The 56,303-nt window shown below is 33.0% G+C and overlaps 6 protein-coding genes across 8 annotated transcripts; 3 read left to right on the top strand and 3 right to left on the bottom strand.

The window, feature by feature from the left end:
• The first annotated feature begins 5,529 nt into the window (after positions 1–5,529).
• On the top strand, positions 5,530–10,223 carry CYT1 (Glucose-1-phosphate adenylyltransferase family protein). 2 transcript variants are annotated; one of them, XM_011078485.3, is made up of 5 exons: positions 5,530–5,727; positions 8,276–8,393; positions 8,863–8,925; positions 9,014–9,253; positions 9,356–10,223. In XM_011078485.3, exons 2-5 carry the CDS (start codon positions 8,283–8,285, stop codon positions 10,025–10,027), a joined length of 1,086 nt encoding a protein of 361 aa, XP_011076787.1. In that variant the 5' UTR covers positions 5,530–5,727; positions 8,276–8,282; the 3' UTR covers positions 10,028–10,223. The 2 variants fall into 2 exon arrangements, with proteins under 2 accessions (XP_011076787.1, XP_011076786.1); XM_011078484.3 differs by having other exon boundaries at positions 5,531–5,727; positions 8,244–8,393.
• A 5,412-nt stretch (positions 10,224–15,635) lies between these two features.
• Positions 15,636–21,373, bottom strand: LOC105160943 (CASP-like protein 5B1). The gene is made up of 3 exons (XM_011078483.3): positions 20,757–21,373; positions 19,803–19,935; positions 15,636–15,997 (listed from the first exon to the last, which is right to left on the bottom strand). Exons 1-3 carry the CDS (start codon positions 20,885–20,887, stop codon positions 15,797–15,799), a joined length of 465 nt encoding a protein of 154 aa, XP_011076785.1. The 5' UTR covers positions 20,888–21,373; the 3' UTR covers positions 15,636–15,796.
• A 2,434-nt stretch (positions 21,374–23,807) lies between these two features.
• Positions 23,808–25,980, top strand: LOC105160942 (uncharacterized protein At2g39795, mitochondrial). The gene is made up of 3 exons (XM_011078482.3): positions 23,808–24,192; positions 25,217–25,554; positions 25,654–25,980. The coding sequence occupies exons 1-3, from the start codon at positions 23,911–23,913 to the stop codon at positions 25,811–25,813; spliced, it is 780 nt and encodes a 259-aa protein (XP_011076784.1). The 5' UTR covers positions 23,808–23,910; the 3' UTR covers positions 25,814–25,980.
• Positions 25,981–28,297: 2,317 nt separating this feature from the next.
• LOC105160941 (delta-1-pyrroline-5-carboxylate synthase) lies at positions 28,298–38,203 on the bottom strand. 2 transcript variants are annotated; one of them, XM_011078481.3, is made up of 20 exons: positions 37,834–38,185; positions 36,629–36,700; positions 36,420–36,523; positions 35,978–36,080; positions 35,642–35,803; positions 34,854–35,131; positions 33,356–33,506; positions 33,115–33,279; positions 32,902–32,979; positions 32,062–32,151; positions 31,187–31,273; positions 31,020–31,106; positions 30,819–30,915; positions 30,601–30,704; positions 30,452–30,527; positions 29,724–29,874; positions 29,532–29,600; positions 29,327–29,393; positions 29,177–29,247; positions 28,298–28,703 (listed from the first exon to the last, which is right to left on the bottom strand). In XM_011078481.3, exons 1-20 carry the CDS (start codon positions 37,891–37,893, stop codon positions 28,622–28,624), a joined length of 2,154 nt encoding a protein of 717 aa, XP_011076783.2. In that variant the 5' UTR covers positions 37,894–38,185; the 3' UTR covers positions 28,298–28,621. The 2 variants fall into 2 exon arrangements, with proteins under 2 accessions (XP_011076783.2, XP_088735668.1); XM_088879542.1 differs by lacking the exons at positions 28,298–28,703; positions 29,177–29,247; positions 29,327–29,393; positions 29,532–29,600; positions 29,724–29,874 and adding an exon at positions 29,944–29,982 and having other exon boundaries at positions 37,834–38,203.
• Positions 38,204–40,759: 2,556 nt separating this feature from the next.
• On the bottom strand, positions 40,760–48,310 carry LOC105160940 (cucumisin). Its single transcript, XM_088879860.1, has 9 exons — positions 48,228–48,310; positions 48,035–48,129; positions 47,234–47,477; positions 45,730–46,243; positions 45,517–45,620; positions 45,035–45,253; positions 44,211–44,322; positions 43,579–43,797; positions 40,760–41,461 (listed from the first exon to the last, which is right to left on the bottom strand). Exons 1-9 carry the CDS (start codon positions 48,299–48,301, stop codon positions 40,940–40,942), a joined length of 2,103 nt encoding a protein of 700 aa, XP_088735986.1. The 5' UTR covers positions 48,302–48,310; the 3' UTR covers positions 40,760–40,939.
• Positions 48,311–49,754: 1,444 nt separating this feature from the next.
• Positions 49,755–51,972, top strand: LOC105160939 (ras-related protein Rab2BV). Its single transcript, XM_011078479.3, has 3 exons — positions 49,755–49,881; positions 50,075–50,251; positions 51,360–51,972. Exons 2-3 carry the CDS (start codon positions 50,087–50,089, stop codon positions 51,840–51,842), a joined length of 648 nt encoding a protein of 215 aa, XP_011076781.1. The 5' UTR covers positions 49,755–49,881; positions 50,075–50,086; the 3' UTR covers positions 51,843–51,972.
• The last annotated feature ends 4,331 nt before the right edge of the window (positions 51,973–56,303 follow it).

Below are 56,303 nucleotides of genomic sequence, written 5' to 3'. Positions count from 1 at the left end.
CATTATTTGTATCAAATCTAGATAATTATTTTCTTTGAATGAAATTGACAGTTATATTTATATTGATTTAAAATTATAAGTAATGTGATATCAATCCATTATTAAATATATATATATATATATATATTATTAGCCTATTAATTTATTGATTGAAAAAATTATATGTGATACAGCTCAATCATTTTTCCTGAATCCCAAAACAAATGGAGTAGGCCCCCACTGATCAGTCCATTAGGCCTGACCTTGTTGGCCCATGAGCAAGATATCAATTTCATAATTTCTACATTTATATTAACTGACAAAGTCTAAAAATGAATCTAATACAGTAGGATGACTCAACAAACAATAGGAGTTTCACTTCACAAATATTCCTAAAATTTCGAGACAAGTCAGATCTCCAACAAATTAAACTCTCCCTAGATCTGCAACGACCACCTCTCAATAGCAGGTAAATAAACTCATCGGATTTTGGGTTGACTGGTTATGACTCATATGCACGACCATATCTCTATCCAGATAAGTCCGGATCCCAATCTATTTTTTTTGTTAGTTAGCTAAATTATGCAGTTTTGAGATGGTGTATCACTTGCAACAAATAACCTCCTGATTCTCCTCCCAATTGCCTATAAATGGAGGTCACAATGCAATCACAAGGGTAACTTCATTTATTCACGCTCACTTTTTACTCTCGGTCAACAACAAGGCTACTAACTCCTACTCATTTTTTGCACTCCACAAGCATACTTCATCTTATGTTTCAATATTTTATCGCTCCATTCTAATTATTATCCCAAATATTTCCTTTTTATATTTTTGATAAATCAATTTACTGATTTATGCATCAGAGTTTGGATCCCTATTTTGCAGGGTAGTCCTCTTCTAATCTTAAAATTTCTTTGATAATCTTTCGATCATTCTGGTGCTAATAAACTCCGATACGCATAAGTAATAATTAAGATGATAATGATAATAAAAATATTTTTTATAAAATACATATTAAAATAAATAGTTTATAAATGTTTTGAAAATTGAGAATGAAAACAAAACGAGAGAAAATAACATTATGAGAAATAGCATCAAACGTTTAAGCTAAAAACGAGGCAGCAGAATGCCCGTAACATTATTTAAGTTGTAGAGAAAATTGTAAGTTAAATAAATATTATTAGGACATCAAGATGCCCCTATGTTGAAGGTACTTATTAAATAAAGCTGGTGAATTTGACTTTTGACTTTTTTTCATAGAAACATTAACGGCGAAAAAGGTGGGTTTTTTTATTAATTAAATGAAATACATTGCCATAAAGTTAGGTACCTTTTTCTAAATCCACATGGTCAAACCTTATATATAATATATAAATTTAAATAAATAATAATAATTTGCATTAAAGTTGTAGTCCACACTACTTTGAGAAATCTTAGGTCTAAGGTACAAAAGCAATGGGCTGCTTGACAATCAAATGTTTGTTTGAGTAATATTCTGTGTGCGTGTATTTAGTTATTTTAATTATCAATCCACCAATTGTACAACTACAAAAGGACCCTTTTTTTAGGGACAGATTTTTGCAACATTTTTTTTGGAAATCTATCGCATTTGATTTATTGAAATGCCGATAACCTGTTACAAACTTTTTGGAATAGGAGAAAATTTTGCAACGGAACCAAAAACCGTTCACAAATTCCATTTTTCGAAAAGGGGGAATCGTTTTTGTGACGACTTTTTTGCTACGGACAACTTTAAATTAAACAAGAATCAATTTTGTGACAGATTTTGTGATGTATACAACCAGTTCACATCCGTTACAATTTTGCGACAATCAAAACTTTTGTCATAGATGTTGTGACAGATTTTTTGGAGTACTTTGTGATGATTATCTTGCGACAATCCAAATCCGTCTCAAGTTCATCACAAAAGTGTAACGGACTTGGAAAATTTTTACGAATGACTGTTTTGCCACAACCCGAACCTGTTGCATATTCTGACAAAAATTGCGACGGTTTTTGGGACGAATTGGCAACATGTTGTTTCTTCAATTACATAAATTATTAGTATTTTTTTAAAATGAGTTTATAAATCACAATAGATCAAAAGATTTAATACACAATTAAGCAAACCATAAAATTAATATTCAGAAAACAATTTAAACTAAAATTAATTAGTTTAGTCAATAATATTTTCATCAAACAATTTAAACTAAAATCAATTTAATTAACAATATATTCATCACAAAAAAAACAATGGGTATTTTTTTTTAAGACTTATACTATCACTTTTTTTCTTAATTTTAGACGAAAATAAATTTATATCTCGGAGGAGTTTCATATACATTCAATTTTATTTTTTCTTAATTTATTCTCTTTAATCAAACGTGACACTCTTTTTTATACGTACCTTTCACTTCCACCCAGACGTAACAAAAACTTACAAAATAAATTGAACACGACAGACTGCGACAGATTAACACAAAATAAATAAATCCATTTTAATTACGTAACCACCAATTCTAATTACATTGAACTATGAAGAATAGTAAAATGATTTTCTATCACACTTTGGTGTCCACCCGTCTTTATAGTATATGCGATCCTATTTATTTAACTTATTTAATTATATTTTTAACTTTTAAAAAATAATTATCAATCAATGCATTTAGTTGACACTAATATATAATACAAAATTATGATAGAAGATTCAGACCGTCAACATCTGGACGCGACAGATCGAAAACTATTTAGCACGAAATTCATAAACTTGAGGGAAAAAAAATTAAATAAATAAATAAAGTGGGTAAACGTACAACCAAAGATCTGTACTTCCTAATTAACCTTTAATCAGTCTTACTTAAATTCTGGTTTTTAATTAATATTTAATACAGGGTAGCCAGACTGTAATCTGCAGATTTCACTTGCACATCCACCTTTCTGTTCAGAAAGATTATATATTCAATAAAAAAGGAAAAAATGCAAACAACTCAAATGAGCAAATTATCCCTTTATAAAAAAATAAATAGCGATTTACCTCTTTGTGTTTTTCAAAATACAACAATTTATCTGCCTATGATTTTTAAAATGAAGCAATTTACCTCTCTATATAAGAAGGTAAATTGCTTCAATTGCTATATTTTTTTCATAAGGGGGTAATATGCTCATTTTCAATATCATATGGGGCAAATTGCTATTCACCCTAATAAAAAGAATTAAATTGCAAGGAATTAAATAGTTAATTTCTCTAGTGATGCCCACGTCAGCTTTTGTGTTCTCACGTTGATGACGAGATTAATCCTATTCGGATGAGCGAAAGAGTTAAATTCCTTTTAATCAGTGTGAAAATAATTATGTTTGGGACGGGAGCTAAAGAGTTAAAAATCCCACCCAACAAATGTGATTTTTTTTTTAACAGTCACGTACCCGACATATGCGCATATATTCGAGATTCGAGCACGAGACTTGTCACCCAAGAACCCAATAAGTGTCACTTGGAAATGAAATTAGTCATATTTGAAACATGAATGAAAAAAATTGAACTCTTCCAATAAGTGCGATTCTGAAATTTCGAACTCTATTTATTAATAAAATTTTACTTTAAAATTCAATACCAAATTATTAGTATGGGAACATCACTATGAATACTACATTCTAAAGTCATTTTCCAACGATGAGAACCATTAGTTGAAATTCTTCCACCCCCCCAATTTTCTTCACCCGAATTTAATGTATTTTGGTAGTGAAAGCCACTTGATTTGTTCAAGTGTGGTCCAAATAATTATTGTGATTGAAAAAAAGAATTAAATGCATTTTGCCCCTTAAATTATATTTTATGTCACATTCATATAAATTATATTTTTATTCCTGTAATTATAAGGTACGACACATTTAATTTTGTACTTTTAGTTATTCTAAATTTAGTCCTCTAATTTATATTAATTTTGATACATTTAGTCCTGAATTGACAAATTTAATCGAAATTACAGGATTAAAAATATAATCTTTTCATTTTTTGAACATAATCTACTTTTTTGTCATCTAAGTAATTCTCTTTTGAAATAAAAACAAATAACATCTCTACTTTTTAAGATTTAAGTACAAAATTTCGTCCAAATAATTAATTTAGAGGGTAAATATTTTTTTTATCACATTTTAAATTTTATACGATTGTATTTTATATTTTAATTTTTCAAACAACGAGGAGTTGTTCATAATTATACTAAACCCTCTTATTTTTGTTTAACTTTATAAAATTATTAATTTCCCAAAAAGAATATGTATTTGATACTTTGAAGATATATATACCAAAATGTATTAGTTAATTACTAATTTTTTTATCCTACTTTGTATTTTCATCGATCCACATAAATACCACAATATTAATTCATCGACAAAACAAGAAAAATACATATTATGATTAAACAAAAATTAAAACAATTAATTTTATTCACTTATAATAGTTTTTCAAATAATTATTTTAAATTAGTTAAATAAATTAGCTAATTTCCACTACTATATTAAAAATACTCAAAAAAGAGCTAATTATTAGCATCAAATATAAGTAGATTAAGGTAATGACAATTCTATTAATTGAAAATTATGTAAATTACATTAACATCCCTTAAAATTATGTCTAATTATATAAATGCGCCTACACTTTGCAGATTTGCAAATACACACGGTTCAAGGGCAAAATTTTATGAGTATACTCCTAAATAAATTACATTGACACCCCCTATTTTGATTTTGTAAAGGATAAAGAATATTTGTGTAATTAGATATAATTTTGGGAGATGTCGATGTAATTTACTCTAATTTTCTTTTCCAAATATTTATATATCAAGAAATTAGTGAATAATATTTTCAAAAAAAAAGAAAAATATAATTTAAAGAAATATATTTTAATGAGGTATTTCAATTAATTTGACTGTAATTTATATCTATACTGGGAAAACACCTCTTTGATGTCTCCCTTATTTTTTATCTGTTTTTTCTTTTATATTTTCCACCCACACACTAACTTACGCATTCCCCCTACTATCTATAAATGGTAAAAATTACTTTTAAAATAGTTAGTTATTTTTAATTAATATTTTTTCCTTTTTTTCCTACTCTAAATATTCCTTTTAAAAATTATTTATTTATTTTATCATAATTATTTTTATATTGTTATTTTTCCCATAATAATATTCTTATTAAATAATATTTAATTATTATAATTTTTTACGCACGTATTAAGGGAGAACACATTATCGATATCTCTTTTCTTTGTATGTTTTTTAATATTTAATTGATTATTTTTATTTATTCATTTAATTTTCTACTCCTTATTTTTTTAAAAAAACATTATGTATCTCTTTTTTACACTAATTTTTTTTATAAATCTAATATTAATTTACTATTTTATATATATTTTATTAAATACTAAATATATTATAAATATTTAATGTTAAATAGTATTGTAGAATTGTAGGTACACTCGGTTTCTTGAACCTGTAAAAGAGAAGTCGTGAAAAAGTCAGCTCTGTTAGTTATATATACATAGATCCATCTGTCCCTATATATCTATCCCTTCTCACTGTTCGAAGCTTCGTTGTTTCATTGACGCCACACGTACAACACGCACTCTCTCGTCCGCGGAGTAGGGACGCCTGGCGAGACTACCAATCGTCGGGGTTCGTCGCAAACTGAGGGATTTGAGAGAACTGCTCGTGGGCTCGGGGCAGATCCGTTAACGGAGAAGAGGTTCGATTCGATTTTCTTGTTTGTTTTGCATTGAATAATGACATGGGTTGTTTTGTTTATGCGAATTCATCTTCTGGGTTTCTGTTGGAATTTTCGTTGAATGTGATTTTGATTGGTTTTTTGTGTCCTTTTTCTTGGGGATTTGTTTGTTTTGTTTGTACAGTTGGGTAGCATTTGCAATGTGGATATCTGTTTGTGTCATTGATCGTGTGGTTTTGCCTTTTGTTGTTGGTTGTATTGATTAGCTTCTTCTTTTGTGGGGATTTTCTTGTTGACTTGTTGTACTTACGGAAGGGAAACAGTTTTGAGGTTCTTGATTAGTTGTAGAATGAAATGGTGTCAGCTGGATCAGATAATTTGCCTTACTTGGCCGTTGCTACGGTGGTCAATTCGCGATCCGGTCACATTGGAGCAGGAGCAGGAGGTGGTCTATTTGCCACACCATTATATCTTAATAATAGTTCCACATGACCTTGTAATTGTTAGCTTATCAGAACTGCTGGAGGACAGGCAGAAGGAAGCAGTTGTGGTAGAAACAAGAATGTGTTTTCTTCAGAGGGTAATTGAGATGTTGCGGTGACATGTTTTTAAGGTAGGAACTGGAAGATCGGAGATGAAGGACAAAATTATTTAACACAGAAAGCAAAGAAAAATTAGCGGTGAAGTTTTCTTGCCGAGTGGCTGTAATTGGAAATGAGGATATTGTCTATTACCCTTAAAATTGTTTGTTGTTTGCTGCTGCTCTTCTTCTACTTGGAATTCATTTTGCTCCAATAGGTTTAAATGATTGGGTTTGGGTTGCGGGCTTTACTCCAAACCAATGGACAGTGTAAAAGTATTTGGCTCTGAACATCTAAGAACCCATGGATGCTAGGTAGGTTTCAGCCCGAGCCCAGAAATTTTTTTTCCCTCATTTGACAAGTACCCAATTCAGCTTAAGTTATAAGTATTCGTGGACTTCTGGTTTTGCATTATTGGGATCATTACTAGTTAAATATATATATAGGATTGCTCTCCTTATAATTTATAGACTCTCTGAGGCATTCCTACTTTCCTAATGTTTCTCAATCTGTAATGCCATGGCTTCCTCACCTGCTCTGCGTGACTTATCATAAGTATGACAATTCAGTTGTGGTTACTGCTTATGTTGATCTGGTATCCACAGGACCTTTCATATTGTTTTGTAGATTCAGTTTCACAGGTTGTTAACTACTTGGTTATGATTTCTTTTTCTGCTTATGAAAGTTTACCTTTATATGATCAGTCATAACTTTGGACTGGAAACTTGTGATGAAGTAGGAGCACATCTTGAATGAGCTCCATTCGACATATTTTCGCTCTGAGATTCATCAAATTAAAGATGTTTCTACTTGCTTAATGGCTTTCTAGAGTTGGGTCTCACATCAGATAGAGTCACTTATTTTCCCCTTACTTTCATTTTTTCTTTCTATTTCTTCGAGTAATACTGTGGTCTTATTCCTGGTTGGGTTATTGTTTCTTGAGTTTGTAGGTCAGCGCTTTATCTATTACTATGATATATGAATTCTTCATTAAGATTTTTCAGTTACTAGCCAGGAGAATTTAACAATAAAGGAAGTTAAAAGAGTTTGATCCCTAAGCTATCAGTGGTCACTCTCTACTCCAAGTGTTGGTTTATCAGTTTTTTTAGATAGCCTAATAAAATCTGCTGTTTTCTTTGATCTGTTAAAAAAGCCTTTCTTTTATTTTTCCTTCAGTTAGTAATTATTGTATTAAATCATAATACATCTCAGTTGTAGGACTTTTTGTGCAAGATCTTTATTTTTTAGGCTTATTGTTGACTTGTCTTTATTTGTTTGAAGTCTCCTGCTCTATTTTGAACAACATGACAAAATCAGGATCTAGAGGTTAGATTTGGAAAATGTTTCCTTGAAATATTTTAATGGCTTGTTAAGGAATCTTGTCCCAATGGCCCAATTGCATGTCATCAGACATCCTTAAGTTTTTCTTGCACTACATGAAGAAAGAATTAATTGAGAGTTCCAATTTTTACTCCTTGCTGATTGAATTCTCCTGTATTAAAAACCATGGGATGGTACAGTACATATGTATATGAGGTGATCTGCCATAAAATCATTGGCTTTGTCACACTCATTTAAGGATCCAGCCTGTTTATAGCTGGAAATTTGTAGCGTTTCCAGCCTAACGTTTTGGACGGATTCTCCAGCCTAGCAAATTCATTTATCTTATGACGCGTGTACAAATTGGTTGTTTTGTCAACTACAGCTTTAAATTTCCGTGTTCTTTCTTTTTTCAACTCCATTTATGGATTTATATTTCGACTCCATGCGTATATTCTATTCGGTCCAATCTGTAAAATGGTTTTGGAGAACCGACAAGCTTGATGAGAGCTTGACACTTATCATTGTATGCCAGTACAGATGTCAATGTAGAGTTTCTTAGAGCTGCATGCTTCTTCCATTTTTCGTGCATAAATAAAGAGAGGAGCTGTACTCAGTTTATCATTATTAGTTCAGGTTGTCAAGTTGATCTAAGGAAGACATTTCAGGCTAAGGATGAAGGCGCTCATTCTTGTTGGAGGGTTCGGTACTAGATTGAGGCCATTGACTCTGAGTGTGCCCAAGCCACTGGTCGAATTTGCTAACAAGCCCATGATTTTGCATCAGGTATAATATTTCATATTCTTGTGCATCTCTTTATATTTTGAATTATGTCAGACTTCTCAGTAACTTACTCAATTCTGAACCTTTTTCTCCTCACTGACTGCTGATTGAGATCAGGTTCAGCATGGTGGGCAGTCTTGAGTCCTCTGCTTCTAATCTTTAGCTTCCAAATATTTAAAATCACATTTAAAATTGATGGTAGCAATTGTCCATTTTCAGTAATTCTTCAAATCTGGCACTCTTCTCACGTATAGACCCTTCTATTCAAAATTTCAAATTAAAGTAGACTTCTGAATTTGAAATTTTTTAAATGTTCCACGGGGAGATTGTACTGCTACATTATCTGTGTCGCATGCCCTATTGTCTTACATGTGTTTCATGTTAATTCCCTCCATCACCCCATCCCTGTATTAACTCTATGTACTTTTTTTCCAATCATGCATGTTAACAATTCTATTTGACATTGAATCAGATAGAAGCCCTCAAGGCTATTGGAGTGACTGAAGTAGTCCTGGCTATCAATTATCAGCCTGAGGTAAACTGCTGATGGGCTGCAATTATACTGATCAAAGATATTCATCTTTTATTGGATTATAACTAACAGCAGGCTGCCTTTTTTGCAGGTAATGCTTAACTTCTTGAAAGATTTTGAGGCAAAGCTTGAGATCAAGATTACATGTTCGCAAGAGACTGAGCCTCTTGGAACAGCAGGTCCCCTTGCTTTGGCTAGGGACAAGCTCATAGATGATTCTGGTGAGCCATTTTTTGTTCTTAATAGTGATGTGATCAGTGAATACCCTCTGAAAGAGATGATTGAATTCCATAAATCTCATGGAGGTGAAGCTTCTATAATGGTGACCAAGGTAGACATACTTGGATACTTCTCTTTAGATAATATTTCTATGTTGCAATAGAGATCAGAATTGAGCATAAATAGAACACGCCAATTTTGTTTGTTGATGTAGGTGGATGAGCCTTCAAAGTATGGTGTCGTCGTCATGGAAGAAACTACTGGACAGGTTGAGAGGTTTGTTGAGAAGCCAAAGTTATTTGTGGGTAACAAGATCAATGCTGGCATTTACCTTCTGAACCCTTCCGTGCTTGATCGTATCGAATTGCGCCCTACATCAATTGAGAAAGAGGTTTTCCCAAAAATTGCAGCAGAGAAAAAACTCTACGCAATGGTCCTGCCAGGCTTTTGGATGGACATTGGACAGCCAAGGGATTACATCACTGGCCTGAGACTCTACCTGGACTCCTTGAGGAAAAAATCTTCTTCTAAATTGGCCTTGGGAACTCATATAATCGGAAATGTCTTGGTTGATGAAAGTGCAAAAATAGGGGAGGGATGCTTGATTGGCCCTGATGTTGCAATTGGCCCCGGTTGTGTTGTTGAGTCAGGTGTGAGGCTGTCTCGCTGCACAGTTATGCGTGGAGTCCGCATTAAGAAACATGCCTGCATATCATCTAGTATCATTGGGTGGCACTCAACCGTTGGTCAGTGGGCTCGGGTAGAGAACATGACCATTCTTGGAGAAGACGTGCATGTTGGTGATGAAATTTACAGCAACGGAGGAGTTGTTTTGCCTCATAAGGAGATCAAGTCCAGCATCTTGAAGCCAGAGATAGTAATGTAAAGGGCGTGTTGTTGTTTGACTATAGTTTTTAGCGAGTTAAGTTATATAAATATGAATGTGTTTGTTCTTTGTCATCATCTTCTTCGTCGTCGTCAGTCAATGCTAAAGGACCACATCTGTTAAGCTTTAGATATGGCCTCTGTGTGTAATCTGTAACCTGTTGTCCATGTAAAAATAAATTATCTGTTTTCTCAAAGGCTCATTTTTGTAGATCCAAAGATAGCTGAATTCTTATTATTCTGAATATTGCCAGATTATTGATTTGTTGAAGCTCTAAGTACTTCATTCTGCTCGGACATATCATTGCCAGAAGGAAATTGCATTCTTTCTTCACTAGTTGCAACTTTGCAAGATAATCTGTTTCTGTCCCCTTTTTGCCATTTATAATGAATATGTAATTGTACTTAAAAGACCAAGATATGAACTTGTATCCTTATGTATCGCCACATGGGTTCTCAGACCGAGTGTTCATATTGTAATTTATACTATGAAGGTGTTATTCCTTTTCTCTCTACAGAAGAAAGGGTTCTGATTCTTTTATTGGAAGCCCTTTGTATTGACAGCTCAAATCTTCCAACCTAATTCTTTTTCTCATCTCTACTTTACTACTTTGACCAAATAGTTTAGCATCAAACATTGCGATGTGGGTTTGAATTCTTGCTTTGTGCTGATTCCCTGTGGTTAGGCTGTTGGCCAATTTTAGGACCCTCGCCTTCAAATAGACACGAATCCTTTTTTGTGACTCTGCAAATATGTGTTGATTTTCACGTGATTGAATCTTTATTTTTAACCATTATTGGCCTAACCGAGACAGATAGCAGCAATCCTCCCTTACAAATCTATGTGCTTTCCCATTTTTTGTTTAAAGAAAAACAATTAAAAGATTCTCTACTTGAAGGCCCACACCACGTTGATATCATTGCTACACTTTTGAAAGTGGAAAATCCAGCAAGAATACACCTTAGATGATGTTGGATTTCATTACTTTCACAGAGAAGATAAGTCTTTGTGCTGATTATTTCTTTTGTCTTTCACTCAACACCACCAAATAGTTTAATGTTGTGGGATCTGTGCTTCCCTCATTGCCTTTGTTGGCAATTGCATCACCGAATATCAAACATATATGTACTAAATAAAGTCTAATACACATAGTATATACTAGTGACTATTCATAATATGGCTAAAATACATAAAATTTCGGTGTGTTTTAAAAAATTTGTTAAAAATCTCTCTCTATTTTAAAAATAGACAAAAAAGAAAACTTCTTTCTTAAACGTATTTTAATCGCACCTCTCCGTTAAATCTAACTAACAGTGTAATTTTTTCACAAAATGAGCATTATACTCTTACTTAATTATTTTTTATTTTAATGATCGTTGATTTATATTAATTATATCACAGTTGTTAGATTTAATCAATTAATCTTAACCGTTGGATCTTAAAAGAATTAAGGATTCAGATTTTATTAATAAAAAATATATATTATAAAAAAATAAAAAAAAAAAAGCAAAACTAACGCCCAGCAGCCCCGCTCCCTACCCTCTCTCCCCAATCACCGCCACCCCCCCTCCCGCTCTTCCCCACAAATGTCGCTCCCAAATCAATGTCGTCGCCCTACTGCGTGGAAAGAGGGGGTCGTCGTCGCCCTTCTGTGTGGGGGCAGCGGCCACCGCACGTCGCCCCAATTTTTCTTTTTCTTTTTTTATTTTTTTAATTAATTTTAATTATATTAATTATATATATATTTTTTAGTTAGTTAAAAATAATTTTAGATAATAATATTTATTATTATACTTAAATATATATTTTAATTAATTAAAAATAATTTTAGATTTAATAATTAAATTTTTTAAATTTTAATTTTCACAATTATAAAATTATTTGAATATAAATATAATTTAGTTTAATATTTTCTATTAATTAAATTAAATATTAAACTAAATTATTTTTTTAATATTTCAATTTAAATTATAAAAATTCAAAAAAAATTATATTAATTTTTATACATTTTTAAGTAAATATATTTAAAAAAAATATTTTATTTTTTAGATAGGTAAAAGTAAAAAAAAAAAAAAACACTCAAAATAAGTGGAAAATGTACATGTGAAATATATAAATACCATAAGGACATTTTAGTTAAAAAAAAGTCATTAGCAGTTAAAGAAAATATCCTCATACGTACAAAAAGGGCGTGTAATACACCTTCCATTAATTACTAACGAAAGGGGTAGTTTGTGCAGAGTTTTACAAAACACATGAGGACTTTTAGCTTATTCTGAAAACGCAGAGGTAGCTTTTCAACGAAACACAAGAGAGCAAAATACATTTTAGCCTTCATAATATATATATATATATATATGAGTAAATTACAATGATTTTCTCCTAAATTTGGTATAATTACGAAAATCCCCTCATTATTTGAAAAATATAAATACCTCCTGATGTTTGATGATATTATGTAATACTTGAATGGATGTATGAAATTGTTAACTTTGCTCTTATTGTATTTTATTATTTTTTAAAAAATAAAAAATTATAAAAAAAAGCGGACGGAGTGAATGAAAAAAATTTAAAAATTATCTACCTAGTCTAAAAAAATAAAAAATAAATAAAATTATAGTTCTTATAAGTAACATAAAGACATTTTAGTTAGATCACCATAACAAATGAATGAAAACCTAACGGAAGCTTAGGGTAATTGCTAGACAATCGTTAAAATTAGGGAGAGTATTGATAATTTTTCAAAAAATAAGGGAGTATAGGTAATTATGTCAGACCTCAAATAAGGTCGTTGTAATTTACCCCATAAATATATATATATATATATATATATGTGACTAATTTAAGTACACTCCTTGAGGTTAGTAAAACACCAATCTCCTGTCAATTGCTAAATTATAAATAAATACACCATTTGAAGTTGTAATTATAATTATAATTACACCCTCTATTTTACAGCGAAATTTTATACAAATACTCCTTACGTTACAATACATTAATACCCCCTCAGATAATGCACCTATAATTCTACAAATAGTAAGGAGTTTTGTGTAATTAAACCTACCCTCAAGATGCATAAGACGTAATTTACCAAATAAATATATTAATAGGTTAATTATTTTATTATTATTAAAAAACATTATAACAATATAATTTATATAAAATATATAACAATTTTATGTCAAGTGGTGGATTACACTAAAAAAATATTCTTTTTTAAAGAAAAGGGTGTCGTGGATAGCATCCAAGACATCCTTTTAAATATATTTTTTTATTTTAATTTTATTTTTTATAAATTAATTTTTAACAACATAATAAAATTAAAAAAATTATAATGTTAAAATTATATTAATTTAAAAAATACAATGAACTATACAAATATAATAATGTACATTTTTTATACAATTCCAAAAAAAATTCAATTTAAAAAGTCAATTATTATTGTTAACTCATCAGCACATTTGGGTGTGTAGAATAGGAGTCGACTCGCGAGAATGAATGAAAGTACTTCAAAAACGTAGAATTATTCATTCATATTATCATGTGATCGAAAATAAAAGGACATCATTGATTCTATTTTCAATCCTGAAGTAATGTGAATGAATAATTCTATGCTTTGACGTACGAGAAGTGTGAAGGTGTGAGAAATGTGAAGCTAGAAAGTGTGAAGGTGTGAGAAGTGCGAAGGTGAGAAGTGAAACGTGTGAAGGTGTGAGGTGATATTTATAAGCAAAATATATGTATAGTGGATTAATTATATTTTTCATGTTGTTTTGTGTTTTATATTAATCAAATATTATTCTATTCAATTAATTTTTAACAACATATTAAAATCCTTAAATAGAAAGGTAAATTGCTTTATTTTGAAAAATATCGGGTAATAAATTGGTATATTTTTAAAAAACACAAATGAATAATATCGGGTAATGTATTTTTTTATTTTTTTAATTCGATCCAATTGGATGTTTATTTAATTTTGGTTGGGCCGGCAACTCGGAGCAGAAGTCGAGGCTGGGTTTGGACTTGTGCTTGATAATAATATGGCTGTAATCCACCTGCCCCAAGAGAATTGGACAAACTTCAAACTTTTCATCCAACCATTTACCAATGTGGTTATTATAAAACTAGTTATCATCGTGGCACGCGATTTCTACGAACATATAGAAAAGTATTGTCATGTGAAATGAAAAGAAAATTAAAGCAATCGTAGCGTGAGAGAATGAGAAAAACAGAAGTTTGTAGAAAAAATAAACGCACAGTGAAGTGAGAGAGGAATAATATATATGGAAGTTTGAAAGAAAAATGAACAAAGTCAGGTGAGAGAAAAATGTAGAATAGTGGGCTGAGAGAATAACAATTTATAATTGTGAGATTATCAGAAAATACTAAGATTATTACTCTGACTAAAAGTTTCTTTGAATGGAAGAAATGAATTGTAAAAATAAATTTGAGTATTCAAAATATAGATACAGGGATAATTTGTGTAATAATGTTAATATTTTCAGGGGGGTGTGTGTAATTTTTACAAAAATAAGAGATGATTTATGTAAGTGACAATGATATTTGGTGGATGTATGTGTAAGTATCTAAAAGATAGGAGTAATTTGTATAAATAGACCATAGATCAGAAGGTGCAAATGTATTATCCCTAAATATAATATTCGCAACTAGATTTTTTTCATAAGACCACAAATATCAGCCAAACTAAAATTATACGAGTGTAGAAAATATACAAATATTTTAGAAAATCCCAAGAGTGCCGTAGTTGTCCTGAAAAACTATTAACAAACTATCGACAGGTTAAACTCATTTATGACGATTTTTCATATAAACACACATGGATAATAGAGTAATTTGCAGCAACCATTATCATTTCTTGAATCCACCCTTTGAGGTTGTAATTATATAAATATTGCATATCTTTTACAAAATTATAAATACACCTTCTGAGGTTGTAATTATAATTTACATTATCACCCACTCTGGAGTAAAAACTTAAACTTTACCTCATGAGGTAAAATATACCGACACCCCTCATGGGGTGTATTAAAAAGTGTATAAAATAATAGTATTTGTATAATTAAACCTAACCTCATAAAATACCAACGTAATTTAGTCTATAAACAACATGAAATTATTGCACCCTATTTCAATAGTTGAAGAATTTTCGAAGTTAAGTCGGCCCCTCTTCTACGAATTGCACTCCAACGACGGATCTATAACTGTGCAAATATCGTCGCATCTAGTTGGAATATCACAGGATGAATATCCACCATCACCGAAATATTCTTCAGGGAGCATAGATTTGAAAGAGAAACAATGAGGCAACAAGAACAAATCAAAGGAGAGTTTTAGCTAAACTGAATTCTCGTTCAACACTGATGTCGGCATGTGTCCTACATCAGTTGCAAAAGAAGAACATGATTAGCTTGCAAGTCCCAAGACCTCCTCTTCCTAGCAATACACCTTTTCAAGGATAAACCCTTGGATGTCGATTGTCACACAATGGATCGTCAATCGTGTGACACGCAATATCATTGTACGCTATTAGAAACTAATATATGGACAGACGTTCCTATAGTGTTTCATCGGATCTTTAAACAGGAGGGAAAAAAATAAAACCAATATCACACAAACTGGAAACAGCCTAGGTGTGCTAATGTTGGGAAAAATATTTAAACTGTTACTCTTCAAAAATTGACAATTCATATATATACATTGCGACTTCGTGCACGTGCACGTGCATCGAAGGTGTAGACGAGAAGTATTTTAAATTGAAGCCACAAGCCAAAACATGACATAAGAAGATATGGCAAGAAGAAACCATGCGGCAAAAGCAAAAGCTATGGATATCTGAAACATATCACACGACAAATTGGCATCCACCCTGCAGATATTGGTATCTCTAGTGAAGAGCACCATAACGCCTGCAGACGAGCATGCGGCTGCCAGGGATAGAGTAGCAGTCACCTGCACCACGGACATAAATATTCATGGATGAGTTTTTGTAAAGCAAGGAGAATGTGGTGCTCAAATGCAGTGCCCAAGAAATATTCATGGACAAGTTTTAACAGTTTTCACTATTTCCAGAGATATCATGCAATAAATTTTATAGCAAGTGATACTTATAAATTTTTCTGATCGTTGACACCTAATCTTAGAAGGCAAAGGATGTCATTTGGCCTAGTCAAATTAGAGCAGTGTATGATGCTTTGTGTAGAAATGAATCAAGCATCTCTGCAGGGTTCTTAGGCCAACTTGAATGATATGCGAGTTTGTATTTACCAAACTCAAGTCCAGCTCGCATGCTTGAATATTTTTTTATGGTAGAGCCTGGCACATTCTTGTTCAACTAGTCCACAATCTGCTCGTAACCTCCAACTGATTTCAAATATTAACTGAGATATCAATTTAATTAATAATTTAATACTAATGTGATATAGCATCAGAATTGCATTTTCCAATCTTTCGAATATATATTTGATTAAAATTATTGAGAGGAGAAAGAAATAAGAATTTTCCACTCTCTTTCCAGCACATTATATCAGAGAGGGGAAAGAAACGGGAAATAAAAGAAGACTAATACTGATAAAAATTGAAAAATAAGCTATTTGAATTCATGCTCAAGCTCAAACTTGTATGCTCAAGCCAAGATCAAGCATGAGTTGATTGAGTGTGAGCATCAGCATGAGCTTGACTTTGCTGCGTCTGGTTCATGCTCGAGCTTCATATCTACAACATTCTGGTTTTTGGATTAGCTCAATTGCACTTCTGTGCTGTACAGTAGTGCTAAAGTGAGTTCCCTTCACGGTCTTTATGCTATTTGGTAAACAGAGTAGTTATGAAGGAAGGATGAACCAGGAAGAGCATTATGGTATACAAACATGCAAATCCTCTCGGACAATCTACATGCATTAAGGAGGTTCTTCAGTTGCCAGACATTTTAAATTATTCTTCAGATCAACCAAGGGCTCAGTAACATGCACAAGCATCTGGCTTTTAATATTGTATCCAAAATACAATAATTAAGATTATGATAGAGCCCACTGTTAATATATTTTGCATCTGAATTCGATGGTTCAGATTTTACGACTAGTATGCTTGGGATATGCTGCTTCAGCCAAGAGAAAGACAGCTCTATCCCTGCAAGATTCCTCACTTTCATCACTGCATCAGAAAAATGATATGACTACGTACAGACGTATATTCTCGACTTTCTCTAACCAAACAGTGTTCATCGATGTCCTGACAATTAAACAGCGTACTTCTGCACCACGGAGTTAGTATGAAGAGTATTGGGCTAAACCAAGTGTAAATCTATCACTGCGGTGAAAGCTTAAGCCCTATTATTAGATGGAAGTACAATAAACTGATTAAATTAAGAGTTATTTATACTTAGAACCCCTCCAAAATAGTTCATTACACTTTATCCCCTTAGACATCTAAAAGTATTCCATTTATAAACCCACAGCCACTGAAATAATTTTATCCCTGATACAAAAAAAAAAAAAAATATAAATAAATAACAAACTTATTAAATGACTATTCTGCTCCTGGATGTATCTATAACGGTATATTTTGGAGGAATAAATTTGTCAAGTTTATGTAGTTCAAAGATGTCTTTGTAAGGTTCTTTTTCAATGTTTTAAGACTTGGAGAACTTGATTAGGAAAATTTCTATACTTTTACAGCTAAACCATTCTTCTAAAGTGACACAATACTTCTCCAACAATAAAGTAGGGAAATCTGACACTAACAAAAAGTAACATATCGTGACTTAAATAGCTATATTACAAGGGATTCTCAGGATTGCAGTATCTATGCTCAAAAATTGCAGTTTTAGGGTGTCTACAAAATTAGTCCGAAGAGTTACAATTTAACACCAGTCCCTTAACTTGCAGAATGTGGAAGTATAAAATATTTAACAAGTTAGTTCATTCTTTTAAATTTATTTATTTTGTATGTGTCTATGTGAGCATATATATACTATATATATGTTATATATATTATATAAATACATAAATAGTAATTCAAGTATATGAAATATTTTAATAGTCATGTCTGAGTCTGGAACCCGGCCTGGCACTTGTTTTGTAGTTCCAAAATCCACCCCAAGTGAGGCGGTCCCTGATCAACCCAGAGCCCATTGTCATCCCTACCCCTAATTGTTACTAAGCAATCTTTTATTGAATCTCACGCCTATCGTTGAATTGTCCACCTCTAGTAGGAGGCTGTAATCAGAATGTTAACTTTTTCAGTTGTGTCTAGGTGTACTGTGATGTGGGAGCCTGTGAATAATAAGGAGATGTACGAATAAAGTACTCAACTCCATCCTCATTCAGATTTTCTTATTATCTTTTTGGATGTTCAAGAATAATATTTCATTTGTAAGAAGTTTACTTGAAAGTCCTTTAGGGAAAAACTATAAAGATGCATAAAAATCTAAAGTTCTCCAATAATCATCTAAACAATATACCGATACACAGAAAGTAGTTACGTTGAAAGATAATGTTATTATTGTTAAACCAAAAGAAGAGTTAGTCCTTGAATCGAGAAGGCTATATGGGGTTTGGAGGAGTTTATTATACCTCATTCTCTTCTTTATCTCCAGCTATTATCTTTAACCAAACAAGCGAATCTTTCTTATACATATACTTATACTTCCCTTCCTCTTATACCTTCATTTTTTCCATCCCAACCGAGTATGGATAAGATAGCAAATTAATGTGTAATGCAAATAGATCTGGTTGAGTAGGCTAGGTGAGGGGGTAATTTTGGACAACTTCACTTGTAAAAGAATAACATGCTCAGATAGATACACATAGAAGTATAATTCTGCAACATGTATATCACCAATAGAGAGCTCAATAATCAGATATGAGCAAGTCTAATGAAAATGTCAACCAGGAAAAGCTACACTTCACCTACAATTTCGCCACAGTGCTGAAGTGCAGCTAACAACTTAATGTCCTACTCAAGTTAAGCCTAGAATAGAAGGATGCAAGTGAGCAGAATTCCTGTTTTCAGTTCTAGAAACATGAGGTTGGATTATCTTTTGCATTTAGCATTCTTCTTCACAATATAATTGATTCCCCATAGTTTCTAAAATTCATTTACACGCAAATATATTAATATGCTTCTACATTGTTACCTGGAATATTCCTCAAGAATTCTTCAAGATAAATCATTTTTAGATTGTTATGCAGAAATATATAGTTATTTCTACCTTACAACAGAAGGCTTATTCTATTGAAGAAAAATTATGGATTGATTATATTCAGAAGCAGCGGAACACATATTAAACGATCGCTTTGTGTAAATGGAAGACAAAAAGGATCTCATCACTGCACTAGAATTAAGGCTCAACAGACTTTGAAAACAAGGTCCTTTGCACCATGACTCAACCAGCATTTCTTGGCATGGGTTGAGTAAGACTAATGGTAAGCTATTGTTAGGATTTAGCAGGGTTTTACTAATTTATCAGTTTCCATGACCTTTTGTCTTCTACAGCTTAGATAATTTCATTCACCATGTTACACAATAAAGCCTTTGACGCCTCGGGTTTAGCTCTCCCACACAGAAATGAGAAGAAAGGACAGTCAATTTTGCACATTGGTCATCGTTGTGACAGGTAGGTTCACACAAACATGTGAGAAATCACTTAAGTTCACCTCAAACATATGAGAAATCACTTAAGTTCACTGGGATGATATCTTTCAGCCATTGTTCAAGTAGAAGCAACTGCAAAGATGTAGGCAAGAGAGGTGTTAGTTACCCAATCACCAACGACGAACAAGCTGACAATGATGTTAGTATGCAGATCCTTGTTGAACCTCAAAGCATGTATGTCGAGGCACACAAGTCCAAAGCTCCACAAAACCTGAAGCCCCATTGATGCAATTAAGTAGCTGCGAAAACAGACCCTTATCCATTAGCAAGAGCACTGGTTATTGAATAAAAATTGTTGATTTCACAAATTAAATTAGAAACCAAAATGCCACTTAATTTACCATAAACGACACAAAGCAGTAGACAAAAACACAGAACACAATGCTCAACATTCCTTTGCTAGAAAGTAGCCTTGTTTCACACATAGTAATGGTGTTAGATCATACCCTCGTTGATGATTTATACACATTTATGGTAATTTAGAAACAAAATGCATTAAATTTGTAGTGTTAGAATTTCTTGCCAATATCACATACACTTTTTGTATATCAACCCAAAATACTCTGTCTCTCTCCACCAACCCATTCCCAATTACTATATTCAATCAGTTACCAAAATCAGGAATTCTCAATACCCATATTTTGTTGAATCATTCCCAGTTTCCAAATCAGTTACCAAAATCAGGAATTCTCCATACCCATATTTTATTGAATCATTCCCAATTACCATACTCAATCAGTTACCAAAACCAGGAATTCTCCATACCCATATTTTCTTCATTCACTCCCAATTACCAAAATCAGGAATTCTCCATACCCATGTGTTCTTCAATCATTCTCAATTCCTATACTCAATCAGTTACCAAAATCAGGAATTTTCCGTACCCATATTTTCTTCTTTCAGGGACTCCTCAATGATCAAAGAGTCTTTAACTAGTACAAATATGGTAAAAATAACAAACACCCAGAAACAATTTTGTCTATCCCGTGTCCCACAAAACAGAAAACAGCTCAATGAAGAATAAATCTTCGAGCAAAATCGAAGGCATATCATCAATTACCAAAAGGCGGTAGTAGTAGAGAAGCCGGAAGCAGAAGCCATGACCGCAATTGAAGCAGCTGCAAACACACACTGTCCTATCCTTAATATCAGCCCACTCTTTTTACCTGGACTTCCAAACACCTCCTTCATCTCTCTCACTCTTCCCCCCTCTCTCTCTACACAAACACACCCACGCTTGTATATGTACAATTCGTGTGTATCCCTGGTCAAGATTGAATCTTTATGAGATGGGTTGTACCCCCAAGAAAGATGGGACCACGGGATGCTCTCAGATTGTCAGAACATTCCTCCCATGAGACTGAAAATGTCTTCCTTCTGCCCTGAGCAAAAACAAGAAATGGAAATCCCCTTCTGCTGATGACTTTTTTAAATAGACCATATATATTAATTTATTCGCTGCTTTTTGAACTGTACACTGCTCCTCTACTCTCAGAGTATATACCATTAATTTATGTCTGAATGTTTGAGGAGAGTGGAGATGGAGAGAGGGCTGGCTGGCTCATCTTTGATCTGAATCTGATTGTCTGAATCATATGTTTGTGATCATTGCTTAGCCCTTTGGCCTTTACCAACTAAAATGAAAGCGCAAAATAATGGAAAAAGTGTATTTGCTGGTTTCTCTACAAAAGCACACACGGGAATTTTTCTTTGCTTTTTCAAGAAAAACCATAAATTATGTTGATTTGTCCGAAATTTAGTTAGGTAATTTTAAAATTTATACGTAATAATAATACAAAAAAGGAGATATTGAAAGTGTCGAGCTCTCAGCATTCCAAAGCGGTATTTCGGGTGCAAACATAATTATTTGTAGGAAGAAGTTCACTCCTTTTTTTTTTTAAAAAAATTTGGTGTAATTGCACGTAGAGCTTACGTGATTTAGAAAATTACACTTAACACCTTTGTGATTTGCTTTCGTATAACAAATAAGTCTTTCGTTAGTCAAAATTCATCGAATTTACTAATATTAATATCAGCAAATACAATGAATTTTGATCGATGGGAGAACTTATTTGTTAGACGAAAGCAAACCTCAAAAGTGTTAAATGTAATTTTTCAAACTATATGAAGTTTATGTGTACTTACACCAAATCTCATAAAAGAAGAGTGTAACTATCCTTAATTTGTATTATTTGACCCATTTTGCAAATACTAATTTTGGGGATTAAATTTCACTATAACCATGTTTTTATAAACGTCATAAGTTTATAACTTTTAATCTGATTGTAATTATTTTTGAACTAACTAAAATGTACTTTGGAGGTAAATATATAACTAGTTCAAAAAAGAATATTAAGTTTGTAGTTTTGCTTATATTTCTATTACTGAATTATTAATATATTGCATTAGTTATAATTTCAGAAAATTGATAACAATTGTGTCAGCTTGCGAAGAAAGATTTATTTTTAACATTTATAATTCACTTTTTAAATTTAATTATACTGTTAAATAATAAATTAATCCTATAAATTGAAATTTTGCATTTTTGTATTTGTTAATTATTATATTTTATAATCTTTTAATAAAACTAATAAACATGAAGTTTAAATAATAATATTTAAAAACATCTAGTACTAAAATGAAATTAATTAGTCAAAGTCTTCGATTTTTGAAATTTATTATGAGAAATTCCAATTTGTGAAATTGATCATTTGTTACTTGTAGATTTTTATGTTGATTTGACATTTTCCCAGTTCTGTTTTATTTTTATAATATTGTCTCCAACATGTTAATTTTTTTTTCTTTTATTACTATATCCTGAATATTTTAAATTTTTAAATTTATTCATGTTAAACTTTTTTATTTATTCATTAACTATTGTTAATAAAAAGAATCGTTCATCAAATCAGAAAATTTAGTGGGTTACGGATCACTGGTTGAACCGTTGTCGAACCGATAACGTCATAATATGTCATAAATAATTATAAAATATATAAAAATTAACTTTAAATATTAAATAATATACATATACTTCAAAATTTATTTTTTAAGTATTTTTCTCTTTACAAAAAATATTTTCAATAATATATGTCATAATTAAGTAACATAAAATAGAGATGTAATAGTCTAATAAAAAAATATAGCAAAAGAGTACATGAAATTCAAATAATAAGCGTCCAATACCAATAACTTAAAAAAGAGAGGAAAATTAAGGACTTTTGGCTAATAAAAGAGAGAAAAACTTAGGAACTTTTATGCTCAATTTATACCACTCTGCAACCCAATCGGTTCGACTGACCTGAGACCGGTTCAAGCGGGTCGACGATTGGACCGCTGGGTTGTTCGATTCTCTTAAACAAAAGGCCATTTTTACACTCCATTGAATTTTGCTTTTCAACCAGCCCACATTTTAGTAAAATTTTGAATCTATATGTGTAAGAAAATGTTATATATGATATTATTTCTTTGGGAGTTAGCCCGTTAAGTAGTGTTTCTTAAATTGCGTTAGAGATAGTGTGTATGTTTGGATTTGTTTTTGGAGATAGTATGAAATAAGTGTGGTATGTTTTATGTTGTTTAGTAGGAGACAAAAACTACTCTTCATTGTCAAATCTCTTTTATATATATGTATGAGTATGTATATAATTTTTTTAGTCGTAGGGCGATAATTAGTGTAGACTTATTTTGACAAAAAACAAATGAAGCACCGTTTTAAAACATCTCAAAACACCACCAAAACTTTCAAAACAAATCAAGGCGAACATTGTCCATATTTTGGCCTATATTGGAGATGAAGCAAAATTGAAACCAAATATTATGAAGAATTCTGACGAAGTTTTGAAAAGTGATTTCACTTCTCTTTAAAGATGAAATTTGTCCTCACATAGTTACTGTGAGTTAAAACAAATTCACTTTTAGGATACGATAAAACAAATCGAGATTTGTCAAAAAATAATTTTGGAAGCCTTTTTCCAAAAAAAAAAAAAAATCTAAGTTTTTTTAATCAATATGAAGTGAATTAATTTTGGAATTTAAAATTAATATATTTCATTATCTTAGAAGTAATCTCTATTAAGAGGAGACGCTTTACTTCATCAAGAACCAAAACGGCTATATATAAAATGACAATTGCTCATCGGCCAAAACCCTGCTAAAACCCTAACTAAACTCTTTCTCTCCTTCCAGTCTCTTCCATTCTCAATTCATCCAGAAGAATGGCACTCAACAACGCGATTAGAAGAACTACTTCAAGAATTGTACATTTGGCCTTCCGGGCTTCCGCCGTAAGAGAAGGGTACCTCCTCCGCCACCACCATAGCTCAGCCCTCTTCGCCACCGTCAACAGCCGCGTGGCGGACCTCTCACGAAATCTCCTTCAGAGGTCAATTCCGTCGTTATTCCACCAGTACTCAACCAATCCCAGTTCCGATGAGTCGCTCCTCCGCGTCATAGAGTCCGAGATTCAGTGCGCCGTCGAGTCTCAGGAAGAGGATCAGGTTTTTGTTGTTTTCTCATTTAAACTTGCTATGCTTGGTTCTGTAGCTGAAGTTCGAAATTACGAGGAATTACACTTAGGTTTTGGTAATTACTCTCATAGTCTTGGTAAAATGCTTTTAATTTTTCTGCAAATTGATTCTTTGTTGGTTTTTTTTCCTTGGATAATGGTTTACCATTTTCTTTCTAATGTAATATGGGCGTCTTTCTACTTCTAGTTATTTTAGGTTTTATATGTACTTCTGTATATATGTTGCCCTCTCAAAATTGTGGTACATTGATGGGGTCTTACAGATTGTAAAATGATGCCAAAGAGCTGATTGTGTATGTCAATTTTGTAGTAGGCCGGAGATATATAACTGTTGCGATCCTAATTGCAACCTATGAAACTCAGATCCTACATCAATATTATATGGTATTCAATTTTAGATTGTTATAGTTGAGGACATGCTTCTGGTTTTAAAATGTAAGGGACAAAATTGATAAGCGTAATTGAATTCCACCATTTAGTTTATTCGCATAATGGAATTGTCCTCATGAACGGGAACTGGTTTTCTGTAGCTTATGATTAATATTTGGGTAAATTACATTGATACAACTTGTGGTTAGGTTTAATTACACAAACACAGCGGCCCTTTGTAAAATTACAAGTAGATCCCATGAGGTTGTAAGTGTACATCAACACCTCTAGGGACAAAAACTTACAAAAACACCTTCTGGTGTAAATTACATTGAGGGGTGTACTTATAATTTTGTAAATAACAAAGAGTGTTCGCATAGTTAGAGCTAACCTCAAGGGTGTTGAGTGTTGCTATGATTTACACATAATTTTATTCTCCACGATTACTACCTGAAAGAACGTGGAGAGGTCATACCTATTGTGTAAGGGTTAGACTTCATTTAGTTTCAGTTAACTACATTCAAGTGTGATGTTGGTTAATGCAAAGCATTGTTATTTTGCTTGCATCCTTGTTTGAGTTCTGTTGCTGCAAATGTGACTGTTTTCTGATTTGCATTCTTTTACAGGCTGAGGAAGTTCCACAGGGATTCCCCTTTAAAATTGAAGACCATCCTGGACAGCAGACTATAACACTAACCAGAGAATATCAAGGTGAAACCATAAGTGTTGAAGTTCACATGCCTGATCTTGTTACTGGTGAGGAGAACGACGATGATGATGAGGAAGGAGAGGAAAGGGGCAACCAATCTAGTATTCCACTGGTGGTTAGAATCTCCAAGAAGAGTGGTCCTTGTCTGGAGTTTGGTTGTACTGCATACCCTGATGAGATAGCGATTGACAGCTTATCCGTGAAGGATCCTGAAAATTCTGAGGATCAGATAGCATATGAAGGGCCTGACTTTGCGTGAGTTTTGATTTGTTTTGTATGTTTCAAATTTTCTGATGAATGGAGGTTGATGATTCTCATGCTCTCATCGTCTATATTGTGTCTTCCTTTCTTCAGGGATTTAGACGAGAATTTGCAGAAGGCTTTCCATAAGTATCTGGAGCTTAGAGGAATCAAACCCAGCACTACCAATTTCTTACACGGGTACATGGTCGACAAGGACAGCAGAGAATACATTAGTTGGCTGAAGAACCTCCAGAAGTTTATTCAGGCGTAAGGTGCAGCGGAGATGGGAAAAAATTTGGTGGGATTTTTCATAAAACGAGTTTTATTGTATTACATAAACATGCAACTGATATTCTGCTACTTCAGGTCTATGTAGTAATTCTGGAAAAATTCAATTATACAAACTTTGATGAGGTAGAAAGTGGTTCTTTTCATGAATTCTGTTTGTAATGTTAATTGAGTGGTGGATTGAAACGATGATGCAGCGATGGTTAGTGCATTAACTATATGTTATAAATGTCTTGATTACGTTGATATGTGTATAACATAATTAAATTCAGAAAAATACAAAATTGATTATCATTAAATAAAATATTTACGTGCAACACCAATAATTGCGAGAAATATGCGATAAATATTTTGCTCAAAAATTAAAAAAATAAATAAAAAGTTTTCTAATTTCGTAGTAAAATTATTGTTTAGAAAAAACAAGAATTACTCATTACAATAAATTCACATTAAGTAGAATAGATACCCACACATCTGACGGACTCAAATCCATGATATCGAACTTATATTTTTTAAAGCAATTTAGATATAATCCTTAAATTTGAGAGGGTAAAATGTAATAATGGTATTATAAAAGGATCTAAGTCTGATGAACCCGTGCTTTAGTTTTGTGAATATGGGGAGCTTCTCTTCTGCAAGTACCTGAGAATTTTTAGCTATTTTAGGTCTCCAATTCTTTAATATTTTAGAGATATTCAATTTGTGAAATTACAAATATGCCCCTATGAGTTTAGAGGTTGTTTGTTAATAGTTTTAGAGGAATATTTTGAAATCAAGTGCCCGGATTAATCGAGAAAAATACAGTTTACCTCATGTAATATGAGATACGAGCCAAAAAATTCCTGTAAAAAACTATATATTTTTTTAAAAATGACGCAAAGTAACACCTTCCCCATCTAAAATATTGATAGGCAAGTAATTTGCTCCATTTTCTAAAATACCAGGAGGTAATTTGTTAATTCTTTTTTGACAATTTTTTTTTTGCTCATTTCACATATTTTTGGAGTAAATTGCATTTGATTACCCATGCAAGTTAAATTAACCATTAAAAAAATAAATAAAAGTTTGGCAAGAGAATTCCCTCCAAATTCAGGAGATGCAATCTTAAGATTCTATTATAAAAAAGGAGCATTCAATATATGGACAAAGCTTATGAGGTATTTATTATATCTATTTCTAAATTGATGTGGGATGGGGTATGACAACTTTACTTTAGCAAATTTTTAAATTACATATTATAATATGAGTAGACAAATCCTAAATATTTTAACCACAAAATAAGACAAGTTAAACATTTATATTTTAGAAGAGAAACAACATGGAGACAGTTAAGCATAATTGCTTGTTTGTTTGGGCAAAAAATGAGTGTTTAAAAAAACTAAAAATAAAAGGGGATATATAAAAAAAGTTTGGTATTTGGTGAGGGATCAACAGATTGACGGAAATAAAATTGGATGTATGTGAAAGTCTTTCGGTGTTCAATTTTGTTTCTATCGAAAATTGACAAAAAGTTAAAAAGACAAAAAAAATATACGTATTTTATTTTTATTTACTTTATTTTCCATACATATAATTTCTCTTCAGTTTTTTTTTCTTTTCCCACTAATAACACCAGTATATAACTTTTGAGAAAATACAACCATATAAAAAAAATTCTTGTACTTATTTGATGAATATTTTGTTAGTACAATTTTAGATTTAATTTTAATTTTTTAGTAACTTAAAATTATTTGAGTAATAATATTAACTTATTTATTTTCTAGTACAAAATCAAGAGAAATGACTAATCAATAAAAATTTATAAATTAGTCTTTTATTTCTCAATCTATTTTTTTATACCAAACACAAAAAAATATTTAAAATTTACTCCATTTTGATCATACCAAATAACTTAAATAAAACTATTTATCTTACTGCCCGAGTTCACAAGTTTAGGACGGGTCCATAGAATTTGGAATGTTTCTCAAAGAAGATCTGATTTATAATAAAGAACAGAGCATTTTGATTTAAAAAAAAAAGGAAAAATTATATCTCCCTCTTTTAAAAAAAAATTAGTGTAATTATACATAGATCCAATATAATTTGCGAAATTTCATCCATTAAAATAAATATGAATTTTCAATCAATTTTTTCTATTATGTTTACTAATTGATGAATTTTTTTATTAGATAGAAACAACCGGTGCGATACTAGATGAAATTATTCCCTGAAAAAAAGGGTATGGTTTTATAAATGAACATTAGTGTAAAAGAACATTCTGTAATTAGACTAAACATCAGCATAGATTTCTACATCAAGTTTGGGAACTCATGATTGTTTCTGCCTTGATGATGTCCGAAATTATGATGCAATAGATTCAGATAACACAAAATGGGAAAAAACCAGCATGCAAAACCTGAGATACTATGTAGTGGACATAGTTTTCATATCCAGAATGCAAGTGAACTCACTAAAGTAAGACATCCAATCAAGCATGAATATTAGTATATTTCCGTGTAGATTTCTCACCCAAATAATATTTATAAATACACCACTCATCCTGCAAGTTATTATTCTCATGAAATTTGAGATATCCATTAATTTATGCTAACCCAAGTTGTCTAAATATGATGATACACACCATGTGTTGGAACCGAAGTAGGTTGCCTGAACTATGTGCTTCTCCTTGTAACGACAATAGCTATCTGCATCGATTACGATTGAATCATGAGACAGCTGCAGAAAATAGTAGTAACATCACGGGAAGCAACTTAGCCTGTAAATCATTGTTGGTTATTTTGATTGCTTGGTCTTAAGCCTGCAGATTTAAGTCCTTGTGAGTATACACAATGCCTTTATCACCATTTACCACTTGTCCACTTCCTCGTGCAAGCCTGTATCACATTAAAACAGGTCTCGATGAACCTCACTCTTTTACTAGACCTACCTTAGGAATGTAGAGCAGATAAAATGGCTGAATGCCTTTCAGAACTCAAAACACACAGGAAAAAGAGGTGTCAACTTCTTTTGTGTCGCATACAGAGCCGTCGGAAAAGAAAGCTCGAGTTGAAATAGAGTAGGCATTCGACTGTACAAGTTTCAAATGCCAAATTCAAAACGACAAGGTGTTTTATCAACAAAGAGGAATAAGGATGAAGAATTTGGCATGCTATTGCTGTAATTGTATACATTCGGGTGACGGTGAATGGAGTGAAGAGATGGTTCATGGAAACAAAACCTTGAATATGATATGCAGACATACTGACAGTATAAATAATCTGAAAGAAGCTCCAAGCTGGTACCGACAAGAAAAAGATCATTTAGCCTATTAGTATTACAAGAAAGAAAGAATGTTGCACAGACATACCATCGTGTTGTGAGCAATCCTTCAACACCTACAGGACCACGAGCATGAATGCGACTTGTACTAATGCCAACCTGTTCAACAAGTACATTAGAGTATAACTAAGATAACTATGGTGGAATGTTCATTCCAACAGAGGCACATATAGCATACCTCTGCTCCTAGTCCAAAACGAAAGCCATCACAAAATCGTGTACTTGCATTGTGAAATACAGCAGCACTGGAAATGTCAACAGCTGATGTTAAGTTCATTCCAGCAGGTAAAAGTACAATGCCTAGCATTGCAATTATCTCTTCTACCACTTCCATTAAAATTTCATTATGGAATGCGTAGTATAATAGACAAGTGACTGATTACCTGTCAACTAGACGTAAAAAGATATCTGCAACTTCATGATCTTCAGTTATGATGCAGTCTGTATGCGCACTGCAATTAAGAGAGAGTCTATTATGTGCTCACTTTTACAATAAACAAGCAATCAAAATTTGTATGACGCAACGAAGTAAAAGAACAAAGATGAACTGCAAAGAATTTGAAAAGCTAACATGCCTTCCATGATGATGTATATGATCAACGGCAGCTTTTACATCATCCACTATTTCAACAGTGCAAGCAAGAGAACTATATTCATGGTGTAACGAACGTGCCTCAGGAATATTCAGTAAGGAGCTGGCTCGAGGTCCGCCAAATATTGTGACACCTGAAACAGGAATACATCGTTATACAAGAGAACTATATTCATGGTGTAAACGTGCCTCAGGAACATTTAGTACAGAGCTGGTTTGAGGTCAGCCAAATATTGTGACACCTAAAACATATACATCATTATACCCATACTGCGAAGACAGGATTCTTTTGAAGGCAAGAATTCTGGTCAGCTTTTTACTCAACTGTTATTTTGCAGAGCAATGTCCAAAAAGTTACATTTATATACTCAAAAGAAACTTGTTGTGTCATTTAATTCATTAGCTTAGTGAAAGAGTGGTTGAGCCTTCAAGATTCCCAATATATGACCACTATTTCTACCATGATACAAAAGTCATTTCATAATGCCAGGAACAGGATCCAGGGAATCATCCAACAGGTAAGACTCTGAGAACGATGGACCCATCTCTACAAGTGTATGGTACCAAAAACCTAAAGACATAGATAGGTTATCCTTTTTAAGTATCATTTTATATTGTTAAATAAACAACCTCCTAACCATGCCCAAGGATGACCAGATGATTTTTCTTTCCCTTTTTGAGGGGAGAGGTGCTGTTATGAAGAAACCAAACCTTTTGTTTGAAGTTCCACAATGAGCTCATTTACACCGCCAGTTTGAACCAAGTCCTTGTGAACAAGCAATGTTTCCTTCAGAATGAAAGAGATTAAATTAACTTTCAATAGTCTAAGAATGCAACGTATTATAAGGAATCAAACAGACCATTGCATTGCAGGCAGCAGGATAATCCGTTTTCGCGTCCAAAACGATCTGCTTTGCCATATCCATATTAGCAGACTTATCTACGTAAACATGACAGATTCCATCTGGAAAGAAAAGAACACAGCTAAATCTCTCAATACATGGAATACATGACTACTTGATCAAGATTATAACAAAGAAAATGCTGACATAGGTAATCAAAGTAAAATATATCTAACCAGCATGTCCAAGAACAGGAATCTTTGTTGAAGCCTTTATTTGAGAAACAAGTTTATTGCTGCCTCGTGGAATCACAAGGTCAATTACATCATCCAGCTTTGCCACAAAACATTAAACTTCAGTTCATTTTATATTCTGGATTGGTAACCATTAAACAAGAATATTTAAGAATACTGAAACACAATATTATTTCAAGCCACCTTGAGCAATTCAGGGATCTCTTCTCTAGAAGTAACCAGTCCAATAAGACGCTCCCCAACATTTTTTGGTATGGCAGAAGTAATTATCTGAAATTACAAAAAATGAGGTTATAAAGTCCAGGAGAACCAATCCGACATGCTACAAATTAATTTCAAAATGATTAAACCTTATGTAGTACTGCATTTGATCTTCTAGCTTCCTTGCCCCCTTTTAAGAGGAGCCCATTCCCACTCCGAATTGCTAGCGAAGCTATCTGTTTAAAGGAAACAAAATTCTACGAGTTTGTTTAAAGGAAACAAAATTCCACGAGTTTGTGTAAAGGAAACAAAATGCCATGACTTCGTTCGGGCAAAGAACATAAATAATTTGTATATACGTTTTATTGAAGTCGAAAATAGCATTCTGCTGCTAGTTTAGCAAGTTCTTATATCTTTAAAATAAAAGGAGGAAAGAAACATGTGACACATATTGGAAAGAATACTACACCAGACATACTGTTATACCCAATAGTCTCCCGAAAGTTGCTGGATTCTAAAAGTCTTTTTTATATCTTTACCCTTTGTCTTTGTTTCTGAAAACAGCTGCAAACTGCTTTCTCCAGAGGATAATGCATTTACCCTCTTTCTTATTACAAACTAGTTAAAGCTAATGCTAAAATTTGCTTGGTAACATAACAGGGCAATATTCTGGATATCGGATAAAACCTCTAGCTAAAATATGGAACATAGGAAAGCACATCCATGAATTTTGAAAGGAAAATATATGAAGTGGAAAAAAGGAAAGGTTTAGTCATTAAAGAAAAAGCACTGGAAAGAAAGAGAAGTTAAAGCCAACATGGGTAACGAAGTAATAGGTGGCATATCGATAGATTGAAAAGAAAGAAACAAAAACAAAAAAAAGATATATTGGAACATAATAGTCATTGATCATTAAAATGACAGCAGGTCCAATTACACTAAAGCTGCCGTGCTTATTACACTTAGGTGTGCATTTGATTCTATATGCAGAAGAGCTCCATACAAAGGTGGTTGTGTGATTTACCTGCACTAGTGCATCAGGACGAGACTCAAAAATGATCAAAAGCACACCCAAGGGAGATGACAGTTTCTCCAAGATGAGTCCTTGTGAAAGCTGTGCCAGAAATAATTGTCAGAATAACAAAACACTATGTCCTAATGGCACTAATAAACGTCATAGGATCTGTAAAATACAGTAGATCTTAAGTCACTTGATATGTAAAATTGCAAATGATGGAGTAACAAGCCAGACCAGCTTGGGAACTCTTTGATCTCTGATCAAGATTTTTTCTTAACCCAAATTGAGGACAAGTTAGCAGTTTGGTCCCAGAAATCACGTGGTAAAGCTGAATATCAGATTTTATTATTTGTAAGGATTCAGAAAAATAACATCCAGGAATATAATACAAGCACACAGATATACAAACATAAACATTTTATGAGGAATTTCGCAAATTTTCAAACTCAAGCTCATATTCTGTCTCATAACAGGTGATTGATCTCAGGAAAAGCAGATATTACGGAGAGCTAGATGCATAAACTGGGTGGTGGTGTACATGCTAGAGTTTATTACTTGAGCTTGACCTTGACACCCAATACCCTCACATACTTTGTTTCTTGTCGGCTTATTTGAAAAACATATTGCATTACTTATTTTAGAAGAAACTGAAGTAGCATGTTACGTTTAGGAACAAAGGTTCACAACTTAAAATCTCACTCCTCTTGCAATTATCATTGCTGAGGATGTTCACCCATGAACCTATGATTTGCATACAGTATCCGCTAAAGTAAGTCAGTCTATTGGACTCCTCATTGCCATACCCTTCTATTCATGCTATAAGTGCGACGAGAGCCATTTCCTTACCTCTGTTCTCTTCAGAACTCTGCCAACTGGTTCCTCCATGTTTGCAAGCACACGAATAGAATTTGCGAGACTCGAAACCTAAAGATGATAAAAGAAATTTGCACACTCACACACAGAGACAGACAGACAGAGAGATTGGAACTCAGGAGAGAATACCACACTTAAAACAATGATTCAATTGAAAGGCTGCTTTTTAGTATGGCAGTGTCTCACCTTACTAGGCTTCAAGGCAAGCCTTGATATCAAAGATTTTTCATATCCGGCCTGCTGTGCCTCAGCAACATCAGCATCATTTTCAGCAATTATCAGCTTCTCACTTGCTTCTAGAGCATCAGCTACATCCAACAAAATTTTGCTCCTCTCTTGTGAAGACATAGCCTGCAAGGTAAAATAGTAACATGCTAAAGATTTTATATGCGATATATAACAAGAATTCCCTTTACTGTATGACTACCTGAAGCCTTCTTGAACTTTCTCTTGCTGCGACTGCCATGTCACGTGCACTAACTTCTCCTTGTGGAACCCACTTACTAGCATCCCGATGGAACAGCGTACCAATACGCTTTCCATTTAAGACTTTTATAATGTTTCCAGTAGCAAAACCACTTCAGCCACAAGAAGGGGGTAGGAGTAGGAGAAAGTGAGGTGGAAACCGCTAAAAGGAAGGAGAAGGAATAACCAGGAAACAAAACTTTTTGGTAAATGTATCACATGTCATACATCAAATGAACAAAATGTTGTTGGGCCAGTATTTTTCAGAGTACAATGGAAATATCATAACACATATCAAGACAGGAATCTTCAGGATGTTGAAACTTCATACAATATACATCATGTGTTTAATAATGAATGTGAACTCGGACAATTTCAAGACGTTCATATATGTGGGGCAAATAAGCAAGTGTCTTCTGATGCGTATCATGGAGTTGTAATTTCCCCTTTAAAAAGATAACCAACAGTTACAGTATGATGGGTTTATGAGCATGGCAGACTTTCTTGATTGCTCAACTATCTGGAGTTATAATGGGTTCTAATTCAGAAACCAGCTTTCATATCCTCCTACATAACTATGAGCCTATAAGTTATATCAGATTATAGAAACGTAGTATATCAAATATTCTAGGAGAGGTGATCAGGCAACTTTCTTCTCTTGCACTCACCATGTACAGACTTATGAACACCAAATCTTCCACTTTTCAGTATGTCCAACATCACTTGAAGCAATCATAATAAACTTTGCAACTGTTTGCAAAGTACTTTACATAACTTGCTTAGTCCAATAAGTCAGAATCTCGTTGCAGTGCAATATACCAAAACTGACATAACTGTATTGTATCATTGAGTTTACATGGATATTAACAAAGACCGTGTGAAATAGAATGAGATTATTTGGCAAATACTGAAAAAATGGCATAAAAATGCAATTTAGGAAACTTGACCAGATTATGGAATCACATGACTAAGAAGGTACGACTTTCTAGTTTAATTTATGGTTAGGACGAAAAACGGAACTGCAGCCGTTGCCACTTGACCCAAGTACGGATAATGCTGTTTTGAGTTGAGCTATACAGTCTCCCCTGGACTTGGAGGAAAATTTTATCCAAGAAATGGTCTTTTTAGAGTTGAGCTATGAATTTTCTCGTGGACTTTATGAAACATGGTATGAAGCTAAAAAATTGGCCTTATCATAATAATATACTGAACTAGATTCAGTGTGTTGCTCCCGCCTAGTGATTCATCTGCTACTTGTGAAGTAGGGATCTTGAATTCATCTAATTCTTTGGAAATGTTTCAAGTAAATGCCATCACAAAAGTATATATCATATATTTGAAAGAAGTATCTAGTACTGCATTTACCATCTATTTGGGATTAAGAGTTTTAGGCATTTTGAGATAACCAATTAACAAAAAAGGCACATTAATTTGAAAGTTTCTTTATAAAGGCAGTTCACCTGGTGATAACAACAGGAATGCCAGCATAAGCAGCATAAACAGCAGCTTTTACTTTAGCCGTCATACCCCCTCTTCCCACCCGGGATTTATCTCCAAACGTTATTGCTCCTTCGTGTCTTTCCTTAATGTATGTATGAATCAGTTCAGAATGTGGATCACTTGGTGGACCACTATAAAGACCATCTACATCACTCAGCAGAACAAGGAGGTCAGCTTTTAGCTCCAGTGCTAGGAGAGCTGCCAAACTGTCATTGTCCCAAAATATTCCAGAAGAGTCCTACAAATGGCACCAGATGAGGAAAATGATAGGAGCATGTGCCTCTTTTTAATCAAGATATGCTATAGAGGAAAATGATAATAGAGCTGAAAAAGTTTATTGCCTTTATGTGGAGTATAGTTGATATGACATCAGAGTTTTATTCCAATACTCCATCCACCGCCACCATTTTCACCCCACCCCTCGCCTCCCGCCCCACCACCACCAATAAAAAAGAGACAAAAAGAAACCAAACGAAAATAAAAGAATGATGAGTAAAATCATTGAACACTTGCACACACAAGCAGACCGCACAGAATCACAATCAGATAAATGAAGCGTAAGCTTGCAAATGCAAAATTTTAATGGGACATCACACAACTTTCTCTTCCTTGAGCATTAAGGGGTGTCCAGAGATATGCAACTTTTTAGCAGATAATACCAGGTGTCTTCATAATATCCCCCTCTAAACTGTCAGCCATCTAATTAAAGCAACAGAACTAAGGAAGCAATGAAGGCACAAGAGCGCACCTCATAAGGAGCTTTCCTGGTACTGACAGCATCATTTTCGTTAAATATAGGAACAACCTTCAGAGACAACAAAGATTTGACAGTCTCATTGAGTTGCCTCCTAAAATCTGGATCTCTAAAATCATTGTCAGTAACTAGGAGTTGTGCTGATGTGACATCCAACTGCATGAGACAAACAAAATTCAACATTAACTTACATGCAAAACTAGCCTATATGTCAAAAGAAGATTGAATTTTGTTAATCTTCCACAAGTAAAGAAAGCAGAACTAATCCAGCTGAAAAGAAAAAGACAGACAAAATAGAATCACAATAAGGCACTAAATTTCTGATTTCACCTGGCTGAACAAAGTATCATAGAGAGCCATAAGACCATTTTGTCCAACAGCAGCACAAGCTTTCCCATCAAGTTCTACTTGTGGCTTTTGGAGGTCCGCAAAACTGCAAAGAAACAAAGAATAAACGCTTGGAGATAGAATTGAGAAAAGGCTGAAACATTTTACTGCGGAGTTTCAAAGTTCATTAACAATTCTTGTGTTGCAATATTTTTTTAGCATAAAAGTCGACTGCAGGATCGGCTGCAAATTCCAGCAACTGAGTTCTTCTACTGCTATATAAGCACTATCAACATACTCTGGCAACTGTCAAGTTGAGCACAGTTAATGATAACAAAAATATGATGAAATTCCTGGAATATTCTTTAGGAGGCAAAGATCCCATTATAATCATTTTGAAGTCTCACAAGACCAAAATCAAGGACAGCAAGGGAAAGAAAACAACCTGCTGTTAAGTAATCTCCTGTATCTAAGACGTTGGCGGCCAACACCAACAGCACCTGATGTCACCAAAATAACCTCATACCCCTGAACGTTCAGTTCGTGAATCTGCACTTCATTTGCAACTCAACAATGTAAGCATTAAAAAATGCTGGTGCATGCACTCACAAAAGTTAAAAAGGACTCAAAGTAGTTTATAATCCTTGAGATCACCTGCTCACAAAGTGAGCCTAATCTTCCCAGAGCTAATCTTCCATCAGCTCGTGTGACAACAGCAGTTCCAACCTTATTTTTTAAAGATAAAGCATCAATAAAACATCAAAGACAAAGGATTTTGAAGTAACAAGCCAAGCTAAATGGCGAAGAGAAAGATCATTATATGAAGGAAAATGACACTGAAATTTATTATTCATGCCATACAACAACCCAAGATTTCAAATTGCAACTAAATTTTTTCTAGCGTACAGCATTTCATTGTCATATTGCTAATGCTGAGAAAATTTTTATTCTGTACATCCAATTTCAACGTTAGTCTCTGATGTTCTGACTTTTCCACAACTTGTAATCTAATTTAAGATTGCCTAACAAACCAGAAGTGGTCAATTTATGCAGGCATATGAGCACATTTAGGTGAAAGTACAAGAGCTTGCAGTTTAGTTTCTATAATAGAAATGACTTCAGCTCCTGCTCCAGAAATGGGCACTCGCATGTCTTCCTTTTTAAGGAACTGAATACAAGCTCTTGTATATTAAACTTGCACACTTGAATAAGCCTTAACTACTAATGGGCATCTAAGACACCAACGCTTCATACATATTAAAAGTTAGACTACATAGTGACAGAACCAAAACAGAAGAACCTAATGATGTCAAATTGAAACTTCAGGGACAAACCAAAACTTGTTTGAATCATAGGGAAAACTACTTGATACATGATATATCCTCTAAGTTCTCAATTTCCAGCATGTCTTTCCTATAATAACAAACAACCCTATAATACGAAATCGAAACTGCTCAACTGTACAGGCATGATCATCCACCAAACTCATTATAAGAACTGAATAACTTATTTACTTCTATATAATACACAAAAATCAAGAGAAATTCAACATTTTCTTGCACCATCACTCAACACTCAACAATCACTGCTAGTTCCAAATGCTACAGACATAATTAATCTCCATCGAGCCCAGAATAACATTTAGCCTATTAAACCTCATTCCCGAAGATTCTGTCAAACAGAATAGACACTCGGCACTAAAAACAGGACAAGCACAACAGAACTTCTTAACATTCCATGACTGGCCAGAAGCAGTACAACAACCGCGAAACCAAAACGGAACAAACAAAACACCATCTCAATCGAGGAAAAAAAGAACTCCACGCGAAAAAATCCAACCAAAATCACAACTCCGTTACCTTAATGACGACACGCTTGACGTCTCTAACAAAAACACGAGTGGAATCCACAGCCTCCATCGCTACACTAGAGAGAGAAACTCAGTACTCTAGCCTCAAGCAAATGCAGAACAATGCAGAAGAGAAGCTGAAAACGAGGAGACCCGTGACCGCTCCTTGTATTTATAGGGTTCTGCACATGGGCTTAGATACATACAACATAGAGACAAAGATAGCAGCCAAATGAATGCCGAATTAGGCGAGGGGTTTCTGCCCCGTAGGGGGTGTGTCGAAAAAGTATTCTCTGTTAGCGCGAGATTCCGTCTTCTTGTGGCGGAGCAATGAGGAAGCGCCACCTGGATTTTCTGAGACGTGACGGTGACGTGGCGGGTAGGCTCACGTTTTCTTTTAAAACAAAGGCGGGCAGCGTCGTGCAGGGTAGAAAATTGATAACGAAGCCTGTGGATTTGTTTTTTCTTTTCTCCTTTCTTTCTTGTTTTATTATGAGGACGAGAGTTTTCGTTTGTATGCAACACCAAATATGTGACTAAGAATGGCAATCACGTAATACTGTGATCTAGTCGTTTAAAGTTGTTTGAATTTTTGTGAAAATTAAAGTTTGTTCTTACGTGTGTTTTGATTTTTGTCCAGTAATTTAGGGTCTTTTTGTTTTGATTATATTGATTAGGGGATTCTTATTTTTTATCCGTAATTTTAAAAAGTAGTGCTTTTAATCTCATAGTCCTTTCCCTTCAATATTTAATAAAAAGGCCACGTGGTCGTTAAGTGCATTGGATCAAATCTTCTAGTTTTCTAAAATTATTAGTAAAAATCTCGTAACCAATGAGACCAAAAGTGTAAAAACACTAACAACTATATGTTAAGCACGTGGCAATTTTCATTAAAATACTATTTTTTAGAAGTTACATGACCAAAAATTAAAATCTTATAACCAATATGATCAAAAGTAGAAAGATCCTATATTACACAACAAAAAGCGTTATGTTTCCTTTCTTGAATTTCGGCAATTTTTGGCCAACTATATGGAACCTGAATTTTTGGCCAATTATAATTTTACAATATTTTACAGATATATCATTATAAATAGTTTATAAATGGTCTTTTTTACTATAATTCACTTGAAATTATTACAGTAGAAAATTGATTTTGAGCAAACGCAGACGAAGAAGATTTTCCTGAAATATGTAAACCGTGCTTCTTGCAATTACTTTTTTTTTTCTTTTTCATATTTTCTTTAGACGTTGACAATCTTTACTCGACCAATCCCTAACATTGACCGCCACAGGCATCCAAGCGCAGTTCTCTTTAGCATGTCATGAGCATTAAAAAAAATATTCTTTTCCCAGATTATAAATAATTACAGCATAAAAATCATGATAAATCAATGCGACAACATTTGCAATGGTTTAACTATAGATAAAATATTTATCATAATTTTTAATAATAGGATAATAGCTAATATTTTTGTCTCACTTACAGAAATAATAGTTAATAATTGTTATACAGTCATAATTAATTAATATTCATCATAATTTTTATTTTTATCATGACAATTAACCATAAAAAAATATATTTCTTCCAATAGAGGCATCATAAAAAATACCAAATAACCATTTTGAATTATATAATAATAATATAAATAATATAGTACAGATGATTAAAAAAAATAATCCTACTTGAATACTAAAAATTAATACAGTGGGCAGAGTATTGAGTTTGACTTAGAATATGCCTAGTCAATTTGCGTGGTTCACCTATTTTTTTTTTGTTAAAAAAAGGAAACAAGGATTTAGACCTGTCATGTTTGAATATAGTTGTAAATAGTGTGTGGTATTAAAGTTAACGTTTGGATTTGTATTTTTAGCGTTTTATTTTGGTATTCAGAGATAGATAAAAAAAATAAAGATAAATAAGTGTGTGTTGAAGATAGATGGTATGATTGGATTTGTGTTTTGAGGTATTTTAAAATATTTAAAAATAAGTGGTGTAGGTTTGATGTTGAGATTAGGAAGATAAAAATTACTGTTCATTGTCAAATCATATTTCTTTTATATATAAATATTGTATGTTTAATATTGTATTTTCGAGAGACAAAGAGCACTGTTCATTGACAAATTACGTCTCTTTTATATTATATATATCAGTGTATATATTATATATAGAAAGTCGAAAAATAAAAAAACACACAAATAAGATGTAAAAAACACAAAAATAAATATTAAGTGTGTTTTATCTTGTCTCGAAAAATGTCCAAACATGAAACCAAACATAGCGTGTGTTTCTCAATATCAACTTAAATTCTTTTATGATGAATTACATTTGCATTTTGTGATGAAATTTTGCGAATTTTTTGTGCGCTTGCCGATTTTCATTGCAAATTTGAAAAAATTATATTTTACATCCCCCAAGCCCTTTTACAATTTTAGTTCCATTATTTTTTAATTCACCACATTACATTCCATAATTCAAAAAAAAAAATACATTTTAGTTCTAAATCTTAATTTCGTTAAATTTATGATGGCAACAACACGTTCATGGCACGAGCTCCATTAAATCTTGAGGGAACTAAGGTTGTTTCCATCAGAAATTCAACAAAATTAAGACTTGAGACCAAAATTATAATTTTTTTTTAATTATGAGAATTAGTAGGTTGAGTTAAAAAATATGAAACCAAAATCACAAAAAAGAAAAGTTAGGGGGACGGAAAATGCTATTTTTCCTTGCAAATTCGGCCATAAAATGGGATGAATATTTTCGGTCCCAAAAGTCTACCACAAATAAACTATTTTCTTATAGTATCTTTATATATATATATAGTGTGTGTGTGTGTGCATATGTTATGTTAAATAAAGAAAAAATGCACTAAAAATTGATATAGAAAATTCATCACCATGTACTAAAACTAGTCCAATTTGCAAGTCAGCCACAAGAATTCTTCTTGCGCATTCAACTCTGAACAAACACACTGCAAATACAAATCATTCATCACTGAAGTGCTCGGTGCACCCACAAGCTCTCCGACCCTTATTCCATTAATCATCAGACACAAAACAAACAAGAAAACCCACTCAAAAATCTCCAAGCAACAACCACTCATCTCAATCAATTAAGCAGCATAAGCAACAACTGGGCTCCTCACTTTGTACTCACCATCATCCCACACCAACGAGGCCGACAGCACGGACTCGTCAACGCTCGCAGTAACGGTGACAGCAAAACTTTGCTTCTCTCCCACCGATTTGAACGACAGGATGCTTGGTTGGACTTGGATGCTGAGCGCTGGCGGCGCCACCACAGCTGCCCTGTAGGTGGAGGAAGCAGAGCCGACGTTGGTGACTGTCCGGTGGAAAACGCGGCTGATGGAGGCGCCAGAGGCGGCGGAGAGTGTGAAAGATGGGTAGTTGAGGTCGTAGACGGTGGCGTTGTTGGACGCTGTGCAGGTTGTGTTGTCCCCAGTGATGAGTTGGAGGTTCTTGTTGCTGTAACCTTGGCCGCACAGGAAACTCACGTAGTCGGCTTCTTCAATGTCGTATACCAGGCCGGGAGATTTAGCCTTCAGGGGGTCTATGTGGCCGGAACCGTACGCGAATTCGGCGTCTGTGTTTGTTGCCACCCTCATCGAAGCAGCTGAAGAAGATCAATTGACGTTATATTTTTATTCATTTTGACACCGTTGAAATCCACACTAACGTACTAATTTGTTTTTAGGGTAAATTAAGTCCATAACTATTGAGGTTTGATCAGATTCTAAATATATCTATATTAAATTAAAAATTACAATTATCTTGGAATAGTAATTGGACCCGATTTTTCATGGTCTCGTCTCGAATTGGCCGAGTTTGGTACTCATATTACTGGGTCGTGGGCAAGTTTGGGTCCTAAAATATTGGATTTAGTTAGGTTACGGGTTTTGTACCGGACCGCCCTGATTTTTTTTTCAATATTTTTTATTATTTATTTATTCATGTGTAATACATTATTAATGAAAAATTATGATATTATAGGTAAATTTTTAAATAATTTTGTATATATCCAACTCTATATATAAAATACCAAAAATAAATAGTTGGATGTATTATTTATATTATATAATTTACTTTAAAATAAAAATTATGTTAAATTACCTAATTTTACAATAGTTAAACGTATTATTTGTATTATATAATTCATTTTAGATAAAATTATGTTAATTTAAATTCGATTTTGCTTATTGTCAAATTAAAAGATTAGATGAGTTTTTGGTATAAGGAAAATTATGTTAAAGTACCTAAATTTTAAAATGATATTGGTTATTGAAAAAATAAAATATTACTTGATTGTATTCTTTGTATTGTATAATTCATGTTAGATCAAAATCTATGTTAAATTACTAAATTTAAAATGATATTACTTAATAAAGAAATAAAAACTTAGTTGAGTGTATACTTTATATTATGCAATTAATTTGATATTGAAAACTATGTTAAAGTATTTAAATATATATCCAACTCTATATATAAAATACCAAAAATAAATAGTTGGATGTATTATTTATATTATATAATTTACTTTAAAATAAAAATTATGTTAAATTACCTAATTTTACAATAGTTAAACGTATTATTTGTATTATATAATTCATTTTAGATAAAATTATGTTAATTTAAATTCGATTTTGCTTATTGTCAAATTAAAAGATTAGATGAGTTTTTGGTATAAGGAAAATTATGTTAAAGTACCTAAATTTTAAAATGATATTGGTTATTGAAAAAATAAAATATTACTTGATTGTATTCTTTGTATTGTATAATTCATGTTAGATCAAAATCTATGTTAAATTACTAAATTTAAAATGATATTACTTAATAAAGAAATAAAAACTTAGTTGAGTGTATACTTTATATTATGCAATTAATTTGATATTGAAAACTATGTTAAAGTATTTAAATCTAAACTAATATTACTTATTGAAAAAATAAAATATTAGTTGAATGTATTTTCTGTATTATATAATTCATTTCAGTTAAAAAAAAAAAACTATGTTAAATTACTGAATTTAAATTGATATTATTTAATTAAAAAAAATAAAAATTTAAATCAAGCGCAATGGAACGGACTTGGTGGGGTGGGGTGGGACTGGACCGGGATTTTGATGAGTGGGACGGTTTATGGGTCCAGGATTTATGAAGCGAGGTGGGTCTCGGGTCTGGGCAAACCCACCCAGACCTGCCCGTTGCCATTACTACAATTATTCCACTTGAAACTTATTCTATCTTACATGTGTAACCCAATTCTACACGTTTTGTTGAATTTTATATGTTGATATTCTAAAAATAAATCTTCACAAAATTACAACTGTTATTTGACAAATTTCGGGGTAGCCCATTTGGATCAAACTTTGGATAAGACATGTCACTTCACCTATGTTGTACTACTTTAATGTGACAATTGTTAGAGAAAAGAGCCGAAAAGACCGCTAAACATAGCAACCGGAGGAAAACGATATAAAGAGACAAAGAAAGAAATAAAATCTGCACCCAAATCATATTATCTATTATAGTAATTTCTTGAAAATTGTGTTTATTTTATTTTCTTTCTATCTAAAAGAGTGAGGGTATTTAAATGAGTTGTATACTTTTTTATTTGAGTCGGTAATATTTACAATTCGATCAAACTTCAAGGGGTCTGTATATAATTTACTCAATTTTTTAACTATCAAAAGAAAAGACATTGTGGAATTAGCAAGAGCTCTCGGGAGAAATTGTAGTTACCAGTGGTCATTAGAGCAGATTTGATGGCAGATGGAGACCATGTAGGGTTAAAGGATTTAACGTAAGCAGCTGCCCCAGATGCATGAGGGCAAGACATTGATGTTCCTGAAATAATGTTGTATGGTACAACTCTCGGATCATCAGGATATCCAGTCACAGTAGTGGCCTCTGACCATGCTGCAAGAATATCTACTCCAGGTGCAGTAAGATCAGGCTACAACAAAACAAAATTTGAAAAAAAAAAAAAGAAAGATGATCAAGATTCAAGAATAGAGTAATGAGAGGAGAATTACGCTTTTAGTTCTTAAATAATTATTTATCGAACTTCAATTCCCGAATTATTACCGCTTATATTTTTGGTCCGTAAATATGTATTTTTTAAACTATTAGAATTGAATCCGTTGATTGACCGTTAAATCAAACAAAAATTCTGAGCAGGAAAAAAATCATCTGATTCAGGACAAAAATGACCAGAACTATAACAAATATACCAATTTAGGGACCAAAACTATAAGTTGTAATTATTTAAAAGTTGAAATTAATAAGTGGTATTGTATAGAGATCAAACAGTGGAATTCTTCTGGTAATGGAAGGTTCAGAGTATCATAGTCATAGTCGAAGTTCCACCTTGAGAAGGTCTGCTGTAATGGGATTTGGGCCCCTTGAAGAGAAGGAGACAACAAAGGGTGCCAATGTGTCGTTAACCTCAACACTTTTGAAAATGGTTGCTGTTGGTTTGCTGCATCACCACATTTCATTACCAAATTAGACTACCTTAAACTTTGATCATCTTAGAAAATGTGGTTAATTGCATTTTACCCCCTTATAAAAATATTAATAGGTATAGTAGCCTCATGAATTAAATAAAAGGACAATTACATCTACACCTTCTAACATACAGTCTATATTACATAAATCATACATATATTTCTTGAAAATTATGCATATACCCTCTAAAAATATCAAAATCATTTATACAAACAGTTCATATTTTTTTTTAAAATGACACGTATACCCACATAAACATAACACAAATACCTTGCTTTTTGGCTGTCATGAGAGGTGTTTGTAATTACATAAAAGGGAAAAATGCAAGCAACATCTTTATGATATTGTAGATGAACAGATTACCCCTTATGAATTTTTTTTTTAGCAATATATCTCTCTGTATTTTTAAAAATGCAACAATTTATCCCCTTATATTTTTTAAATGAAGTAAAGAGGTAAATTGCTTTATCTTAAAAAACACAGGAGAGTAAATTGCTATTATTTTTTTTATAAGGGGTAATTTACTTATTTACAATATCTTAGGGAGATAAATTGCATTAAATCTTACATAAAAGATACGAAGAATTTGTGTAAATAGATCATAAATAAAAGGGTGGAAATATAATTATCCCTAAAATAAAGTAAAAATGAGATAAAAAAAGAAAGGGGGGTATGAATCAAACCTTGTTCCGTTAATGTAACCGTGAACTTTGTCGCCATCATCGTTTCCTAAATAAGAGGCTGGTAGTGGAAAAGAGAAGGCAAAATCTCTGAAGTAATCGTCGTGCATTATAGTTCCGGCTGCACCCGCAACTGTTGCTGGTTCTGCATCATTCAATCCGTCGCAAAGCACGATGGTACCCTCTACCAATTTTGGGTCCAATGAATCGAATTCGCAGTACCTGCATTAGTGTGCATTGTCATTATATTTATGTTGTCAATTTCTAAAGTAAGAACTTTGTGCTTAATTCTTGTCACTAATAATTATGTTATGTTAAGATCAATATATACATATATATATATATATTTGTTGTCGTTTAGTGTTCATCGTTTATATATGGTAACTCTAAAATTGATACTTGATATTTTATTACAGTACTCTGTTACTGCAATATGAACAGTAGAACATGTATAAAATCAGCAGTGAATGTTGTCTATATTTTACCTTGATGTGGAGTTGTCATAACCTCCTGCAGTATTGGGCACATTCCCACCATAGACTAATGGGTAACTTTCATTTTCCAGCACAAATGTGTTTACTGATACTCCCTGGATCAACATTCAGACAAATTTAGGATACAAGTTCAGACACTCTTATCTAATGATCTTCGTTTCACTGTACTTTCAAGAACCAATAAACAGTTTAATTCCCATTTACCACATAGGATTCGTTGTTGCCGAGCTGCACATTGGTCAGGAACTTCCTGTCTATGGTACTGGCTGCAACCGAAAGGGACCAAGGCGAAAAGTTGACGATTGATGCAGAGTCCGGCCCCGAATTACCAGCAGAATTTGATGTGAGTACCCCATTTTTCATGGCATGGAACGCACCGATGGCAATGGGGTCTGCAAAGTAGTCAGAAGGGAAGAACCCGCCTACCGAGATAGATATTATGTCGACTCCATCAGCGATAGCATCATCAAACGCAGCAAGAATGTCAGCATCTGAGCAGCCATCCGACCAGCAGATTTTGTACACTGCAATGCGTGCAGATGGCACACCTCCACGAGCTGTTCCTGCACCAAGACCGTATAAGTTGGCACCATAAACCAGGCCACCGGCTGCTGTGGATGCCGTGTGCGATCCGTGCCCCTCCGAGTCTCGAGGAGATGGAAAGTCAGGTGGACTGATAGTTCCTTCACTGTGGTAATACCTTGCTCCTATAATTTTGCTGCAAAAAATCACTAGTACTTAATTATGGGAATGTAGCAATTGAAGAAAAAGTTAGATGGACGTGGGATGAGATTATAGAGGAATAATTAAATAAGCGACAACGAAAAACTCCAATGAAGCCCTTCGACCCTATGGTCAACACTGACGATGCAATCATAAGTATGAGCGAAAACGTCACCATACCATGCTTGCAAGTTTAACATTAGCCTATATAAGAGATTGCAAATAGAGAGCTCCTATGCTTTGGCGTTTAGGCGAACAACGGCAAAACTATATTTTCGTCCAGTAGGATAGGAGGATCTATATAATCGATAATTTATTTTACCTTATTCTAAAATATTCTGAAAATTGAATTTTTTCGACATGTTTAGTCCCATAAAACAACTTTAGTCAAAATATAAATCGCAAAACATTATGCACGTGACCATTATTTTTCGACAAAAAGGGGTTTTTGGTATAAATGTGACAAAAAATTGAAATGTAGGTACCAAAAGTGTAGACCTCATGTATCTTGTGGAACCGACAATTTTGGGGCAAAATTGCATTTTTCGTCCCACATTATAGGAAGGTCTACACTTTTGTCCCAAAATTAGATTTTTTAGACAACTTTAGTCCCAACAACCACTTTTCGTCATAAAGTAACAGTCACTTGCAGGACACGCTATTTGTTGCCTATTTTTTTTTTATGGAAGTTGGGCTATGAAACTAAATGTGTTGGAAAAAATCCAATTATGAGACCATTTTAAAGTTTGCGTAAAGCCAAGGACGAAAAATATCGATCCCTATCATGTGGGACTAAAAATGTAATTTTTTCGGCTAACAAATATAATTATTTTTCTGCATTTGATTGTATAACATCACTTCAGTTTAAAGAAAAAATAGAAATAGTTACGTACATTGATCATAATCAATGTGTAATGGACTAGGGGCAAGATGTTGAACTTTTTAAGAATTTTGGTGCATTGTTAAGAAGGGGGCTTGGGCTTACTTGTTACAAGTGAAGTTCGAAGAAGACTGGCAGGTGCCCTTCCATTTGGTTGGTGGAGCACCAAAGTCTTTGTCGTCGAAACTGGGGGATTCAGGCCAAATTCCAGTATCAAGCATTCCTACAATCACATCGCTCTCAGTTTTCGTTCTTTCAGCTGCCACGGGAAAGCCCATGAAGTCCCATGATCTTGTCGTGTGCAGTTGTTTTTTTGTGCTTGGAAACACAGACACCACCCCCTCCAAACCTGATCAGTTGTTAATATTTACAGAGATAAATCAAACCATCAATGTCAGAAAAGAGATCAGCTGCATTCATATATGTACATGAAAATAAAATGGTCCACATTGAATTTTAACCTACGTAAAAACGTTAATAGGTACAAAATTCTTCCGAACGAAAAAAAAACAAGAAAATGGCCGCACGAGCTTTGAATTTTAAAAGAAGAAGTTCACCGCCTCTCACATCACAAGGTTGCATGACATGCTGATGTCTGTTTTTACGGGGACTTTTCGTCTATATATTAATGTTTTGACGGGAAAATTGCATTATTAGTACCTTAATTATAAGATGTGGCAAATTTAGTCGTCTTGGAGAAATTAGTCAGATATTACAAATCTGGCTAGAATTTGGGGCTCACACGAGGCCTACATGCCAATTACTAACCAATTTTTGCCTTAACGTGTCAAATTTTTTTAATTGTAAGGCTTAATTATCAAATCAGAACAAATTAAATTGCAATTTTTCCTGGTTTGATAGAAAACCTGCTGCATTTAATCCGAAAATAATACGCTAAATACTCACTAGCAATTTTAGTCTTCTCCTCCTCAGTGAGCTTCGCAACAAATCCGTTGAAGCTTCTCTTGTAGCTGTAGAGCCATGATTCCGACGCCCTTTTGCTGAATCCATCACACAGTACACAAACTATGAGTTACTTATTTCAAACTATCAAACTCATTTCTTAGTTCCAAGAATTTCATTTAGTATCCGTAATAACCTTCCTATGGTTGCTTGGAGCATGCTCATGTGCTGTGCCGTTGCCGAGAACTCGCCTTTTGGACGATCACCCATGTAGACGACGTATACCTAGAAATCAAAACACTTAAATTAGTGTCAAAGACGATCAAATCAACCAATGTGAAAAAACTGAAGTTATTGACCACGGTTAATCAACTTTTGCCATGATGGAATTTTTGGCCACATTTTTCCTTGTCGACCGTGATAATTAGCCACGAGAGAATGTCACGTTTATTACAGCAAGAAAATGCATTAATGGACACTTAAATGGAAAATGACAATATCCATATAAGAACACCAATTAAAGGCAAACATATAATGCAATCAATGGAAAACTGTAGCATGATAAACATGTCTATATATGCCTTTTCATCAGTGCCATCATGAGCGTCCCCACTGCAGCTGATACACAAAGAACAAACGAGGGTGATCAGCAGAAGAGGCCATGCAGGAGAAATTCGAGTAGTAGTCATCATGGCTTCTAAGCAAGATAGAGAAGTTTGTTTGCGTTTGAGGTACAACGTTGGTGTTTTTCATGCATGAATATTTATAAGGGGGAGATCTGAATGTGTGCTCCTTTGGGTTCTCAAACTACGATGTTGTTAAACCCGCCGTGGTTTATATGAAGCTGTCGACCAAAATCCGGCACTAACAAAGTACAGCAATGTGATTTTGTCTGTTATCGCATGGAACAAGAAGGAGAGGACATGAAATGTGGATATGTTGTTTAGATCATTTATGAGAGAGAATGAGAATATTATTACATGCCCAAGATATGAACGAATGATTCATTAACATAAAATTTAAAATGAAAGAGGTTTTTAACATAAAACAGATATTTAATTACTTCATCATCATATTTATTGTTCATATTCTTATATGCATTAAGACAAAACGCCATCTTAATTAGTACATAATATCATTAACTTTGACCAAATTTTCACTGGAACAAAAATTACTATTGCATGTGATTTTATTGGCTATGAATTAAAATCATAGTAAATAATTATTATTGAGCACGATTAAATAAAAATCGATGCAAAACTTAATTTATTCACCATAAAAACTATTATATCATGGCTTAAATATTTTTTATATGGTTTTTAGCTATGTCAAAAGTATTAGCAATACTAGCAAAAATTACAGTCAACTATCATTGTGTGATCGTAATCAATGATTTTTTATTGTAATTACAGATAATTTACCATGATCAAATATCATATTTCTTATGATATTTGAACCTAACCCCCAATCCCCCACCCCGTCTCTCTTGGAATGATAAGACAACCAAAAATTGAATGATTTTTTGTAATACCAAGATCAAGGGTTGCCGATCTATTTACTTCATGACTTACGACAATTGTTGCTGATCTAAAGATAGTGAAAGGACAACGCCATATATAGCTCTCAAGTCTCCACATATAAGAATCATCAGTGAAGGACCGTTTAAATTCCTCTTAAATCGGTTATTCTGTTTATTTTACTTTTTTTTTTCTTTTATTGTTAAGTTTCTAATTAGGCACTTGAATTTAGAAATTGTCTCTCTCTCTCTGTCTCTCTCTCTCAAACCAAGAATTAAAAATCCATCTTTGAAATTGGCTATGATTAACCATACAATAATTGGTTAATTAGTGGTGAGTTTTTGCCCTTAATCATACATACTTTTTGTTCATTAATTTATTGAAAGAAATCTAAACAAGAATATGAGAAAAAGAAATGAGTCTAAGGAGCAGGCATGTTTGTTTCTTACCAATTTAATGATCAGTTCCCTCATCTGTCTTATGGTGGGTAGGAAATCATTTTGATTTTTGGTTTCTAATTGTGCAGAGGGAAGAAGCAATGGCGTATAAGGTTGATCACGAATATGATTACCTGTTCAAGATTGTCTTGATTGGAGACTCGGGTGTCGGAAAATCCAATATCTTGTCCAGATTTACACGTAATGAGTTTTGTTTGGAGTCCAAATCCACCATTGGTGTTGAGTTTGCAACAAGGACTCTCCAGGTTTGCTTCCATGCATCTCTATCTCAAAATATGACTCAACTTTCCTCAACATGTCTATTGTTTACATCAATGTATGAAAATCTTTTGTTAGGTTCAATTTCGTGCATATTTAAAAGAATGAATGTTTTATGGTTAAGAATACATGATCGTTGATCAGTTTGATGTAATGGTTTGATTAGTAACGTACAATAAAGGTAAATTACAATAAGTTTTTCTTTTAAAATTTGACGTAGTTACGAATACTCTTTTATTGTTTGAAAAATTACTGATACTCCCTATATTTGATGCAATTATATATTCTCGAATAGAGGTTGAATATGACAACTTAATTTGGCCTTATTGTATTTTTTTAAAAAAATTAAAAAAAAAAGAATCAGACGAGATGGATGGAAAAAATTTTAAAATTATATAAAAATTGTTCAATTAGTCCATAATTTTTTTTTTGAAAAATAAGTAAAATCAAATTTATAATCCACATGGACGTTTTGGTCAATTTACTATAAAAAAATAGATGGAAAACTAATGGAGACTAACGGATTAGACTAGTTATTAGACGGTCGTTAAAAATAGGAGGTATTTGTATTTTTTTAAATAACAAGGAGGTATTTGTAATTTTTTTAATAACAAGGAGGTATTTATAATTTTTTACCAATGAGAGAATATCCGTAATTATATCAAACCTAAAAAATAATTATTATAATTTACCCTAATATTATTTATATTTTCCTAGAAAGGAAAAAGGAACAACATAAATTGATGTCCGCATCTGAATACTTGGATCATGAAAATTTCAGAACTCAAAGAAAAAGGACCCTTAATTGTCTTCTACATTGGATTTCAATTATGACATATGAGTGGATGTCCAAGTGAAACTACAAATACACATGGAGGATGTTTTGGGTGAATAGTTGTCGTCTAGACCGACCTAGACAAATTTGAATAAATCATATTATAAGTGGAATGCGATCACTGTGTGATTGGTATAAATTCAGGAAAAAAGAGGAATCACATAATTTGATTCAATCGTGAATTGTTAATAACTTAATACCTATATCAATTCTAACTTAAATAACAAAAAATAATTGATAACGCTAACACATTCATGTAGGTGGAAGGTAAGACAGTGAAGGCGCAAATATGGGACACGGCAGGGCAAGAGCGATACCGTGCCATCACAAGCGCCTACTACCGCGGTGCAGTAGGGGCACTAGTCGTGTACGATATGACAAAACGGCAAACGTTTGAGAACGTGCAGCGGTGGCTGAGGGAGCTAAGGGACCACGCAGACTCCAACATCGTTATCATGCTCGCGGGTAATAAGTCAGACCTGAACCACCTCCGAGTGGTGACCGAGCACGATGCACAAGCGTTTGCTGAGAAAGAGGGCCTCTCCTTCCTTGAGACCTCAGCCTTAGAGGCTCATAATGTTGAGAAGGCATTTCAGACTATTCTATTAGATATATATCAGATCATAAGCCGGAAAGCATTGGCAGCGCAAGAAGCTATCGGCCAGATTCCCGGCCAAGGCACCACTATCACTGTTGCAGAGCCCAACAACATGGAAAAGAAAGCTACATGTTGTTCTAATTAATTTTGAGTCAAAAGAAATGGACATTATGAACTAAAATATAGTATATTTTTTGCACTAGTTAATTGATTATTAGAGAGTAAAATCATGTAAAATTTTGTATGGTTGTTTATGTTATATATAGGAACATATGTATAGATGAATAATTCAATTTGTTCTTTTGTGGGATGAAAATGTTGTTCCAATTTTTGTGACTTCTTGGGTAGTTAAATTTCTACTTTAGGCAATCCCTTGATGTTTTCAATTAATTCATTTGGGATTTGTCATATTATTTCCCTTTTTCCTATCTTATTTTGTATCGGTTATAGTTGAAATTTAATAACGTTTAACCTTAACTAATTATGTACACATTGTTAGTTTGACCCTGATGGTCATATGTTAAACTAAATAAACTTATACGGCCTTGTTTACCGGGTTGAATGCTCTTTTATTGGGCTAGCGATTTAATTTGTAAATGGGCCACTCGCCTTGATAAGCCATGATATCCCACCTTATTCAACCAAGTAAACAAGGCCTAAGGTATTGCTTATGGGGTTAGGATGAGTTATGGAATGTTAACGAGTGTTGCCGACTATAATGCAGGGACATTCCAAAAAATTATTTGATACAGTATCGGATATGGACACAGTTCTGACACGTCTTGGACATGGCATCAGAATGTTCAAAAATTAAAAAGGAGGGGGGGGGGGGGGAGGCACGGCTGTTGGCATGTCCAACATGTTCTGGATGCGTGTTTGACATGTTTTCGATAAGTTTTGAATTTTTTTTATAATTTCAAATATTTTGAGTTGTCTTTAAAAAAAATATTTTAGGCTTAATAAAAAAAAAAAAGAATTCATTCACTCTTCTTAAACTAAAAGTATTAAGATGAAGTTACTAAAAATTCGAAATATGTTCACGATGATTTAACTAATTTAAATTATTAGAAAATTTTCATCGCGTTCTTTTTAAAATAAACTGATTATGTATATTTTTTAAGTCACAATTGATTAGAAATATAGATGTGAGACATGCTTATTTTATATTTTATTTTAATATGTTTTATAATATATATTTTAATTTTATGAAAAATTAAAATTATATATAATAAAAATATATATTATATTATATTATATATAGCCGTGTCAGTGCCATGTCGTGTCAAAAAATTTTTATCTTTTTGTATCACCATATCCCTATCATATAGTATTCGTGTCCATACATCATAAATTACGGAAATATATACTATGTTTTGATTTAGTTTTTAGATGGCCCAAATGGACTCGATGTTTGGTTCAAAATTGGCGCTAATTGACAATTTTCATCTACTAGTTTTGGCCATCTTTTATTTTAGTCTTATAATTATCTAGTGTTGTAATGAAAATTTTTAATTATTTAATTTGTTTGATTTTCGGACATTGACCATTGAAATTTTTTAATCTTATCGGAAAAACTCATATGGTCCTCACTTCTGGGGAATAATTTGGACATACCTTTTCTATTGGCTGATTTGTTAATGATGTGGATTTAAAATGTCACTTTAGTTGGACTCCATTGCCTTGTCAGCCCCATGACATGGATTAGGAGGGAAAAAAATCGTGATCTCATTTCAAGTTTATAAGTTCACCCTCACACTACAAGAAAGTAGAAATTCATAGACGGATTTTTTGATCTCTCAAGCCTATATTTCCATCGATAATAACATTACAGATAGAAAAATTCCATAAAAAAGAACTATTGTTGAAAGTCCAATGGTTGACTTCGTTGCTTAATCCGTCACTAAACTTTAGATGGAATGTAATCCGTCATAGACTTTGTCTCAGTTATCAAACAAACTTAAATGAATCATTTGTAATCCGCCTTAAATTCCATCGTTAGTATTGCCCTATGTTGATTCATATTCATCTTTATTTCATCTCTGATTCGGTGGTTGATTCCGTCTCTGAATCTCACTAATTTTGTAGCTAAAAATAGAACTCATTTTCCATCTCTATTTCATCTCTGATTCGGTGGTTGATTCCGTGTCTGAATCCATCACTAATTTGTAGCTAAAGATAGAACTCATTTTCAATTCAGTCCCTATGTTTTTTTTTAAACAAAGTTGGAACAAAATGAGATAAAAATATCTTAAGAAAATGGGATACCATACGGAAAACTGAAATAGAAACATTGGACAAATAAAATATGCAACAAACATAAGCTATTTGCAAAAAAACAATATAAAAATGAAGAATCCAATTAATATACTTAAAGTCGAAGTATGGAAAACACTATCATTGTCTAAATTGTCCAATAGCTTGCGTTGTTTACTTAAATTATTGGATAATCATTATTTAAGCTCCACTCCTCCTTAGAACCAGCTGAGACATCAAAAGTGCGAAGATTTAGTGACAGTATGTTTAAAATTTTATCTGTAAGCAGGCCAAATAAATGTCACACGGGGTGTCACATTTTACAGAACAACAACTAGAATTGTCATATTCATTTATAATCCTATTTCATAATTGCTAGCATCTAAATCACAATTTGAATCAGTCACTGAAATGTTAAAATGCAATAAACAAAAACTAGTGGTCAATCCAAAAACGATTTGGTATAGTAGAAATTAATACCATGAACAGAAAATCAAAAAGTAATAATAAAAAATGATATTAATACTAAGCATTAAATGTAAATAATGTCCTAGAAAAGAAGGTCCAACCTCTAAGTAATGTCAAATACGCAATAAAAAAATTCAGCAGAGATGCAAATACATATGATATATAAACAAACTGCGCAAAATCGACAAAAATTTTCAAAATTAGTGAAATTCAAGTGGCTAATATGGTAACACAAAATTAACTATGCACTGTTTTAAAATAAGATTTTAAAGTTCACAACAAAACACCTTAACCTCACATCAAATAAGTATTACAGATCATAAAACTACAAAAAAAAAAAAAACTAAATAATTAAACTATAGAAACGAGGAAATCATCAAGTAAAAATTTATGAATAAGAGTGGCGTCTAGTTACTATCCGTATTTAATTTCAAATGTTAGCCTAAAGCATGGCTTATATCTTGGAGGATTTATCCATAACTAACTAATCACTAAAGCCTTCCTCCCCACAATTGACTTGGGTTTTTTACAGGAGGATATTATGGGAGTACTGCAAGCTATTTTTCGACTTGGTAAATTGGGCACTCCCTACCTTCATCGGTGAGCTTGTGTGATGCTTTAGGATTGTCTTCTGGTCGGGCATTGGGGGATAGATTGGCGGGGGGCACTACGCAGCATGCCCGACCATTGTATAGAATGGATGCGCACGGCTATAGGAAAAGATCTTTTCGTTTCCTAGGCTTAAATAGACTTTATTTTTTAGTATTACTCATTGATGTTGCAAATAGATTAGAAATGCTGATTGTAAAGGGAGTAAGTACTTATTGTTTATTGTTTTCCAATTATAAAAATTAGAATTGTTTTTGAGGTAATAAACAGGTAGGGGTCCGCCAAACCCCCTGTCTGGGCACATGCGGCTTTTGAAAAAAAAATAATCACTAAAGCTTGCACAAGAAACTACATGAAACTAAACTACTATGCCAACTTTTGGTTAGAATCTTAATCTAGTGTTCTGGAATTAATTCCGGTACGCAGGTTTTTGTTACATATTTTAACGGAAAAACACGTGGCCATTAGGACCTTTACACTCTTGATCCCAGTGGTTATGGGATTCTTATTTCTTGTCCCATAAATTTTAAAAAGTAACAATATTGGATGCATGCACTTAATGACCACGTGGTCTTTTTTCTATTAAATATTTAATGAAAAGATAATACGGCACAAAAAGTGCTATTTATTACCAAAAAATGAGAATCACGTAACTAATAAAAAAAAATCCTGAGTTCTGAATTAAGAAATGCTATCCCCCCCCCCCCCCCCCTATTTCTCAAATGCATCCACTTTTGACAATAACTCAAGATAATTAATTTAATTGGATAAACATAATTAATCAATACTTCCAACATAAGACCGACTTCAGCAGCGTATAATGCTCCATGTCTATGTCATAGTAATAGATATAAATATTTGTTAATTAATGTTCAATGTATCTCGAATTGGGTGCCAATTACGCCATCAATAAGTATGATTTAACATTATTAAATTTTAATAAATGTTTTCAAAAAATTATTAAATAATTACGTTTTTAATTAAAATCTTTATGAACTATGTTTCACTCTAAATAAAATACAATGTTATATGAGGTGGAGAAGTATTAAAATATCCACCTCTCATGAAATTTCTATATAGTCAATATGAATATTAAATGATGTCAAATACATTATTTGCACTACATAAATATTTATTATTAATATGATCTTTTAATTATTTAATAATCTTTGCATACATTACATAAAAATTTTCAATTTAAATGTCAAGTCATATGTGAAAATTTGAGAATAATGCAAGCAATCCTACTATAATATTACAAAATGAGCAAATTATT

Source organism: Sesamum indicum, linkage group LG4 (assembly GCF_026168435.1).
Source record: "Sesamum indicum cultivar Baizhima isolate 11 linkage group LG4, ASM2616843v1, whole genome shotgun sequence".
Classification (NCBI taxonomy): Eukaryota; Viridiplantae; Streptophyta; class Magnoliopsida; order Lamiales; family Pedaliaceae; genus Sesamum; species Sesamum indicum.
Note: the sequence above shows the minus strand (reverse complement) of the source record. Positions and strands in the feature narration are given on the sequence as shown.

Bases quoted from the DNA above. Each gene is read 5' to 3' on its own strand.
- CYT1 (XM_011078485.3), top strand. From the start codon at position 8,283: ATGAAGGCGCTCATTCTTGTTGGAGGGTTCGGTACTAGATTGAGGCCA. The intron at 8,394-8,862 runs GTATAATATTTC...ACATTGAATCAG, and splicing joins AGCCCATGATTTTGCATCAG to ATAGAAGCCCTCAAGGCTAT. The intron at 9,254-9,355 runs GTAGACATACTT...TTGTTGATGTAG, and splicing joins CTTCTATAATGGTGACCAAG to GTGGATGAGCCTTCAAAGTA.
- LOC105160943 (XM_011078483.3), bottom strand. From the start codon at position 20,887: ATGAAGGAGGTGTTTGGAAGTCCAGGTAAAAAGAGTGGGCTGATATTA. The intron at 19,936-20,756 runs GTAATTGATGAT...CTGTTTTCGCAG, and splicing joins TCTACTACTACCGCCTTTTG to CTACTTAATTGCATCAATGG. The intron at 15,998-19,802 runs GTAACTAACACC...TCCGTGGTGCAG, and splicing joins TGTTCGTCGTTGGTGATTGG to GTGACTGCTACTCTATCCCT.
- LOC105160942 (XM_011078482.3), top strand. From the start codon at position 23,911: ATGGCACTCAACAACGCGATTAGAAGAACTACTTCAAGAATTGTACAT. The intron at 24,193-25,216 runs GTTTTTGTTGTT...ATTCTTTTACAG, and splicing joins AGTCTCAGGAAGAGGATCAG to GCTGAGGAAGTTCCACAGGG. The intron at 25,555-25,653 runs GTGAGTTTTGAT...TCCTTTCTTCAG, and splicing joins TATGAAGGGCCTGACTTTGC to GGATTTAGACGAGAATTTGC.
- LOC105160941 (XM_011078481.3), bottom strand. From the start codon at position 37,893: ATGGAGGCTGTGGATTCCACTCGTGTTTTTGTTAGAGACGTCAAGCGT. The intron at 33,280-33,355 runs GTAGTCATACAG...TTTACCTTGCAG, and splicing joins AAAGTTCAAGAAGGCTTCAG to GCTATGTCTTCACAAGAGAG. The intron at 31,274-32,061 runs GTAAATCACACA...TCCTTTAAACAG, and splicing joins GTCCTGATGCACTAGTGCAG to ATAGCTTCGCTAGCAATTCG.
- LOC105160940 (XM_088879860.1), bottom strand. From the start codon at position 48,301: ATGGGTGATCGTCCAAAAGGCGAGTTCTCGGCAACGGCACAGCACATG. The intron at 46,244-47,233 runs GTAAGCCCAAGC...GATTTTTTGCAG, and splicing joins TCGAACTTCACTTGTAACAA to CAAAATTATAGGAGCAAGGT. The intron at 45,621-45,729 runs GTAAATGGGAAT...ATGTTGATCCAG, and splicing joins GCAACAACGAATCCTATGTG to GGAGTATCAGTAAACACATT.
- LOC105160939 (XM_011078479.3), top strand. From the start codon at position 50,087: ATGGCGTATAAGGTTGATCACGAATATGATTACCTGTTCAAGATTGTC. The intron at 50,252-51,359 runs GTTTGCTTCCAT...ACATTCATGTAG, and splicing joins TTGCAACAAGGACTCTCCAG to GTGGAAGGTAAGACAGTGAA.